The following is a 72,089-nucleotide window of genomic DNA, read 5'->3' as shown; positions in this document are numbered from 1 at the left end:
ATTAGAGTGTGGGAAGCATGATGTAATTATCTAAGTATCAATGCTTAAATATTTTATGTGGGTCAATATATTTGTACCTTTAAGAAATGCTACAATATCAAAACATAAGGTTGAGAGATTATGTGTGGAGTTTGTATTAATAAATTTTTTAAAAATTATTGGCTAAGAGTGGTAATTTGTTCAAGTTGTCAAGAGTAAAAATAATGACGGGTTATAGTGAGATTTATTTAAGATGTTTAAAGAGTAAAAACTAGATATTTCTAGTTAGAAAATGTTATAAAACACTTTTAAACACAACTTTTTGATTGGATTAAATTTATTAAGAACCACAAAATCTTTAGTCTTACAACTAATTTAATGAATCTAATTTTGAATTATTTGTGGAAAGGTTTTAGAAAAGAATAAATTAAACAAAAAATGGAAATTGAAATAAAGAAGTTGAAAACATGGACTCACATGCTTAAAAAACTTCTAATTAAAAAAATTATAATTTAATTCTATCAAATTTAAAAAATATTTTTTTTAATTTCTCTCCTAAGATAAAAATCTGTATTATATTTTATAATTTTATAATTAGGCGTAACATTTATATTTTATTTTACGAGACTAAAAAATAAAACCTTGTAATTTGAGAGACTAAAAAATAAAACCTTCTCATTTGAAGCATTATACAACATATTAAATTAATAATTGACTCATATAATTTATTTATTTTCTTCATTTCCATATTTTGCATCAGAGTAAAATTTACTTTGTTAAATCTTTTTAATTAGTTCAACATTAAATTATTTTTAATTGATGACAAAATATATTTTAATTAAATTTCAATTTTATAGTAGTTTCTTTAAAAAAAATGAACTACTCGAGTATAAATAATTAATTGTTATTTTTCGGTTGTTGTAGTTGTTTTTTTATATTTAAAATAAAATTGAAAGACTGACAAAAAAGTAAAAGTAGTAGAAATCAAATTTAACAGAGAACGACAAGTCATCTTCCATTTCCAAAAAAAAAACGATTATGCGATACATGAATTCAAAAAGTACATTAACTTCAACATAGTTGAACGAAATTAAATTTGCATCAAATACTACAACTAACTCATGCTAATTTTGCGACAAGGACAACTCGTCTTCCATTTCCACTACAGGTTTACTGAAAACAACTAAAATTTCTATTGGCCCAATCTTTTTCTAGTAGTTAGATTCAATCAACACCTTCATCGCGTCATCGTTGGTTTTGAGTTCAATTATTTCGAATTTTATAACTTTTTCTGAATACTCATTGTGACTTGGTTTTCGAAAAAACAATCATCTTACCATTTGTGTTTCATCAATACCATAAGGGGGAATCCCACGAGGCGCAACTTGCTTGATCAAATCTTTCAGTTCATCCATGGTACATCCAGTGGGAATGTCAAATTTTTTGGGATTTTTTCCTGTGAACGAGTAACCAACAAACTCATTTTGGCATGACATGTTTCACCTCCCATTGTAATATAGCAGGGCATCATGAGTAGGGGTCATAATAGCTTGAAGTAAGTTTAAAATATCATCTGGGGTTCTAGCAATGCTACATAATAACTCAATCGGACCAACAAACGAAAATTCATGATTACACATTAACATTGTGTTAACATCAGCATCATCTTTCATTTGCATACATTGAAACCGAAATTGATTACCTGCATATGTGAAAGGCTGCCGGTAGTAAATTTCATCCAAAAATTGTTTGTCGGCTAGCTTAAGGGTATTGTGTATTCTGGTTTTTAACGTTTCAAAATCACACCCGTTAGGTACTCGAATGGGAACTGGAGTGGAAGCTTGAAAGGAAACACCACTATCGTTGTGAACAATGGATCCATTTGAAAAAAAAAACCTAATGTGGAGTTCACAACTGTCTGACTGCTTGTCTCTCCCAAGAATGCCATAGTTTTTTGTAAGAGTTGGGTTACGACTGAAACTTGTGGTTTTTTACAGTGTTAGGTTATGTCATATATATAGATGAGTTTTAATATTAGTGCTGCATTTTTTAAAGATTAAAAATACGCACGCACATGCTTTCTGTATGTGTTGTCAACTACACCAATGACGTGACATGTTTTAGCTTGCATCAGATCTGCATGTGTAGTCATGCTGTGCAAGGTCCTTTCACGCGCTTTATGTTAATGCAAACAACAATTTATCATACACGTTTTTTCACAATGTGTTGTCAACTCAGACAATGATATATCATACATGTTTTTTTTAGAATTAAGTAATAATTTTGTTATAGACGTAACAAATATACAAAGACACATAAATGTGAATATCCAATTCAAAATGATCAGTCATTATAAATTACATGTTCAATCATCATTTATGTCAACATAGTCTCTCTTGAACATCACGAAGCTCTTGTAATGTTGCATTTTGCTAATATATGGATTTGGCCACGACTTTGCCTGCGGATGACAATTGTTAGACCATAACAATGCTACAGGCGGTAAGAGACAATGTTCTTTTAAATAAACCTGTTGTACATGCGAAAAAAGTGTTAACTCAATCCTACAAAACTCATTGCATAAATATAAAAAAAAACACTTCATATCTACAATGTACCTCAACAAAATGATTGCCATACACATGACCGATACAAATTATACGATGCAATGAAGAATTTGCCAGCGGTTGACTTCTAAGAGGAAAGAATGTCGTACTTTGTTGTTTAGACAAGGATACAACGATTACGTTATACCTTGATGCAATGACATGTCCCATGTCCATTATATCCATCCACTTATCCGTAGTCACCTGAATGAAACAAATATACATGTCAAACTTAATTTCAAAGTTAAGTCTTAAAAATCAAATACATAAATTACATACCTTGGTTAACCTATCAACAAGTAGTGACATCCTTAATTCCTCAAATCTCTCCATGCCACCAAAGAGCTTGATATAGTCTTCTGAGAATTTGGCAAGTTCTTTAAGCAAATGGTTGCAGACCACCGACCAAGAGTCTTGGCCCATACCTAATAAATCGGCAATCGACTGATATCCACAGTTGTCATCAGCTTTGACATCAACAATCTTATCAATGAAATCGTGCATAAATGGATGAAACTGGTCCAACATGGGCATCATCGTTCTTCGATTCGGTTGCTCAGAGGATGATGCAGTACGCCTCACCGACGAATTGCTATTTTGCATAGATTCAAAGGCATCTATATACTCCCATTAAGATGGATCGCGCTTTGTTGACCTTGGGTTCCTGCTCATAGCTTTCTTCGGTGCCCCCTTTGTGTTAACCTTTGCTGGAGGAGGACACATCGAATTCTGATCAGGGCATGCAATTTCCCAAAGTTTAGTCTTCAGAGTAAACTTGCCACAAACATCAAGTTCTTTGAATCTTTTGGATATTGTTTCCATTACTTCCTTGATGCTCACCTCGGGCTCAGATAACCCTTGGTCTGAAAAACTGAGTCTCCTCTAGAACATATGGATTGAATCCAGTGGGATGCAACCACTAACATATTTGGATAGCTCACAAGCACAAGGAAGACCAAGCGTGGTTCTCACCACGCAACCACAACTTGAGTGATTCTTGCCAGCATAGTCAACACGCTCTAATTCAGCAGCAATATGATTTAAAGCATACCTTGAAATCATTCCAAGAAGCCTCCTGTATATCGTTTTTTTGAACAATGTCCAACGACATGTGTACTTGTTTCAAATGATGTTTTAATCTCCATGTGCTGCAACATAATCATGTTGTTCATGGCATCCCACACACTGCATAAGTCTCCAAGGCTATTTTGTAACAGTCTTTTTAAAGATGAGTGAGCAGATTCAACCCTACATTTCAAATACACAAATAAAAATAAACATATACAATAATAAATTCCATCAATTCATCAACGTTAATAGAAATAGTTGAACAATTTCATACTTGTTTGTTGTTGTGTTTTCTAAGTGCATCACCTTATTAGTCCAGGCGGAAACAAATTTTTCCTTGTGTGGTATTATCCATGTTTCCTTGACATAGTCAACAAACATTGGCCAAGGTGCGCAAGCCATTTCGAACTTCTTCAGGCATTCATCAAATTGCTATTCTGAAGGACAATCAGTCAGACATCCCCAACAATCCATGACATAATCCCAAGCATTTTTTTGCGCAATTAGTGATTTACATTTGGCCTTCACATTCTTGTTTATGTGAAAGCTGCACAACAAATTTGTACATTCAGGGAATACATCATTCACTGCATTCATCAATGGTTGGTCTCTGTTAGTGACAATAACTCCAGGGAGGGCATCACGCTTTAAAAAAAGGCCTCAGAAGCGTTGTAAAGCCCCGACTAAATTATTAACGCGTTCATCCTCCACATATACAAAACTGGCAGAGAATGTCATCCCAGTCGGTGTCACCCCAATAAAATCGAGCAGTGGGAGTCTGTACCGGTTTGTTTTGTAGGTGTTGTCTATCAAAAACACAAAATTACATACGTTGACTAACTTCATTGCATCAGGGTGACATCAAAAGATATCACGAACCATGTCTTCATCCTTTATTCTGTGCCAATGAATATACTGATCACGTTCAAGAAGCTTCATCAGATGTTGCATTTCAAGATCGCTTCCTCTTATGGAAGAACGGAATGCACTTCTTGCATTGTATATCTGTTTAATGGTCGTACAGCTATTGGCATTGTGTTCCTTCAGAGTTAGCAGAATGTTTCTTGGCTTCACCATGGACTTCGTCATATCAGCAATAAGTGTTTTTTCAGCTTTAGTCAATCACCCCACATATGGATGTCCAACTAATGACTTGACCAATTCATGATTATGCACTCCACAAATCAACTTCACCATTCAACCTTTTCCTCCAACCATTGGCTTGCAACGAAGCTTGAAGGGACACCCACATTTCCTAGTCCTAGTGTCTCTTCTGATAAATTCTTTTTTCCTACACCTATACTCGCCACTCCTTTCACAGCCAATTAACACAAACGTAGTCCTTCATTTACTACTTGTGTTTGTGTACGACATTAAAATCACTGCCACAAATCCGTTTTCATGAACAACGGATCGAGCCCACCACAAAACATCCTCTCGGCACTCAAACACCTACAAAGAAATCCACATAATTTAATTTTTCTACCGGTATTCATTTTATTAAATATGTGACAAACATTAACATTATAACCTGAGAAGTATTGAATGCATCAGAACAATCAACATGTGGTTCATTCGCACCACATGCTTCTTCATTTTCATAATCATTATCCTCTTGTTCAGACATTATTTCATACATCCACTCATCTTCATCCATCTAACCAACTCAAACGAAAAATGGCCATACAAACAAATTAATAATTTAAAAAAAATGGAAACTGAATTAAAAAAACATCACACTTTAAAAATAGTTACTCTTCTTACAGATCAACTTGATCCGTAACAGTGACACACCAACTTACGGATCAAGTTGATCCGTAAGTAATCCGTACGTTCGCGACACAGCCACCACCTTCTGCGTACCTCGTTTGTCACTGCCGACCACCGCAGCTAACCGTTCACAACGAACCAACGAACCCGAGACAATGCCGCATAAAAACCACAAAAACAAAGAAAAACAGGGAACAAAAATGGCAGTTGTGAAGCGCAAGAAAAAAAAAGCTTTTATAAGGAAAAAAAGGTCAGGGGCATTTTTGTCATTTATAAATTTTGTTGGGTACACCAGCAAAAATGTTGGGTGCACCTAACAGCCTTCTTAATAGTCCTACCCCAACCTGTTAGTGGGCCCATTCCACTGAATTTTGTTGAAAATACCTGCTCGACAAACTAGGGATTTTTTTCTTGCACCAACTCAATCTCAAATACACCATTCAAATTTTTCTTAATTCCAACTTTGTCCTTTTGTACTTCTTCTTCCTTCCTTCTTATTTCCCTTTCTTCTTATATCATTGAGCTCCTCTGTCTGTTCGCTCGTGGTGGTTTGTCAACTGTATTTTCGCGGTGATTTGTTACCTGCTGCATTGACTTCGTAGTGGTAGATGTTGCGATGGCAACAACGGAGGTAAGTTTTTTACATCTGCAAAATATTGATCTATATAGTGCATCCGTATGGGTCATATGGATTGACAATCTGTATACAGATTAACAATATGTAAGAACCATACAGATTGTCAATCCATATAAGCATTATAAAATTTTTTAAAATAATCGAGTATTTATTAGGGATAAAACAAAATATCAAGGATAAAAAAATGTTATTTTATTTGGGATCACGCAATACAAAAATTTATTAGGGAGTAAACACAAAAATCGAGTATTTATTAGAGATCAAAAACATATTTAAGCCTTTTAAAATATATAGGTTTTTTTTTAAAATAATTAGAATTAATTAAAAGTAATAAGAATGGATATATTTTACTAAGAGATAAATTATTATTATATGTATATACAAGTATCAATTATTATATGTTAGTCCGTATAGGTTATATGTATCGATTTTCATTAGTTTTCCTTATTTTGTCATGGATTTTTTTCTTGTTAATGTTTTGTTAAGATAGAGGAAGATGAGTGGATATATGAGAGCATTATGTCTGAAGAAATTAATATGAATGAAGACAAGGAGGAGGAACCTACTGTGGTTGAAACTATTGATTGTTTTGTTGATTATTCTGATGCCTTCAATACTTCTCATGTATTGATATGCTTTTCTATTTGGTTAAAGTAAGTAAATGAGTGTCCTAACAAGCCTTAACATGTATTGTGCTTTTTGTAGGTGTTTCTTACCCGTGAGGACATATTGCAATGGGCTCGTACTGTTGCATATGATATTGGTTTTGTGGCTATGATGATGAGGTCTGATACATCAACTGGAAAGAGAGGAAGAACATCATTTATTTTAATTTGTTGAGAGGAGTGGAAAGTATAGAGCATACAAGAAAGATTTAGTATGGGCGGTGACTAGCACTAGAAAATGTCGCAATCCTTTTAAGCTGTGGCCGAAACCAGTCTTGTGAGGTGAAGGGTGGATGGTCAACTTAATATGTGGGATTCATAATCATGCATCGGCTAAGTCATTGAGTGGACATCCATATGTTGGTTGACTAGTTGAGAATGAGAAAATTATTCTTGGTGATATGAAAAAGTCAATGGTCAAACCAAAGAATATTCTTCTCACTTTGAAGGAGCACAATGCCAACAATTATACAACAAAGAAGCAAGTCTACAATGCAAGATATGCATATCGTTTTTCTATAAGAGACAACAATATTGAAATGCAACAATTAATGAAGCTACTTGAACGCAATATGTATATTCATTGACATAGATTGAAGGATGAATATGTTGTATGTGATATATTTCGGACACATCCGGATGTAGTAAAATTAAGCAATGCATGTCATTTGGTATTCCTCATAGATAATATATACAAAACAAACAGATACAAACTTCATTTACTTGACATTTGGTGTGACACCTTGATCGAGGCCGTACCCGAATCAAATAAACATTAAAATGTAGTAACTAGGAAGTGATCCTAGGTCGTTTCCCAACGAGCAGTGACAAGCCAAATGTTCATAATATACTTGCAGTAACAGTAACAGTAACGATGGGGGGGGGGGTTGTTTGCTTTTGTAAATTAAACAGCGAATATATGTGAATTAGAAAATATCAGAATTAAAACACGTTGCTTCCCCTTGATTCACAAGCAAGTCTCTTATCCTAGGTTACGAGAGTTTATCCTTTATCAGTTTAACCACTTAATCCAACCCTAAATTAAATTACTAAGCAAAATTCAACATAAGGCATTCATTATGTGATTAAGCATCACATACACCAATTACTCATAAACGATCATTAAGCATGAACGTAAATTAAGCGCAGAGACAATTAATCAAGCACTAAGCATGCATGAATTAAAAGCAACAAATTCAAAGTAATTAGTGAAGAGGAAAAACTAAACAGAATTTAACAGTAATGATAGAACCTCAAAGAGAACTGTGCTTGATCCTCAAGGGAAAACAACGCTGCGGACTTAGCCTTCCATTAATCAAATAGAGAATGAAATTTTATTGATAAAACTAAAAGTCTGAACTGGAATTGTAAAAAAAAACGAAAATAAAAGAGAAAGAGAAGAGAGACTAAAACTAAAAACGAAAAATAGAAGAGAGAGAGGAGAGAGAGAGAGTCTCCTGCGAGGGAGAGAGAGCGTCCCCTAAACTAGAACCTTGGTGCTGTTATATAGTTTTTTTTCAGCCCCAAAGTTTACAAATATGTTTTAAATCCAGGCCCATAAATAAATTAAATTCAAATCTAGATAAGATAAGATAAGATCTAGATTAAATAATATCTAGATGAGAAATTCAAATCTAGATAAGATAAAGATAAGATAAGATCTAATTCTGTAGAATAAAATAGTCTGCCCTCTTCAAGTCCAAGCTCAATTCTGGATTCAAGCCCAAGCCCAATTCTGGATTCAAACCCAATGCTTCATTAATTCCTGAAATTAGATTAAAAACATCAAATTAGCTGAATGGGCCCAAATAATAAAACTGCCTAATAAATTTGACAATTAAGACTAATCAGTATTTAAAATGGGGCAAAAAAGGGTTAAGAAATAGGAGAAAATGATGGCACATCAAAACCCCCCATACTTAGCCTTTTGCACTCCTGGGCAAAATGAAACAAAGAACAAAATCCAAGGATATCAGAGGGAGACAAACAAAAACATTCACTTATTTCTCAATGAACATCAAGGAATAAAAGGAATGGGTAACATCTAACATAAGGAGATCCAAAAAGTCAAGACATTCATGAAAATCATCCAAGCAACCCAATCATGGCAAAATAGTTAATCAGCTCAAGAATGAAAAGTGATAAAGCCTCACAAGATATACACTCTATCTCTCAAGTGTCTAGGCTACTATTTACCCTCAAAGCACCCATGAAAGCAAACACCACATAAACTTGGCAAGATTCTAAAATTGACAATCAACCCATAAACACAAGCACATGAGGATCAAAAGGTCTTTTAAGGTTGTAATGGGGCCAAGGACAAGGTATGGAGAAATATGGAATAAGTGGCTAAATCCCAAAGGAATAGAGGAGCAAAGGGGAATAAGTGCATATTAAGAAAAAAAAATAAGAAAATAAAAAGAAGTAAAGATAAAAATTTAACATGAAGAGTAGAACCAAGAGTTTCATCATTCTTGTGCCATTTAAGATCTTATTCACTCAACTTTATTGCTTTTCTTTTTTCTTTTTTTTTTCGAAATTTTTTTTTTTTTTTTCGATTTTTTTTTTTTTTTACCTTTGAGAAACAACATTTCATTCAGCATGTCCAACATTTAACCAATATACAATGTACATCAAGTATGGCCCAAAATACATCATGAAGCATAGTCAACAAAACAAGTTGTCCAATGAAACAAAAAACCCCCCACACTTATTCCCAAAACAATTCCAAAATTCCTTAAGGATATGGTAATATCATGGTTTTTCACTTAAGGCTTGTAGTGAGCTTCAAAACAAGGAAAGGGAAACAAGGCTCAAAAGGGCTATCAAAGGAATTAATTCAAGGTAAGTCCATTTGGCTAGAAGCATATAAGAACAAAATTGCCTTAATCATTTCCAAATATGCATGTGAATTAGGACGCATCAACAAGAATCAAGCCAAGGCTATTGTGCAAGCAATCAATGGGGCAAAACACACCAAATGATTATAATGATGGATGGCTCAAATTCTCACAAAGGTAAAATCATCACTTTCAAATTGAGCTTTCAAAACTATCATGACATGTAGAGAAGAATCAAGGATTTCAAGTCACAAAATGTCAAGAACTTTTATTTTCAAAACAATTACCCATTTCTTGAACATATCCTATAATTCAAAGAAAAACATGCAAAGTCGTACGTGCACACAAAATTGACCCAAAATATTAAACTGAAAATCCTACGAAACTAACAACATTAACAAATTAACACAACTAACAAATTAACAAAACCAAAAAAACTAGCAAAACCAAAGAACACTCCCCCCCCCCCCCCATACTTAAACAACACATTGTCCTCAATGTAGCACAATTAAAAGATTAAAAACAATTAAATCATCAAAGAGAATCGGACAAGTGTAATAAAAGCAAAGAAGGAGATAGGAAAAGAAAAACTCCCTAAGTCATGGTGGAGGAAGAGTAGGGTGGAGTAAGGAAGTCTCTTCCACCACTACGTCCACTAAAGAAGGGTTCGTGAGGAATGGCTTAAGTCGATGTCCGTTGACCTTGAAGCTCTTGTTTGTGGAGTCGCTTTTGATCTCAACTGTACCATAAGGAAAAACATTAGTAACAACAAAAGGACCAATCCACTTAGACCTCAACTTACCACTCATGAGTCCAAGCCTAGAATTATACAATAACACTTTTTGCCCAACCACAAAGTCTTTTTTAACTATCATGCTATCATGGAACTTCTTGGTCTTTTCTTTGTAGAACTTGGCATTCTCGTAGGCGTCTAGGCAGATTTCATCTAACTCACTCAGTTGCAACTTCCTTTCCTCGCCAGCTTGATCCATAGAGAAGTTGCAAGTCTTCACTGCCCAGTATGCTTTGTGCTCAATTTCCACTGGAAGATGACATGCCTTTCCAAAGACAACCCGATAAGGAGACATTCCTATGGGTGCTTTGTAGGCAGTCCGATGTGCCCAGAGAGCGTCATCAAGCCTGGTACTCCAATCTTTCCTGCTTGGCTGCACAATCTTCACAGCAAAACACCCAAGACTGAAACAGGGACTTTGTTTGTATTTAGATTAATGCAAACCCAATTTAAAAGCAAGAGATAAGAATTTAAAATAGAAGATAAAAGATAAGGTAAAGAAAAGATAAGATATTTAAAGATAAAATTAGAAGATAAAAGAAAAGATAAGATATTTAAAGATAAAATTCGAAGATAAAAGATTGAAAGATCAAAATAGAAGATAAAGATAATAGATAAGATAAGATAAAAAAAAATTTAAAGATAAGATATGATAAAATATTTAAATTGCGATAAAGATAACTACTTCTAAGAAATTCAAATAAATAAGATCTAAATCTACTAAATCTAAATACTTACTCCTAAAACCCAACAGTAAAAAATAAGGAATAACTACTTCTAAGGAAGACCGACAATGAAAATAAGGACTAAAATCTATATATTAAAATCGCTAAAACCTGACAAGTCTAATTAGCCTAGATATATGGACTCTAGATTTGTCTGTTATCAATACCAGTGAACTAATCAACACTAACACACATACTAACACAATACTAACAATTAAACATAAAACACGAAAGGATTAAACACACAACAATAGCTAGCTATTATGAACCTTTGGACACTGCTCCCCGGCAACGGCGCCAAATTTGATAGAGGTCATACCCGAATCAAATAAACATTAAAATGTAGTAACTAGGAAGTGATCCTAGGTCGTTTCCCAACGAGCAGTGACAAGCCAAATGTTCATAATATACTTGCAGTAACAGTAACAGTAATGATGGGGGGGGGGGGGGGTTGTTTGCTTTTGTAAATTAAACAACGAATATATGTGAATTAGAAAATATCAGAATTAAAACACGTTGCTTCCCCTTGATTCACAAGCAAGTCTCTTATCCTAGGTTACGAGAGTTTATCCTTTATCAGTTTAACCACTTAATCCAACCCTAAATTAAATTACTAAGCGAAATTCAACATAAGGCATTCATTATGTGATTAAGCATCACATACACCAATTACTCATAAACGATCATTAAGCATGAACGTAAATTAAGCGCAGAGACAATTAATCAAGCACTAAGCATGCATGAATTAAAAGCAACAAATTCAAAGTAATTAGTGAAGAGGAAAAACTAAACATAATTTAATAGTAATGATAGAACCTCAAAGAGAACTGTGCTTGATCCTCAAGGGAAAACAACGCTGCGGACTTAGCCTTCCATTAATCAAATAGAGAATGAAATTTTATTGATAAAACTAAAAGTCTGAACTGGAATTGTAAAAAAAAAACGAAAATAAAAGAGAAAGAGAAGAGAGACTAAAACTAAAAACGAAAAATAGAAGAGAGAGAGGAGAGAGAGAGAGTCTCCCGCGAGGGAGAGAGAGCGTCCCCTAAACTAGAACCTTGGTGCTGTTATATAGTTTTTTTTCAGCCCCAAAGCTTACAAATATGTTTTAAATCCAGGCCCATAAATAAATTAAATTCAAATCTAGATAAGATAAGATAAGATCTAGATTAAATAATATCTAGATGAGAAATTCAAATCTAGATAAGATAAGATCTAGATTAAATAATATCTAGATGAGATCAAATCTAAATAATATCTAGATAAGATAAAGATAAGATAAGATCTAATTCTGTAGAATAAAATAGTCTGCCCTCTTCAAGTCCAAACTCAATTCTGGATTCAAGCCCAAGCCCAATTCTGGATTCAAACCCAATGCTTCATTAATTCCTGAAATTAGATTAAAAACATCAAATTAGCTGAATGGGCCCAAATAATAAAACTGCCTAATAAATTTGACAATTAAGACTAATCAGTATTTAAAATGGGGCAAAAAAGGGTTAAGAAATAGGAGAAAATGATGGCACATCACACTTACTGGGGTGACATTTTTAGTTGTATTTTCCTATTTAAAGGGCAAACGTATAAAAAATATTGTCTGAGCTCTTAAACGATTTAGAGGTATTTTTATGAGAAGTGATGCACTCCCTCAAGTCATTGTTACTAACAGAGATTCATCATTGATGAATGCAGTGAAAATGTTGTTTCCTGAGTCAACTAACCTGTTGTGTCAGTTTCATATTGATAAGAATGTTAAGGCAAAATGTAAAACCCTTGTGGGTAGAAAAAATACATGGGACTATGTGAAAGAAGCATGGGAGAGTCTTGTGGATTGTCCTACTAAGATAGAGTATGATGATTGCCTTACGAAGTTTGAAATTGCTTGCTCAACATGGTCAATGTTTGTTGACTATGTCAAACACACATGGTTGGTTCCCCACAGACAAAGATTTGTAACAATGTGGACAAATAAGGTGATACATCTAGGAACACTACAACTAACAGGTATGAAAGTTGTTAATCTATATTCGTTTTTTTTAAGAGAACACATTAATAAATGAAAATAATTCTTTTGACTTTTTAAATGCAAGGTTGAGTCTGCACATTGGACCTTATAGAAACTACTCCAAAATAGCCTTGGAGACCTATGTAGTGTTTGGGATGCAATGAACAACATGATCACTTTGCAACAAAGTGAAATAAAGCCATCTTTTGAGACAAGCACACATGTTGTTGGACATGTTTTTAAATGTACCTTATACAAGAGACTAATTGGCATGGTATCAAGATATGTGTTAAACCAAATTGTTGTCGAGTTTGAGCAAGTGAATTATCGTGACATTGACAATTCTCATTATGGATGCATTATGAGAAGTACTCATGGTCTCCCATGTGTATGTGAGCTAGCAAGATATGTGGTAGCATACCACTTGACATTGTCTATATGTTTTGGCGGATGCTAAGTGTTTTAGACCAAGGTTTATCTGAGTTCGAAGTCCGTATACTAGAAGAGATGGAAGTCATATTCAAGCGATCTCAAAATAAATTAATGATTGAAAACAATTACAAACACATGGGAGGACCAAAGCATACCCATGGACAAAACTTAAGGAAATCTATAAAAAGATAGCCCTTGTATCTTAGGAACTCCTTAGAAATAAAAGAAGGTGGGGAATCCCTTCAAGAATACCCTGAATATTGTGCACCAAAAGAGGCAAGCCTATTGGCACAAACATTACCTTCATGGTATATGTGAGTAATCTTGAAATTAGAGTTTGTGTGTGTTTGGATGGGTTATTATAAAATCAAGTTAGGAGTAAAATTTAGTATAAAATTTGGATCCAACGCAAAAGTGCCTAAAAGTTGCTTCAACCTATAATCAATTATGAATTCTTTTTCAACGTGAAACCAAACATGTGAAAATGTATCCAAAATTAATTTTGGACCAATAATAAATTCCTTAACGTTAAACCAAACACGCACTTAGTCGTAAGCTTTATCTCATCCATCCATCATGTGTAGAGAGTCCAATGAACTGTCATCGGATGAGAGAAAGTATATATAAGAAGTTGATAATCTGTTTTTGACCATAACTAAGACCAATTAAGGGAATGACTCCAATTTTAAAAAATTACAAAGTGATACTTAACTTAAATTATTTGTAATTTTTTAAATTAGAGTTATCCCCTTAATTGCTACTAATTGAAAGAGAGACACTTCGTGCCTTATTTTTATTTTTTAAAAAAGCATTTGAAGAAAGTACCGACAACAAATACATTTTAAGGTTTAGAAAAAAATAAAAATAATTATATATTAAAAGGTAATCTAGGAATAAAGAATGTATATACCAAAGAAAATAATTGTCTTTATTAATAGTTATAGTGTTATTGATATATCATTGATACATATATGCAACTAAAACTACAAGAGTTACCAAATATAAGTATATAACAATCTAGTTGTCTATATCTACATACATGTATGTGTATGCAAATGCGCACCATAACTTACATTACATTACATGCTAATCCGGGGAAGCATCTTTATTTAATATAATTTTAGTGCAATTTTAATTTAGAATTAATCAAAGAATACACGAGAGAAAGAATTTGGGATGAACTAACATATTTTCTTTCCAACAAACTAAGGAAAAATTATGACAAGGTACGACATATAACAAAGGCCACCATCTTGCTTTGAATGCTAGGTTTCTTCTTGTCGTTTTCTTCTCTCCTTTGCCAAAGAATGGTGATGGCTAGCTAATTAACAATGTTTTCCCACCATGCACACAAGGCTTCCAGCATAGCGAGTGAGCCTTCCCACGTATGATCCAGGCTTTGTTGTCATCATGTCTTGTCTTGAGAATAGCCTGTCTGTTAGCTGAGAACCACCTTCTCTGAAAAAATCCTTCCTTCATATACTTGTAGTTGATTGATCTCCATTGCCCATTTCCCCACTCTTGCTAGTGAGTACTCCCTCTTTGTTATCTTCACCAACACCAAAATAGCAAATTAGTTATGTGAGTCACTCTTGGATGGTCTACATTCCAGTTTCATCAATTTCATTTTGTATGTTACTTACTTAGAGTAATGCAAGACCAAAAAATTAGCAACATTTTATAGGAATTCTTTGAGGTTGCTTTGTTTATAACTATCCTCCACTTATACATGTGGATTATTCAGTCAAGAACGTGTGATGCATGAGGTGTTGACATTTAGAGTTTAGGAAATGAACTTGCTTAACTAAGGATCAATACTAAACCAAATGAATATTACTGTAAAAATTATTTTGAACAGTGAAAACAAAATTGCTTTCAGTACTAATAAATTTCTAGAAACTCACCTTAAAGAAAATTTCATCATCAAACTTTTTCCTAATAATAAAATAAAAGCACAAACTTCATCCTCCACACATATTGTACACTGCAATACCAAAAAATATGATACCTCCCTCACCATTCCTTTTAAGCCCAATCTCACCAATTACTTTTTATGTGGCCTTTTAACTCTGAATCCCTATCATCCACCCAGAAAGAGGATATGTTAGACTCCCCTTTAAATTTCTCCACTGCCATGAAAAAGCCTCCACCAGCTTTAATATTTATGGCATTTAATATTTTTCCTTTATATTGCAGGTATTGGCATAAAATGGGCAAGCTAAACTATTCCTTAAAGTGAGTACATATCACTGTTAAGATATTGCATCACTAAGAAATCTATTTGCAGTTTACACCAAATAGTGATTTGTGAACTTAATCAAACCGGAAGTACATAGTATCCTAAGTTCCTAACAATTTCAAGATGGCAGGAAAGTAAAGTTCCTAGGTTCTAATCATATATGGGCTCATCAGCACCAACCAACTGAGGGAGCAAATTGGAGCACAACATAACCTTCCGTGGACACTTTGAACGCCCCATACTACAAAACAAACACCAGAACCTCCATAACCAAACATTCAATCTACAATTCCAACACACAAAAAAAGCATAAGAAACTCATATATTAAGTTATTTATCTACGTAAATTTCGTTTTTAGTACACGTGAGATACACGAGTTTATTAAGAAGTGAGTGGATTTGTATATAAAAAATTATGTTGACAATGTTATTAATTTATTATATTACTTTTTTCCTACAAATCAAATTATTATTATTATTATTAGGTTAGGTTCGATTGGGTTAGACATTTTGTCACCAGCATAGAAAATTGAACATGCGACAAAAAAAAACTAAATAATAACTGAAAAAGATTGGTTAAAAGTAAAAAAAAATGGTGAAAGAAGGAAAAAAAACAAGACAATTTCTAAAAAGTTATAACTAAAATAACAGTTTTTATTTTATTTTTAAAAGTTAATTAAAATAATTTTAGCCCTATTCATTGAAATAAATTTTGTTTTCAAATTCAAATTTTTTTAAAAAAAAACTTACCATCACCACAAAACGGGATATAATTTTTATCATATTTTTTATTCCTGATCTAAAAATATAATTTTATTGAATATCATTGAAATTTAGGATCTAACTTACGTAAATCTAATTTAATCTTCTAATAATCTATCTACTAATAAAACAATACGAGGTTAGCACGTGCGAGCATCATATTTTTTGGATTAGACGAGAAGACACGAACCTGTTGTAAGTATATATACTCCACTTCATTTTTTTTTTTACCAATAGCTGATTCATTTATTTTTGAAGCTTTTAATTATTTATTATTCAATTTTATAAAAAAAATATAAAATAATTAATGGGAATAAAGGTATATATAGTTGACAAAAAAAAAAGTAACGTTATCTTGAATTTTATAAAAGACAAATAAATATGAACAATTTTTAGTTAAAAATCTGACACTTAACAAGAAATGAAGAAAGGTATTGTTATTATTAGACCTATTTTTAAATGCATTGACTACTAATTTTTTATACTCTTAATTTATTGTAAAATTTATTAATAAGACACTAACTTATTCTCAAGTAGATATATTTATTACCTTATTAACAATATAAGTCATATTCTTTGTTGGCAAAAATTTATCTCTTGTGAAATATAAGTAGTGTCATTAAATATAAAAATTACTTTAAATATTTAATTTATAAACATTAAAAAAACAAAAAATATTATTAATTGAAATTATCTATTTTTTATTGATATTAATAAGTAATTGTTTATTTCTTATATAAAAATAAATAGTATATATTTATGTGATATGTGAAATTAATATTATTAAGTTTATAGCAGTCAACCATGGCTAATAAAGTCAAACATGTCTAATAATGTAAATCAATCGATGCTGTTCTTGAAAATAATTAATAATTTGGCCGAGAAACATAGCGAAAACTCGACAACTGTCACAAAATCACAGAATATGTTCGGATTGTCAACGCTTGCTGGTGTGTTCTGTTCTACGCCACCAAATACATAAGCTTTCAACAACATTTCCAATTTTCGGCAAATTGATGAGAGTGGATTTCATTTATAAACTATTTTTAAGGGTTCATTTTGAAATATATTGTGAGGGGTCTGTTTTGGTAAGCATTTGACCAGCATGATCAACTAATCCGTCCACGTGGCAACTTGGAGTGCATTTTACCATTGGGGTTGGCGAAACAGGCTTGGTGGAGTGGATTTTGTCATCCTCATTGACAAGATAAGGACAGAGAGTGAATTTTACCATCCTCATTGACGAAATTGGTGCTGAAATCGTATTTATTTACAGAGATTTGATTTAAAATCTTTTTCAATTATAAAATAAAATATTAATTGATGCTAAAAAAAGTAAATGTATTTATTAACATCAATTAAGAGATTTGATTAAGCGATTTTAGCATCAATTATGCTATAAAATAAATACATTTATTAGCATCAATTATCTTATAATTATAAACAATTTTTAATCTTTCCAAATTTGTTATCATAATTGAATTTTTTTATCATGATACTAATAGTGGATTTCGCCATTCTCATTGGTGAAATTGATGCTGAAATCGTTTAATGTATTTATTAGCATCAATTAAGAGATTTGATTAAACGATTTTAACATAAATTATGCTATAAAATAAATACATTTATTAGCATCAATTATCTTATAATTATAAATGATTTTTAATCTTTCCAAATTTGCTATCATAATTGAATTTTTTTTATCATGATACTAATGGTGGATTTCGCCATCTTCATTGGCGAAATTGATGCTGAAATCGTTTAATGTATTTATTAGCATCAATTAAGATATTTGATTAAACGATTTTAGTATCAATTATGCTATAAAATAAATACATTTATTAGCATCAATTATCTTATAATTGTAAATGATTTTTTAATCTTTCCAAATTTGTTTTGCTAACACCACTAGCAAAACATGCACGCGTTGTCAGGTGAATGCATTCCAAGCCTGTTTCGCCAACCCCAATGGCGAAATGCACTCCAAGCTGTCACGTGGACGGATTCGTTAATGGTGCTCGCGAAATGCTTACCAAAAGAGACTCAGCGCAATATATTTCAAAATGGACCCTTATTGAGAAATAGTTTGTAAATGAAACCCAATGTAGTCAATTTGCCCCCAATTTTCACTCCACAAAGGAAAGGAAAATCTTCTCTCTTCCCTAGTAAGTTCTTCTCTCTGTCACTGATTTCTCCTGAGATTGTTGATTCTTCGGGTTTGTGTTAGTTTTTTTGTGTTAATCATAGCAATCCTTTTTTTAGATAAGAGACGTTCTTGTGCTAACCTAGTTCTACAAAGATTGGATTTCACTAGTTTTATTTGTGTTAATATAACTGGGAGTGGGTCCATAATTTCTGGTGGCAAGGCAATGGAAAATGGTTGTAAAAAGAGAACCTGGCTACCTATTTCATTAGACGTTTCACCCGATTCGACTGACTTTTTGGTTCCTTTTGTGGGTTTCTTGCAAGTTTTCTTTTTTATTATTGGGTTTTTTACTTCCTTGGAAAGGAAATAATTTTTGTTCTTAGCATTGTGTTATGTTTTCCCAGTGTTTTTGAGTTTACATTGATATGCACTATAGGGTTTTAAATGTCTTTTTGGCAACCCAGTTGCGAGCTGAGTTGTGTGTTGCAGAAATTTATTACGATTCAAGGTGCAATTCAGCATATCGCAGGAAGAATTGCATATATCAAATTGTGATTTTTACAATTTTAATAATAGTCTAAAGCCTACAAATGGGGCTTGTTGAGCCTTTCATTTGAGATGCAAACCCTCTTGGATATTTGGACTTGTTAAATCAAAATAAGGACGAGGAAGTCATCTCCCTATCCTCTGAAATGATTGTTATCTTTGATATTCCATGAGACATTATGGATTTTTCTCTAATGCATATGTATTCTTGTTTATTTGTACTGCTACCAACTTTTCCTAGTTCAAGTTTACTGCTTCTGCACTTCAATGAACTGTTTATTTCAATGATCTTTCGCTTACAATTATATTTTGTTGAACTAGGCCAAGCTTGCTGCTGTGAAAGAAAGATTTGGACGAGAGATCCTTGTTTTTGAAACGTCGATGTCGAAATCTTCTCCCTGCACCTACTGCGGCGAAGCCTCCTTCATCCATGATGATATTTCCAGTGAGTTAATCTGCTCCTCGTGCGGCGGCGTCCAGCAGTTCGACCAATTCGATGGTCCTCAAGGAACCTTCATCCATATTGCGCCTGTTCTAGCAGCCTCTACTCCTACCGCCAAAGAAAACTCTTCGTGGCGCAAAACCTAATCAACGAAGTAACAAACCCGTTAGGGTTATCTTTCAAGAGCAGCGACGTGAGAAGCATGATATCCACCATCACCGAGGGCGAGTTCGGACAAGGCGAGTGGTTTAAAGTGCTCATTGGTGCATGCATTTATGTCGTTATGCGAAAAGAGGATCGACCTTTGCCTATGGCGGAAGTCGCCTCCACGATAGGGATTGATGTTTACGAAATCAGTAGAATGATTTTACGCGTTGTTGATTTTTTGAATCTGAGGCCTGATTTTCCTGAGTTTGATATAGTTCATTTGTTGGAACGAATGATTAGGAATTGTAGCGGTTGTGCCTCTGCTGAGAGGAATTTGATTGAGAGGATGAGGAAGCAGGGGATGTTTTTGATTCAGTGTGCGGTGAAGTGGTATCTGAGCATCGAGTGGAGGCCGGTGCCGTTGGTGGTGGCGGTGTTGGTTTTTATGGTGGAGTTGAATGGGGTTGGGGTGGGGATGGAAGAATTAGCTAAAGAGGTTCATGCTAGGGTTTCAACTTGTAGGGCTAGGTATAAGGAGTTACTTGAGACTCTTGTGAAGGTTGCACAGGTGTTGCCTTGGGGGAAGGATGTTACTGTGAAGAACATTATTAAGAATGCGCTGGTTGGGATTCAGTATATGGAGAGGAATGCTATGTTGAAGCATGGGGAGAAGAGGGAGGAGGGTCTTGATCAGGCTACGGTGGATTTGAAGGATGTGGTTGTTGAATGCTTGAGAAATGATGGTGAATTTGAATACGGGGTTGATGGCATGTCTAAAAGGAAGGATTCACGGTATTTTATGTTGGAGAGTAATGCTGGTAGAGTGGGTGGTGGGGATTCAGAGAGGCAGCAAATTTCGCTTGAATGCTTGTCAGTGTTGTATAAGAAGTTTTTGGATGAAAATAATTGTGCAGAGTCTCTGAGAGGGAGTGGGAGTGCTCAGAAAAGGAGGATTTTACAATTTGATCTGCTAGAGTGTTGGGAGTGATGAGAGGGGAAATCTGAAATGAGCAAGAAGCTTCTGCTTAAATATTTACTGGAGAAGGATGTTGAAGTGGATACCATGTCGCCATCGTTTGTCAATGGTCAATTGAAATGTAAAATGAGGCGGGAGAGGATCAATGCTTCTATGGTGCGGATAAAAAGAATTATGCATCAGTCAAATGCTGATCTAGCTGATGCTGAGATTCCTGGCACTTTAGATGGCTCTTATCCTGAAAGTAGAAGGAAGAAAAGAAAAGGAATGGTAGTTGATGATGTTGATTGGGAAGACTTAATTATTGAAACCCTTGTTCTTCATCAAGTAAAAGAAGAGGAAATTGAGAAGGGGCATTATAATACCTTATTGGATCTACATGTGTTTAACTCTGGTATTGTATGAGAGGTTTCAGGTATACAGGCATTATGTGAGAAGTTTCAAATATACTATCCATTGACATTCTTGTCCCAACTTCTTGGTGCCAAGAAAAAGAATCTTGTTGGGTTCTCCATAGCAACATCTCAATTTCGTGTAGGTTACCTAGAGCAAACAGAAATATTTCAGACTACACCTTCTCTAAGGATGCGAGCATCCTGACTCCTAGCTGCAAAGTCTACTCTTGCAGCACGAGTAGATTCTATACGCGGGGATCCATCTGGAAAAATTGGAAGGGCTTTCAAGGAAGAGATCCACAAAAAATTGAGAAGTGGTAGGAGCCCCCTCCTACTAAGCAACCAAAACCACTTCCAGTTCCTGATTCTAAGCCTAAAAAGAAGAGAGGTGGTTTTCCTCTTTGGAAGAAGAAGGAAAGGTTAGCATAGTTTAAACTTATTTATACTGTACTTTTTAGTTGCAGGGTTGAGGATATGTTTTCTTTATGCCTTTTGCTTTTGTTTTTAAATTCATGACCTGTTGATTCTTTTGTAAGGTATGCAATAACAGACATGAGGAAGTTAGCCAATAGGATGCAATTTGGAGTCCCAGAAGAGAGTTCATTAGGTAAAGAGAAAAAAGAGTGTAGGTTGGTACAAATAATTAGGGTCTGTTTGGGTAAGCTTCTCTAGAAGCACTTATAGGAGAAGAAGATAAGAAGAAAAAAATGAAATAAACTTTTTCATAAGTTAAAATTAGCTCTCCATTAACTAATTTATAGATGTCCCCTCATCTTTCTTTTAGAGAAGTTATATGCGAAAAGTTCTACAAATTAGCTAATGGAGAAGTAATTTTAGCTTATGGAGAAGCTCATTCTATTTTTTTCTTCTTATTTTCTTTTCATAGAAGTGCTTCTAGAGAAACTTACACCCAAACATGCCCTTAAAAGGTTTCGCTAGAGTGTTTGGAAGAGAAGAGAAGGCTGATATTTTGTTTATGTTGAGAAAATGTTTGTAAGATTGAATTAGGTGTGGTTGGAATTTTATGTGACAAGGAAAAAAATTAAGGGATGAAAGCTTCTGCTCAGCCTGTGTCTTTTGTTGTCATCAGATAGGAAGTAGTATCAGAATTGGTTTTAGTAAAGATACATACGTCTTATTATTGTTCTGTAAAATTGATTTTGCTTACAAACTTGGGTTTGACTAAATGTGGTAACAAATAGCTTTTTGTATTAAGTTGAAAAAATTACAATAAGTTTTGCATCAAACTTTCTTTCAGGGTAAAAACATTGAAGCATAAGTTACTTTACTTCAAAATCAATTTTGCAAATGTGTCGAATAGTACCATTTCCAAAATGATTACATTTTGATCAATTTTTTTTGCAAATACTTATCCAAACACACTCAATGTAGTATATCAAAAGCTCTAGAGTTGTGTTTTTGTTAATGATTAATAATCCAATACTAAAGTTGGGAAGTTGTTGTAAGGTTGCAGCAATGTGTACTAATGCAGTAGAAAGTAGAAACAGCTCTGGAATACAATTTATGTGAAATATTATGATATGGAGTTAGTTAGCTGAAGTTTTTCTGAGCTAGGTGTTTGTAGCCTACTATACATTGTGAGTCGAACACCATTTTTTTAGGGTTATGCTTGGCTATTGATATTGTTTTTGCTTTGAATGAACAATATTTCCATCTTTTTTTCTTGTGACTTGTTATTGCTTTTGAAAGGGAGAAAAGAAAGAGAAACTGATTTTATATTTACATATACTTTTACCAAAGATATTGGGTTCTGTTTTTGAAGTTGTGTTGTACAGTTGATATTTATGGTTCTGTTTGTCAAGGAATCAAACTAATGTCGATGCTATTATGTTGGAAATTGATGGAACTCCTAACAAATCAAAACTAGGGGCTAATGCAATATTGGGAGTTTCGTTGAGTGTATGTAGAGCTGGTGCAGGGGCAAAGGGACTGCCCTTGTACAGGCACATCCAGGAGATTTCAATAACAAAAGAACTTGTTATGCCAGTTCCAGCTTTCAATGTTATAAATGGGGGCAATCATGTTGGGAATAATATGGCTATGCAAGAGTTTATGATACTACCAGTTGGAGCAACTTAATTTGTAGAGGCTCTCCACATGGGCAGTGAAGGTTAGAAACCTACTACTTTGTGACTGACTGTAACCACACTGAGGAAGTATGGTTGTGACTTGTCACTGTAATTATGCATCTTTTGTGTGTGTGTGCTGTTCACGGCCGACAAGTGTACCAGATCGCACAAGTAGTATAAAACGGTAAGAACCAAGTATCGAACTCTTGGGGAACTTGTGTTATCTGGCAAGCTATTTCGATAAATAGGCATTTGGTATGAAAATATGATTGTGGTTATGAACAGGTATTTAAACTATCTAGACAAAAAGAAAGAAAATCACGCAAGAGAAATACTGTGTAAAAACAAGTAGAGAATGCGCTGGTCTTCCTCATAGGTTCCTGATGCTAAAAATGATGTTCTCTATTTAACAATGCTCATGCGTTCCTATGTTGTCTCCTGGACTGCTAGACCCTGATTCCTCATGATAGCCTAGCCTAGTCCTGATCAAGTCTCCTCCGCAGATTCCTCTTGTAAGACTACACTCAACCAAGACCACATTAAGAGACACATACACAACTAAGTTCTTGTACCCCGATCCCTTGTGATAGCACAACAACTTAGTCTCGTACTATCAAGGACTTTAGAATCAGATCAGTTCCCACTGTTGAATGACCCTAACAAAGCATGCATCTACGTGATCAAGGTAAAAGGACATTGGAATGAAAAGCAGATAGCACAGGGAACACACAAAACATCATTACATAGATAGAAATATATTTACATCAGGTACCTACAGGGAAGATCCAACAGAGGATTTAGCTTTCCATAGTCTGGGAACCTCCTTTACAACAAAGAGAAGAACAAGATGAAAGACTGCAAAAACACAAGTGGTGAGGATGTCTCCTTCACCTCTAGGATCTCACAATCACTCACAAACTCATCTCAAGCTCTCATAACAGCTTCCGCTTCGAACTCGCATCTTTGCAGATCTTCACATAGCAAAATCTCTCAGAACTCTCTGGAACTTGGACCTTTCTCTCTCTTGAACTTCCTAAACATTCAAAAGCTTCAAGCCAAGGCCAGACTCTCGTGCATGCAGAGGCTTCTTCAAGAAAAATGCCAAACTCCCTTTGCAAATCTGATTTCAAGCTTAAATAGGTGGCCTTGTTCGTGCTCGTGCGCTTAGCGCAGATATAGATTGCTTAGCACACGTTAGTGATTTTTGGCTTAGCGCGCTTCTCTCGCTTACCGGATGAGCTGAAGCGGTGTGCTTGATGACCTGGAGCGGTGCGCTCAGCGAACCTGACAGCTCATCTTCTTCTGGATTCTTCCTCGCGCTTAGCCACTGAGTACCGCGCTTAGCGAATGCTCACTAAGCCAGCATATTGGCTTAGCGAGAAGGTGAAAACAACATTTTTTCTAATTTGCCTAATTAACCTAAAATTGAGAGAAATTGATTATTAAACACGCAAAACAAAAGTATAAATTATCTATTACCTATATTTAACAAAAAGTACTTATAATATTACAAAAACAACTATAAATTGGAGAAGTTTGATACAATATACACAAGTTTTATACACAAAAGTTAGTCATGGATATGCCAACCCAACACAAAGCCCAGCAAAGGGAAGAGCCAATAGACCAAGGAGCCATGGATATGCCACATGTAGCAGAAACTAAGGAGCAAGAAGCACAAATGATATGGGAAATAGCAACTAATTTAGGAGTAACAGGAATAGAAGAACAGGGAAGGATAGTGGAGAAACTCATGCAAATGAAGGATAAAGACCAAAAAGAGACAGCAGGAGTGGGGAATAGGAGCAATAATCCATGAATATTATCACATACAATGTGAGGGGATTAGGGAGGGGGGTGAAGTGGCCTGCAATAAGGATATTAGTCAAAAAAGAGAAGCTGGACATGATTTGTATTCAAGAAACCAAGAAAGAAAGTATTGAGAGATCAATGTGCCAGGCAATGTGGGGGGACACAACAGTCTCTTGGGAGGTGCAGCCAATAATTAATTCTGCAGGGGGATTGCTTTGTATGTGGACTGAAAACACATTCACATTACAAAGGAAAGTAGTGGGGAATGGTTTCATTTGCTTGACAGGCCTATGGATTAAGGAGGCACTGCAGGTTCATATTGTTAATATATACTCACCATGTGACATGCAAAGTAAGAGAGTACTATGGGAAACTATCAAACACCTAAAAACAGCCAATCAGGGAGGACTATGGTGCATTATGGGGGATTTTAACAACATTAGAGATCCGATGGAAAGGATGAAAGTATGCCAAAGAGGGATGAAGGAAAGCAATATCCAAGAGTTTAATGAATGGATAGATGATATGGAGGTGGAGGAAGCGCCATGGATTGGAAGAAAATTTACATGGTTTAGACCCAATGGCATCGCAAGAAGCAAGTTAGATAGATTTCTAGTCTCTCCAAAGTGGCTTACAAAATGGCCAGGCAGCATCCAACACCCATTGGATAGAAATTTTTTTGGCCATTGTCTGGTTTTGCTTAGGTCAAAGGTTGTAGATTGGGGACCAAAGCCATTCCGGGTCCAGGATTGCTGGCTTCTAAACAAATCTTTCAAGTCAATAGTGAAGGAATGTTGGTTGTCCCAACAGCAGAGTGGGTGGGGTGGATTCGTGTTGAAAGAAAAAATAAAGAAATTGAAGGAAAGGTTGAAGACATGGAATAGAGATCGGTTTGGGGATACTTTAAAGAAATACAAGAAGATTGAGGGAGAACTAAACCAGTTAGAAGTGAACTTGGCTGATAGACCACTCTCTCCTCAGCAGATGATAATCAGAAAACAACTTCAAGAAGATCTATGGATAGCTGCACAATCACATGAATCTCTACTAAGACAGAAGGCAAGGGCCACATGGGTCAAAGAAGGCGATTGTAACTCAAGATTTTTCCATTTGTTGGTCAACACAACACATAGAAATAACAATCTGAATGGAGTCTGGATCGAGGGCTAGTGGATTGAATAGCCGGTGAGGGTAAAAGAGGAAGCTAGAAGATTTTTCATGCATAGATTCCAAGAGGCTGATCAGCAAAGACCCCATCTGGATGGGATTGGCTTCCAGACAATTAACAATCAACAAAATGATATGTTAACTGCCAGATTTCAGGAGGACGAGGAGGTAAAAAAGGCAGTATGGGGATGCAGAAGCCAGAAAAGCCTAGGCCCAGTTGGAATTAATTTCAAATTCATCAAGACATTCTAGAATCTAATAAAACCTAATGTACTACGATTCTTGGATGAATTTCACACCAATGGAATCATCCCAAGGGGGTGCAATGCTTCATTTATAGTTTTAACCCCCAAGGTGGCAAATCCCAGGCTCTAGACGAATACAGACCGGTATCACTGATTGGGTGTATGTATAAGATAGTGGCATAGCTGTTAGCCAACAAAATGAAAAAGATCATGCCAAGTATAATAGATGAGAGGGAGTCCACATTCATAGAGGGTAGACATCTGTTACAAAGTGCATTGATAGCAAATGAGGTGGTGGATGAGGCAAAAAGAAGAAAGAAGTCATGCATTGTCTTCAAAGTGGATTACGAGAAGGCATACGACTCGGTATCTTGGGAATTTCTTTTCTATATGTTGAGAAGGCTGGGATTCTGTCCCAAATGAATAAAGTGGATAGAGGGGTGCTTGAAATCCGCATCTATTTTAGTATTGGTAAATGGTAGCCCTTCATCCGAGTTCTCACCACAAAGAGGTTTAAGACAGGGAGATCCACTAGCACCATTCCTATTCAATATTGTGGTGGAGGCACTGACTGGACTAGTGAGAGAGGCATGTAGCAAAAACTTATTTAGGGGATTCAAAGTGGGCTCAAACAGTGTTGACATAAGCATACTCCAATACGCGGATGATACAATATTTTTTGGAGAGGCATCAATGGAGAATGTGAAGGCACTTAAAGAAATTCTGAGGTCTTTTGCACTTGCATCAGGCCTGAAAATTAATTTTGCAAAAAGTAGTTTTGGTGCAATCGATATGTCGGATGTTAGACAAGTGGCCTCAAATATCTTAAGAAGGGGGGGTTGAATTAAGATATTCCAAACTACTTCCCCAATTAAAAATCTATTTCACTTTTTATTCAAGTTATGAATTCCCTTAATGACAATCTTCTTAAATATTAATTCAAATAAAACAATTTGAATATGAATATAAAGCAATAATAAATAAAGGAGATTAAGGGAAGAGAGAATGCAAACTCAGTTTTATACTGGTTCGGCCACACCCTTGTGCCTACGTCCAGTCCCCAAGCAACCCGCTTGAGAGTTCCACTATCTTGTAAATTCCTTTTACAAGTTCTAAACACACAAGGACAATCCTTCCTTTGTGTTTAGAATTCCTTTACAACAAGAGACTCACAGTCTCTTAATCCCTTAGAGAATGAGAAGAAGAAGAAGAACAAATCTCTCTAGAAAGAGATGGATTTTACAGATTGAGCACTCAAATAATTCCTTAATGAATTGCAATTGAATTGGCCAAGGAATTCTTAAGAGGATAAAATGAATTTGCTCTTTGAGAGGATAAACACTTGTTGTTTTTAAAATCTCTGAGCAAATTCGTGTTATAAGTCACATATATATAGACCATTGGTGGTCATGAATAAAGCCTTTGAAAAGTTGTGACTCTTAGAATTATTTTTCTGAAAATCCTGTCTGGTAATCGATTACAATAATTGTGTAATCAATTACAGCTTTTAAAATTTGAATTAAAACGTTTATTAACTGCTGGTAATCGATTACCAAAATTATGTAATCAATTACACAGTCTAAAATTTCGAATTCAAATTTTTGTAGTTGTTATAAAACGTATTTGGCCACTGGTAATCGATTACATCCTCTGGTATTCGATTACCAGAGAGTAAAACCTTTGAGAAACACTTTTTTAATTTAAATCACTTGGCCAAACCTTTGCTAATTCAATTAGGAATTCCCTTCCTAATATTCTAGTGATCATCTTGATGTTGTGACTTGTAATCTTGAAGTATTGTCTTGAATTTAATCTTGAAAAGCTCATTTGCATCAATTGCAACACATCATCATGATCATCATCAAAACATCAAAGGCAATTGCATCTACAATCTCCCCCTTTTTGATGATGACAATACAATACCTGAAATCAAGATTCAAGCAAGCAACAAACAATTGTATATAGATAAAATGTGCGTTTACTCCCCCTATATTTCGGAATTTATGATCACTTGATATCTAAGGTTGTTAAGCTTTTTCTACAACCTTTTTCTCCACCTTTGGAAACATCAAAAAGCCAAAGAACTCGAGAATCAACACAAATATAATAATGGAGTAGAAAGATATAACAATGGAATAACGATGAGGCATAACCATCCAAATTCACAAACAAGAAATAATCAACCAGAATCCAAATAACTCAAAACATCAACAACCACATAATGTCAAAAACCACAAAATATCCAAGACTGAAATTTTAAAAACCACAAGATAAATAAGCAAAGTACTTAACATAATGAAATTAAACTCTAAGAGACTAAATAGCCAAAATACACGGCTTAAAAAAACATATAATCAGAAACTAAAATCTAAGAAGACGGAGGTGGTGGGGGAAGGTCGAAACTCTGACGAATGTATCCGACATCCTCTTCAAGCTGTGTAAGGCGAATGTCCATACCGGCAAAGCGTGAATCTAACGAGTCGAAGCGGTCACCAACATAAGAATGAAGACCCCGTAATTCGGAGAGGACTTCATTCATGAGTGCGGAATCTTCACGTTGAGGGGGAGGTGAAGGAGTACGTTCATCTTGAGGAGGGAGTGCATCCTTCTTCAGCCATTGACCATTCCGATCTTTACGGTACCCAAAGGAGGTCACTGCACCAGCACCAATTGCAAAGGAACGCTTGACTTGAACAAAGGGTTCATCATCAAGCGGAATTTGAAAATGACGCAAAAACAGAGTAATCAAATGTGGATAAGGAAGAGGTGCATTGGCCCGTAATGCCTTATGCATTCGGTACCGAACCAAATGGGCCCATTCGATCTGACGATCGGTAAGAAAAGCCCACATAAGAATCAAATCCTCCTCAGAGGCTTGTGCTAAATTTGAAGACCGAGGAAGCAAAATTCTAACAATGATATAATGCATGATGCGATTATCAAATGCTAATGACCCGGCCAGCAATCTACCGGTCATTTCAGCTTGATCATTGCAGACCATGCGACGAGCATCATGACTCGAATAATCGAATTTCCAGTCATCAACAATGGTGCCCTCAAAAGGTGCACCTTGACTGGGTAAATGAGTCAAAGAAAAGAATAGTGACTGATCAATGACCATAGAAGTACCATGCACCTCAGACATAATAATACTATCCTGAATTTTTAAATTGCAGTAGAAGACCTTTACAAGTTCAGGATAATATGGCAATTTTAATGACATGAAATCAACAAGACCAGAATTTTGAAACACTTGATAATAATCAAACGTTTCATCATTAAAGAATTCTACGTCTAGGTACTTAGGGTCTAAGATTATTCTAGAAGAAAACTGAGAAAGGTATCGTAGACGCTGATCATCGGATGAAAACAAAGTTGATGATCTTGGAGATGACAAAGAAGGAGGAATAGGTGTTGTGGGTGCTCTGGATGGGCCGTGGCGGCGATGGGCAGCGGCGGTAGCGGTGGAGGATGATCCCTTTCTCTTCTTTGATGGCTCTGCCATTTGATGAAGTTTTTATAGATTTTGATTGGTGGAAGTGAAAGAGGAGTGAAAAAGAGGAAGATTGGGCTTTACGGGACGTGATTTGGTGAAGAATTGAATGAGAATCGAAGGTTTGAAGTTCTAGGTATGGAGGAAAACGTGGAGGAGGCTTTGGCTGCGCAGCAGCTCTGATTTCGTGAGTATTTATAGAAGATGACACATTGTAATCGATTACAGGTATTGGTAATCGATTACAGGCCCAATAAGCCTTCTGGTAATCGATTACAGGATGTTGTAATCGATTACAGGCTGCCTGTTCATGTGTAATCGATTACACTGGATGGTAATCGATTACCAGAGTCTATCCTAGGCTAGTTTCTTAAGAGAATATCTATATTTATGCTCAAATACATCCTATATGACTAATTTTCACTACTAATACACTAAATTCAATCATTCAATTATTATATACACAAGAAATCATAAATTCTATCATAAAAACAAGAATTCAAACATGATCAAACAAACAAAATAATCTACAATCAATTAGTAAGAGTAAATCAACCAATCAATCAACCAATCAATCCCTATTTTTCTAAATCTCTTACATCTAAGAGACCTAGTTCTCTTCTAATAGAGAAGAACACTTCCTTGGGGAGAGGTTTAGTGAAAATATCAGCAAGTTGATTCTTAGTATCAACAAATTCTAATACACAATCTCCCTTTAGGACATGATCTCTAAGAAAGTGGTGTCTAATCTCTATATGTTTAGTTCTAGAGTGTTGAACTGGGTTTTTGGATAGATTTATGGCACTAGTATTATCACACTTAATAGGTATGCGATCAAGAATGATGCCATAGTCAGATAATTGTTGCTTCATCCATAAAATTTGTGCACAACAACTACCGGCAGAGATATACTCCGCTTCAGCAGTAGATAAAGCAACACTGTTTTGTTTCTTACTATGCCATGAGACAAGAGCCGATCCAATGAATTGACAAGTTCCACTTGTACTTTTTCTATCAGTTTTAGATTCGGCAAAATCAGAATCAGAATATCCTATTAAGTTACATGTTGAATTCTTAGGATACCATAATCCTAAATTGATTGTTCCTAATAGATATCTCATGATTCTCTTTACTGCACTTAAATGTGATTGTTTGGGGTTGGATTGAAACCTAGCACACATGCATACACTAAACATAATATCAGGTCTACTAGCAGATAAATAAAGAAGAGATCCGATCATACCTCGATATTGTTTTATGTCTATAGACTGACCAGATTCATCTTTATCTAAGTAACAATTAGTGCTCATCGGTGTAGACATGTGTTTTGCACTATCCATCCCAAATCTTTTGATCAATTCCTTGCAGTACTTGGATTGATTGATGAATATACCTTCTTGAGTTTGCTTGATTTGTAATCCCAGAAAGTACTTTAGTTCTCCCATCATTGACATTTCAAATTCACTTTGCATATCAAGGGAAAATTCCTTGCACAATGAATCATTAGTGGATCCAAAAATTATATCATCAACATATATTTGAACCAACAAAATATCATTATGCTTTCTCTTTATGAACAATGTGGTATCCACTTTACCTCTGGAGAAATCTTTTTCTAGAAGAAAATTGCTTAAGCGTTCATACCACGCCCTAGGGGCTTGTTTCAAACCATAAAGAGCCTTTTGTAATTTATAAACATGGTTTGGTTTATCAGGAATTTCAAAACCAGGGGGTTGTTCAACATATACCTCTTATTGAATTAAACCATTTAGAAAGGCACTCTTAACATCCATTTGATAAAGTTTAAAGTCCATTATGGATGCATATGCCAAAAGCATTCTAATGGCTTCTAATCTTGCAACAGGAGCATATGTTTCTTCATAGTCTATTCCCTCTTCTTGATTATACCCTTTTGCTACTAACCTGGCTTTATTTCTAATAATTATACCATGTTCATCTAATTTATTTCTAAAAACCCATTTTGTTCCTATGACAGGATAATTTTCAGGTTTTTCTACTAATTTCCACACATTATTTCTTTCAAATTGGTTTAGTTCTTCTTGCATGGCAATGATCCGATTATCATCTACTAAGGCTTCTTTTATATTTTTAGGTTCAATCATAGATACAAAAGCCATATTATTGCATAAATCTTTAAGTGAATGTCTAGTTGTTACCCCTTTTGAGATATCACCAATAATGTTGTCGAGGGGATGATCTCTTGAAGCTTTCCATTCTCTTGGAAGTTCATTATTGGATTTGACTTCTTCTTGAGAATCTTCATTGTTTCCTTTATCATTTCCTTTGGAATCTTGTTCATCAATATTCATATGTTCTAAAGAATCTGCAATGTCATCTAGCATATTCTTTCTTGACAAGATAACATTAGATTCATCAAAGGTAACATGAATAGATTCCTCGATATTCATAGTTCTTTTATTATATATCCTATATGCTTTGCTTTGTAATGAATATCCAAGAAAAATACCTTCATCAGATTTTGCATCAAATTTTCCTAGATTATCTTTTCCATTATTGAGCACAAAGCATTTGCAACCAAAAACATGTAGATGAGAAATACTAGGTTTTCTACCATTAAATAACTCATATGGGGTTTTCTTTAAAATAGGTCTTATTAAGGCCCTATTCATGATGTAACATGCAGTATTGACCGCTTCAGCCCAAAAATACTTTGGAAGAAAAGTATCATTTAATAAAGTTCTTGCAATTTCTTCCAATGACCTATTTTTCCTCTCAACAACTCCATTTTGTTGAGGGGTTCTTGGTGCAGAAAAATTATGTTCAATACCATGTTCATCACAAAATAATTCAAAATCTTTATTTTCAAATTCACCCCCATGATCACTTCTAATGGATGCAATCTTGAGATTTTTCTTGTTTTGTATGACTTTAGCAAGTTTCCTAAATGCTTGGAATGAATCACTTTTATGTGTAATAAATAATGTCCAAGTATATCTAGAGAAATCATCAACTATAACTAGAGCATAGTAATTTCCTCCAAAACTCATGGTTCTAGATGGACCAAATAGATCCATATGCAATAACTGTAAGGGTCGAGTAGTTGAGACAACATTTTTATATTTGAATGAGACTCTTGTTTGTTTGCCCTTTTGACATGCATCACATAGTTTATCTTTTTCAAATTTCAATTTAGGCAAACCAACTACTAAATCCTTTGAAATTAATTTATTTAGGTGATCCATGTTTATGTGAGCAATTCTTTTATGCCATAACCATGGATCATCATCTTTACTAAGAAAGCAATGATTGTTTTCTTGTTTTATGCTTAAGTCTATCATGTAAACATTATTGACTCTATGTCCTACATGCTTTATATTAATGTCATGCTTATGTTCTATAAGACATTTCTGAGAATCAAATGATACTAGATAGCCTTTGTCGCATAATTGACTAACACTAAGCAGGCTGTGCTTAAGGCCTTCAACAAGTAGAACATTTTCAATGGAGTTTGAAGAATTTGTACCTATTTTACCCACTCCAAGGATTCTACCTTTGTTGTTGTCACCATACGTTACATGCCCGCTTTTCTTTGGAGAGATATGTGTAAAATTTGATGCATCTCCAGTCATATGTTTTGAGCATCCGCTATCTATGTACCACTTCTTTCTCAAAGATACCTGCATAATCAAGTTTTTGACTTAGGTACCCAAATTTTATTGGGTCCTTGCATGTTAGTATAAACAGAGGATCCTTTTGGGACCCATATCATTTTAAGGTTACTATAATTTTTCTTGAAGTAGCAAGTTGATATGCCATGTCCTCTTCTTCCACAGTAGAAACAAGTGATAGAATTAGAATTACATTTTTGTGTGGAAGTGGAAAAGTTTTTATGAAACTTTTGTTGTTTTTCAGATTTATACCCTAGTCCATTTTTATTAGACACATATCTTTGTTTACTTAATATAACATCTAAATTATTTCTACTATATGAAAATTTTGCAAGTGAATTTTTCAACTCTTTAATTTCTTTTACATATTTATCACAACTACAAGAATCTGTTATTTTCTTGTCATTAATAGTGGAGGTATTAACTTTTTCATTTGTTTTAGAAATTGAGACTTCATTTCTAAGAAGATCTAATTCTTTGTTTAATTTCAAAATTTCATTTTCTAAATTTGAAATTGTTTTCTTTGATGATGAAACTAATTTTGCAAGTTTAATTGATTCTTTATGCAAATCAGCAAATGCATCTTGCAATTCATCAAAAGAAATAGATAAGTTATTTGAAGATGTTACCTCTTCATCACTTTCGTAACTTTTAGCCATAAGACAGAGATTTATCTCTTCATTTTCAGAATCTTCAGAGGATTCCAAATCATTTTCATCCCATGTGATGTATGCTTTCTTCAGTTTCTTTTCATTATGATTTTTCTTTTCAGATTTTTCCATCTTTTTCTTGAAGATGGGACAATCAACCCTCAGATGTCCAGGTTGATTGCATTCAAAGCATTTTAAAGTAGAGGATGAATTTTCAGTCCTTCTCTTTGATTTAAAATTGGGTCGCCTCTGATTTCCTCTTACTTTAAGAAACTTGTTGAATCTTCTAACAAACAAACTTAGATCATCATCATCATCTGGATCATTATCCTGATCACTTTCTTCTTGAATTGAGGATGATGCTTTAAGAGCAATTCCTTTCTTTTTCTTGTCGTTTTCTTCGTGTTGATGTAATCTCAATAGTTCCATCTCGTGTTCCTGCAACTTTCCAAATAAAGTGGAAAGGGACATATTAGACAAATCTCTTGATTCAGAAATGGCCGTTACTTTGGGTTGCCATTCTCTACTTAAACATCTTAACACTTTGTTTATGAGATCCTCATTTTGAAATTCTTTGCCTAAGGCTGCTAGATGATTTACTATATGTGTAAATCTCTTTTGCATGCTTTGAATATTATCATTTGCATTCATTCTAAATAATTCATACTCATGAGTTAGTGCATTTATCCTAGATCTTTTAACATCTGTAGTTCCTTCATGTGTTAATCGAAGAGTGTCCCACATTTCCTTAGCACTCTTACAATTTGAAACCCTGAAATGTTCATCCATTCCCAGGGCAGATGTTATTATGTTTTTGGCTTTTAAGTTGTATTGTACTCGTTTTCTATCCTCTTCAGACCATCTATCTCTAGGTTTTTCTATGGTTATGCTTTCACTTGATGAACTACCATCTATTAAAACTCTTTCTACTGTGGTGGGTATATAAGGCCCTATTTCTATGGATTCCCATATATTTAGATCTATCGCCTCAATAAAAATTTGCATTCGGGTTTTCCAGTAGTGGTAACCCTCTCCATTAAAGATTGGAGGTCTATTGATAGAATTCCCTTCTGGAAATAAGGAATTTGCTGAGGCCATCTTTTTCTTGAAGCTTCTAAACTTTATACAAGAATGAAGCTCTGATACCACTTGTTAGACAAGTGGCCTCAAATATCTTAAGAAGGGGGGGTTGAATTAAGATATTCCAAACTACTTCCCCAATTAAAAATCTATTTCACTTTTTATTCAAGTTATGAATTCCCTTAATGACAATCTTCTTAAATATTAATTCAAATAAAACAATTTGAATATGAATATAAAGCAATAATAAATAAAGGAGATTAAGGGAAGAGAGAATGCAAACTCAGTTTTATACTGGTTCGGCCACACCCTTGTGCCTACGTCCAGTCCCCAAGCAACCCGCTTGAGAGTTCCACTATCTTGTAAATTCCTTTTACAAGTTCTAAACACACAAGGACAATCCTTCCTTTGTGTTTAGAATTCCTTTACAACAAGAGACTCACAGTCTCTTAATCCCTTAGAGAATGAGAAGAAGAAGAAGAACAAATCTCTCTAGAAAGAGATGGATTTTACAGATTGAGCACTCAAATAATTCCTTAATGAATTGCAATTGAATTGGCCAAGGAATTCTTAAGAGGATAAAATGAATTTGCTCTTTGAGAGGATAAACACTTGTTGTTTTTAAAATCTCTGAGCAAATTCGTGTTATAAGTCACATATATATAGACCATTGGTGGTCATGAATAAAGCCTTTGAAAAGTTGTGACTCTTAGAATTATTTTTCTGAAAATCCTGTCTGGTAATCGATTACAATAATTGTGTAATCAATTACAGCTTTTAAAATTTGAATTAAAACGTTTATTAACTGCTGGTAATCGATTACCAAAATTATGTAATCAATTACACAGTCTAAAATTTCGAATTCAAATTTTTGTAGTTGTTATAAAACGTATTTGGCCACTGGTAATCGATTACATCCTCTGGTATTCGATTACCAGAGAGTAAAACCTTTGAGAAACACTTTTTTAATTTAAATCACTTGGCCAAACCTTTGCTAATTCAATTAGGAATTCCCTTCCTAATATTCTAGTGATCATCTTGATGTTGTGACTTGTAATCTTGAAGTATTGTCTTGAATTTAATCTTGAAAAGCTCATTTGCATCAATTGCAACACATCATCATGATCATCATCAAAACATCAAAGGCAATTGCATCTACATCGGAGAGGTGGAACTTTGATGCAGCCAGATGTTTGAACTGTGGTTTATTGTCCATACCATTTGTCTATCTAGGTATACCTATAGGTGCAAATCAAAGGAGGGGCAACTGTGGGAACCTATCATTAAAAAGTGTGAGAGAGCCTTATCTAAGTGGAAGCAGAGACATCTTTCCTTTGGGGGGAGAGTGACCCTTATCAAGTCAGTCTTAACTTCTATTCCCATTTACTTTTTATATTTTTTCAGGATCCCCAAGAAGGTGAACGACAAGTTAGTCTGCCTGCAATGTAGATTCCTGTGGGGAGGAGGATCAGACACAAACAAGATTGGTTGGATCAAGTGGGACACAGTATGCCTTCCAAAAGAAAAAGGTGGATTGGGTATCAAAGACATAAGCACTTTCAACATGGCTATGCTTGGCAAATGGAGATGGAACTTATTTCATGATGAAGGACAACTTTGGGCGAAGATACTGGTGTCTAAGTACGGAGGGTGAAGGGGTTTAGAAGAGAACACTACTGATAGTTTTGAGTCATTGTGGTGGCGAGACCTAAAGTCGATTTTCCAAACAACACAACAAGGTGAGGAGGTAATAAAAGGTGTAAAATGGAGGGTGGGGTGTGGGGACAACATAAAATTTTGGGAGGATACGTGGTTAGATGGAGAGACATCACTGGTAACGAAATACCCTAGACTCTTCCTAATTTCGTGCCAGCAAAACAACTTAATCCAGAAGATGGGAGGCCATAAGGAAGGGGGTTATCATGGAGGAGACAACTGTTCGGAAACGAGATCCCAATGGCTGTTAATTTCCTACAAGACATTGAAGGGAAGACTATCCACACATAGAGAAGAGATGAATGGGAATGGATGGCAAATCCAAGCGGGAGATACACTACACAATCAGCTTACAATTGGATGAGGAAGATAGCAGTTGAGGGGATTCAAGATCAGGCTTTCGAGGAGCTGTGGAAATTGAAGGTGCCACTTAAATATGGGTTGTTTGCATGGAGGCTGCTTAGAAATAGGTTGCCTACTTAAGCAAACTTACATAGGAGACAAGTCTAGCTTATGGATAGGAGCTGCCCATTTTGTACAAACATGGAAGAGGAGGCAGGACATATGTTCTTCCACTGCAGAAAAGTCATACCTATCTGGTGGGAAACACTATCCTGGGTGAAGAATTCTACAGCTCTGTCGTATGATCCAAGAAACCATTTCCTACACCATGGATCTATATTGAATGAGGGTACTAGGGCTAATAGATGGAAGTGTTGGTGGCTGGCAGTGACTTGGACAATTTGGCAGCAAAGGAACAAGATGATATTCTCAAATGAATCTTTTGACAACAACAAAGTTATGGAAGACGCAACTTTTCTGTTGTGGACATGGTTGAGGTACTTGGAGAAAGATTTTTCTATGCACTTCAATCAATGGACTAGTAATCTTAGAGTAAGCATTTTGTATCAGTAAAGATTGGCAACATAGCATGTTAATACATTTCACTAATATGTTCTACCCTGGTTGTGGTTCCAATCTAGACTCCATTTAGTTTGAGTCGGAACCATCCTTCGGGTAGTTAACCATATGTATACTAGTACCTCTGGTACTCTTTTATTTATATAAAAAGTATTATCTTTTGCTGATAAAACAATGCATCTTTTGTGTGCATTTTTCTCATTTTGGCATTCAACGTGATGTCTGCCTTTTTCGTCAATAATTCAATTGTTTGGTGAGTGTGAATTGATGAGTTCGGATATTAACTTCTGTGCTAATATTAGGTTCTTAGGTAGGTATTACATATGATTTGATAGCTAGTCTTAATTCCAATTTTCCTGACTGCATATTATCTATAGCATAAATTCCATGATTTTTTCAATCTCACCAGCGATCTATATATGGTGACAATCAGTTAACTTGGTTATTTCTGGTAGAACAGTTTATCTTGTATTAAAGGGAATAATGTTATGAATGGAATAAAGCAGCAGTAGCAGATACACAAACCAAAGGCCCAAGATGAAGATAACCAAGCCACAATATCTCTAAATGATTCTGCGTAACCAATTCCAACAACAGTGTTGAGTTGGCAGCTTCTCAGTGGCTATAGAATTAGTGGTTGTCTGCCACTTACATATTTCTGTTATAATTTGCTCCTTATTATTCCTTTTCTGTTATTCCACTGGTAGTGCCATTCTTGTTAGAACCTTTTGTCTCTATCCAGTAGCTGCAGTGCCTATAAGAATGAATGATGTATCGTGATGAAGGTAGCAGAGAAAAATATTAGAGTTTCCTTCTTCTCTTTCTTTCTTCTTGGGAGGGTCCTAGACCTCGAATGCTAGGAAACATTGAGCTGATTTTCAGTTCATAACAAATAATCAAGGCAAAATATGGACAAGATGCATGTAATGTTGGAGATGAAGGAGGATTTGCTCCCAGTGTTCAAGATAACAGGGAGGGGTTTGTTTTACTCGTGGATGCCATTGAGAAGGCTGGTTATACTGGCAAGGTGGGTGAAGTTTTGATTATTTCTGTTGCATAATTTGAATATTCACTTGTGCTGATCTGGAAATAAAAAACAATGGTGCAGATTAAAATTGGTATGGATGTTGCAGCTTCAGAGTTTTACACTAAGGATGGGAAGTATGATTTGAACTTCATGAAACAGCCAAATGATGGAGCTCATGTTCACTCTACTCAGAGTCTTGGTCAACTATATAAAAATTATGTTAAAGAATTTCCCATTGTGTCAATTAAGGATCCGTTTGATCAAGATGATTGGGGTTCATGGGCTTCATTGCTTGCTTCAGTTGATATTCAACTTGTAGATGATTTGTTAGTTACAAATCCTAAGAGAATAGCTGAGGCCATCAAAAAGAAAGCTTGCAATGGTTTGCTTCTAAAGGTTAGCATCCTTAAACAAAATTTCTTTCAATTATTAGAATTATTTCATTATATTTTTGTTTAGTTTCCCGAACATTTCCTCCTGCAGCTTGCTTTAAGATAGTTGTTTTTATTTGCATTTTATCGAAACTAATCAAACACCAACTGAATTTACAGCTTGCTTCAAGATAGTTGTTGGCTGAATTTACAGTTGCAATTAATGCTTCATTTGTTTTGTGTTGTCCATTGACTGCAGGTTAACCAGATTGGTACAGTGACCGAATCTATTCAGGCTGCACTTGACTCAAAGGCTGCAGGTTGGGGTGTAGTGGTTAGTCATCGGAGTGGCGAGACTGAGGATAACTTCATTGCTGATCTCTCTGTTGGCTTGGCCAGTGGACAGGTTCTATATCCTTAATTTTTTTTTGGTGAATTTAATCTTTTTAGCTACCATACATTATACTGTGGTGTTATCACTTTCATATTGATTATCCAAATTTTGTCCTCTAGACAAAGACTGGTGCTCCTTGCCGAAGTGAGCGATTGGCAAAGTATAATCAGGTAATTGGAACTTGTGTTCCTCTTCGATTCAAGGATTTTAGGTCACCCTATGACACCATAGAAATCATTATGAATAGACTGTTGCAAAGTGTGTTCATTAATCAAATGTTTCCATATAATCTTTGTGTCTAACCTATTTTAACTCGTCTTCATTTTTCCTTTTGGTACACTTATCTGCATTATTTGGGCTTGAAATGGACTCGGCATGGTAAAAGATTGATAAAAGTGAAACACAAACCTGAGTATAATCATGTAGAGTTAAGAGTTATTGATTCATAGTTAATGTTTCTATTTAGTATGTCTCAGTTTCAAAACTTTATTTATATTGTTTTTAATAGATAAAATATCATTGTTCTTGAAAAGTAATTTTTAGAATGCTTCTTTAGCAGTCAATTGCTAAAATTATGTGAATGGTTAGTATGATAATGAAGTGATCTAACACACATGTATTCAATTTCTTTTCAGCTTCTTCGGATTGAAGAGGAACTTGGAAGTGTGCAATATGCTGGTGAAACTTTCAGATCACCTTAGAGTGAACTCAATTGATCCAAAAAATCTTATTCTGGAAATGATTCTGCATCATAATCATTGTCATCATTGATTTACCAAGGAAAATCCTGATTTTTGATATAGTTGCTTGCCTTCTGGGGTTTTCAGATCTACTTGATGAGTTAGTCTTAAGATATGTGTTTTGAACTGAAATAATTACTATGTGATTGGATGATAACTTGGGGCAGTAACATGGTTTCGTCGGTGTAACTTTTTTTCTTTTTTTTGAAAGAACCCTACTTGTGAATTAGTCCCTCTGCTTACGGCAATAAGATTTTATACTGTGTCATCCTTTGAAGAAGGGAGAGGTTGAGACGTTGTTGTTTGGTAGTTCAGTGTTTGTAATGGTACTTCTCTACATAACTTGTGAACAATTTCCGTCTGTTACTGCTAAGCATTAGTGATATAGGATTGAAATTTCTTACGCCTCACCCTGCGCCTATAAAGGAAATCGTTAATTTTAATTTTAGACTCTGCAATAGTTTTTGGCTTCAGTTCTTATAAATATCTTTAATTTTTTATATTTTGGTTTTATTCTTTGTATCTTTTTGGTTAAATTACATTTTTGTTTTCTAATTTATCTTTTAGGTTTGATTTTTTTTATATTATTTTAAGATTCAATTGGGTCTTTTTAACAAAGATTCAATTAGGTTCTTTATTTTTAAAAAGTTCAATTAGAACTTTTATTTTTTCAAATGAGTTCAATTTGATTTTTTTTTAAAAAAAAAAACAAGACCTAATTGGAACATTTTAAAATATTTAAGACCTAATTGAATTAAAAAAAATAAATTAGAAGAAAACAAAATAATTTAATCTATTTTTTTATTAGTTTGTATACTTTTATTCGTCAAAACATGGAAATTCTTATCCACTTATTAAAGTATTGACCTTTATAATTTGACCTAATTGAATAAGGTCTATATAAAGGATGAGAATTTTTAATAAAGAAAGAATATTTATTGACACCAAAACCTAGTTAATAGTTTAAGACAACTAGGACCAGCACGTACCCTGAACCAAAAGAAAAGGGAAATGCTTAAATTTACCTTAAAAAACAGGGAAAGGAAAATGCTTTTCGTTTACAAAGACTTGCTAAAATCACGTCTCCTGAACTTAGACTATCTCAAAAGAAAATCAAAATGAACCTTGGCTCATAATTGCAGACTTGTATCAGGAAATTGGCAAATCGAATGTCATTTGCAACCCACAGACTGATGATGCCAGGGCATCTTTTTCCATTATACTAAAAGTATTACCATACTTGATTACGGCTACACAGGAATCCGTTTTGTACATACCATATTTATGATAATTATTACAAAACAATTATGCTTATATTAATGTGCAGGGACAGAACATCTATAACTTGTAACAATGAGGGAACATGGTATGAAACACAATAGCCACTGGTAACTATAGCAAAGATTTGTTGTTCCAAGCTAATGAGAAAATGCAGATTTATTTACGAAAATCTTTGCTCAAAATATGCATCCAGCACAAGGAGGCACAAATAAACCAGAACATTCCATCCATCAGCATTTTAGATCCTCTTGTCACTAGCTTCCAGGAGCAAAATGGGATAAGTATATTTTCAGGCATTAATATCATCCACCCTTCACAGCAGGAAACAAGCAATTGCTTTTAAATCCAAGCAAGCAGAGCTAAAGCTGAATAGCTGGACCAGCATATACCCCCTGGCGCATATAAAGATCACTAGGTGATTCTAACTCTGTGAGCCATGCATATTCCTCCTCTTCCCCGTCACATATAGGTGCATTTGCAACTGCTGCAGAGCCATAGCATCAAGAAAATCACTCCTGGAAATCTCATATTTGACTCACATCCTAAAAGAGTGTGAGTTCTATAAAAAGGATTCTAACTTCTTAAGACCATCAATATACTTTTAGAATTAAGAATTGTAATTCAATTTATCAATCCTTAATCATGACTTAAGGTCTGTTTAGCTAAACTTCTCAATAGGTATTTATAGAAGAAGAAAATACGGAAGTATAATAAATTGAACTTCTCCCATAAACAAAAATCAACTTGTGCTCTTAGCTTTTATAGAAAACCTTTCATTTAACTTCTCCAAAAGCTAATGTGCATGAGTTGGTTTTAGCTTATAGGAGAAACTCAATTTTGATGTAATGACATGTAGTTCTACTAAGTTGTGATAGCAGGCCAATTGTGGGTGATGCAATCCACAATCAGGGCCTACTGTGGTTACAGAAATCACCACAACCGAAATGTTGCAATTGCATCAAGTGATGTGGTCTGCAATTAAAATCTTGATCACTGCTATATATTATGATGTATAGAAAACAAGCAATATTGCTAAGCAGTTACTTACAGAATGCTGAATAAGGATAATCATGATAGTATGTACACCTCCTTCCTTCCTCTTCTCTGTAAGGAGGTGTGAGAATGTCTAGCATGGCACAAGGTGTCACTGCTGTGAAACAGTGCAGATTTCCACCGTGTTTGGGATATAAAACTGATGTATCACACGGTGCATTCAAGACCTTATCAACTGCTAACTTTGCTAGTCTTACTGCATAAAAGGAAAATTAAAGCATAATAATAATGAAATCAATTAACAAGTAACTTAAAAATAAGGATGCAGAAGAGCAGGATGTATAAGCCATTAACATGATGATTTTTACATTCTCTAATATTAAAAAATTTATAGCTCTACTGAAGATTATATATAAGAATGTAAACCACCAAGAGCTAAAACATAGCATAATGAAATTATTTATTACTTGTAAGCAATCTGCCTTATAAGGATTTTAATTACTGCCTTAGTCAATCATAACAGGCACTAGTTTCCAATAACTGTCATTCTTTTTTCCGCTTTATTAGTAGACAAAGGGGAAAGACATATCAAACAGTCGGCATCTCCACCCATTGATAACCAAAGTTAAGGGATAATAAAGAGATGAAACATATAGCGACAAGGTAAGTTATCAGGTTTTGTATTATAATATATTAGATTAGATGAACCAAAATAAACAATTAACCCTTTGAGTTGAGTTAGAAAAAACAAAACATAGTCTTTCAGTAGATCTAAGACAGAGTGAACATTTGAAACAAAATATAGCCTCCAATACTATTACACCAATCACCCACCAAGTTTGTGTCCTCATGGTTCTCATGTAGCCAGGAGAAATGTAATATCTAGATGTATACGAGGACAGATAGACATTTGAACCAAAAGCATTATTTATATTTTTATATTGAGGAAGATCTAGAGTATATAATTTGAAGCATTATGGTAAAATAAGGTTCCAAAGGAGGATAATATGCACTATGCAATATGATGGAACAAGGTATTTGTAGTTCAATTGACAAATTAACAAGAGCAATTTCACCTTAACAAAAAAATAAGAGCATATACAAAAATTAAAAAATGAAAGTAAGAAGCAGTAAATGAAAGAATGGGAGGAAATAAGAAAGTCAACTCATAAGTAAATGAAATATACAAGTCAGACCTTGAGCATATCCTGGTTCTTTGCTTTCTATGATGCAGGGAGGCTCAACCCAGTCATAAGCTTTCACATGTAAAGAGCCATAGAGAAGTTTGCTAAATACAGTCATCCCAGGATGGTCATGGAGAGGAATAACTGAAGAAGTAGGGAAACAAAATATACACATCTGCACCAATCAACATCGCTTATTTTAATTGTAAATCTCATTTCATACAGAATGTAAATGTCATGATCAACCCAATTAAAAGAATACAAGGAACAGTTAGGCTATATTTGAATTCAATTAATGAATTGTAGCATAAACACCTGATACCAGTACTCAGAAGACAAGAATGAAACATACTTCAATAAACATACACGAGCATAGACATGAAGCTTGCAGCAGTGCAGAGGCAGTCTACTAACGCAACATACATACAAACGCATAAAGTTGACTACCACCATATTAATATAAATAGTTGTCTTACAGTGGTGTCACTGGTGTGTAATAAATGGTGAAGCTCACCGTAAAACTATCACATTCATGAATGTCTACATAAGTTATTGGTTGAGCCCATCGAGCTAATCTACTAAGTGCATTAGCGCCAAAAAATCCATGCCCTCGATCATCGTCTGCAATTTCTTCTTTAAGGCCAACATCAGCAGGTTGAATAGTGTCTGCCAAGTCATGAATTAACAAAGATCAAGATTCCATTATCCAAAGCAATGTAGCATCTGCATTTCAAAGTTCAAAAAATATGAAAATTTAATCTGGATTTTGATAGGAAACGTCCAATTTATAAAATGATGCAGAAACAGAATAAATACCTTAACAATGTGCAGAGATAAAACAGAAGTTCATTTTGCAGAACAAATCAAACCTGACAACAATTGACCACTATCATATTTCTCTATATTCATTGAATAATTGCTCAAAATCAGTGACATCAGAATCCAGCAACATGCCAAATTCCCACAAATCAACTCTTCAAAACATCCTTTCAGTTTTGCAATCATTCCAATACGAGAGTGCTTACGTAGGGTTAGAACCCCAAAAAATAAACAAAAATGGCCAAATCTACTTCCTCGTTCTACAATTCATCTTGGACCTCTCGAAGAAGTAAATTACCTAGACTGACTAGTAATTGCAATAATAAAAAATTACCCATATTACAAGTCCAAGTACGCAGCTTTCAGTTTTAAAGTTATATTGGTCTTAGTTCATGCATCTTTCCTAATAGTTTATTCCCCCCCCCCCCCCCCCACAGTCTTATTGGAGCATATTCTCATTCTTCAAAATCAAATCAATCTTAGATGCCTTAACATAAAACATCATCTTAACATAACGCTTCAATTTAACCGTAAAAGACCAAACTCGCCCCGCCCCAACAATGTTCCCAACACTAGCAACTTAAAACACCCCCAAAACCCCAATTGGACCAACTGAACATTCACCAATCTAAAAAACAAAAGAATACATTTTTTTTTTGTTTTTTTTTGTTTTTTTTGCTTAAAAGGAGAAAAAGCTGCAAAGTTGAACGTTGAGAACAACAAAAGAGACATACCCAGAATCGAAGAAAGCTTCTGCAAAGCTTGGGACGAAGGAGGGGGTGATCCAGAGGGCGATAAGATGGTTTTGCAATGTTCATACAAAGCCTGAACCTTGGAGCTTTGGTGCCTCATACTAAAGTACCTGCGAAGTGAAGAGAAAACCATGTCCTTGTTCTCTATAACTACCCTCAGCTTATCAGATAATAATTGTCGTAATTTTGAAGACGTTTTTTTTTCTTTTACTAGGGATTGGTCAGTGCCAAACTGCCAATCCACGACCCATGACAATTCATATTCAAAACAAAACCATTTTACTTCAACCAAAATGCGATATTTCCCCTGTTTCTCTCTGCCCACAGTTTTTCTTTCTTTTCCCTTGAAAATTTAACTTTTTTGTATAAAAATTAAAAACAATAAATAGTGTCTACAAGTAAATTTTACGCTGTAATCCGAAAACAAACTACTAACTTCCGTCCGTGTTAACAGTGGTGTTCACTGGTTGGTCGGGTTTAATTAGACCCGATATTCAATTCCGTCAAAAAATTTATGGGTTGTGAATTAATCCATCTGGAAGTGCAATGACTCTGAATTAAAAGGGGTTCATTTTATAATTTTGTGATACTCCATATTGTTTTTATAAATAATTGAACTTATCATTTTATTTTATTTTATGTATTATTTTTTATTTATATTAAAATGTGATATGTGATTCAAAAATATTACTTTTTTAATTAGTTTTATGTATCGGTTTTCTAATGTGTTAATATTATAAATTCATATTAAATGATTTTTTAATTATCTATTATATATGATGATATAATGGATCTATGATAAAATATACTTAAATATCTATTTTTAAACAAGATAAGAAACACAAATAAAAATTATAATTATAATGGAAATAAAACTAAAATGAGTATTTTTAAAATATATGTAAGCTTTAATATAAAAAGATGTGTTTTTAATGAAAGACGATAATGGTAGAGCTAGAACATTTTCTTTGAGGGACCAAATAAAAAAAATTAAATTAAAACATAAATTAATATTTTAAAAATATATAAATGAATTAAAATTATAAAAAGTTAAACAAGTTTCATGCAAGTTTATCCACACTTGATAAAAACTAAGAGAGGTATGAAGGAGTTTTAAAAAGATATAATATCTATCATTTTGTCATGTCTACCTTATATATAGATATTTATGTGTATGTAATTTTTTCTAAAGATATAAATTGAATGATAACAGTAAATTTTAAAAAAAAATATATGATATATCTTTTTTAGATTTGTTAAATTATATTATATTTGTATAATGCAATAAAATATATATATATATATATATATATATATATATATATATATATATATATATATTATAAAAATTACTGTTTATTTTTAAGTACTTAATTATAAGATTGTAACAAAAAACAATATTAAAAAAAAATACCTAATTATAAGAGAATCTTATTTAATATTTCTCCGGGCTCAAAATCTAAAGATCAGCCTTGGGATTAGGTTGGGTCGAGTTTTGTGTAATTTTTTTTGCAAACTCAAATCAACCCAATTATAAATGGGTTGGGTCGGATTGGTTAATCGGGTTTGAATATTTAAAAAATTATTTTTTACTTTGTAAAAAAATAAGATTTTTTAGAATAATAATTTTTTTTTGCCTAAACTTTGATGACTAAATGCACTTAAAAGAGACTAAATTGTGAAAATATCTGGATAATATAATTAATGATTTCAATGCTCATACGATATTTTTATTTTAGTAGAAATAAAGTATTGTATTAGCATGAGAAAATATAAACAAAATTAAGACAAAAATAAAAATAACAAGTTAAAAAATAAAAATAAATCATGATTGGTTTAATTTAATAAACGATATGAGCTAAAAAATTAATGTGTTCTTTATTTATAATTAATTTATATATAATAATAAATTTAATTAGATGGTATGAGTTGGGTCAAGTTAAAAAAATAGAAGTTATTACCCAATGCATTTATGGTTAGGTCTTAATTGGATCGGATTGAATTCGACCTAAACACTTAAAAAACTCAAGCTCATATAATTATGCCGATTGGGTCATGGGTAGACTCAAACTCATAAATCATGGGTTAATGTATGTAATATTTTTTTCAAAAAATTTGATTACTAACTCTTATTCCAAAATAATTGTCGTGTAAGAAGAAAAAATTTGTTATCAAATAATTATTATTTTAATTTTTTAATATAGTATTAATTAATATTTTCCCTTTATACTCCTAGTAATTATTATTGTATTGCATCGCTTTCCATAAAACAATTATTAGTAATAAGGTCAATTTAGTAAAATTGTTACTCTCTTTTATTTTTTATTAATTTTTCTTGGTTTGTGTAAAAAAACTTGGGACAATAATTATTTTGGGACAGAAAGGAGTATCATTTATTTTTATAAAATTCTCGTTAATTGTCTATTTTATTAACTATTTTTATTAAAATATGTTTCATTTGAAGATAATAAAAAATAAATGTTATTGATTAATATTGATAAATTCAATCTTGAATATGTGTTTCTTTGGTTTTATTTAAAGTTTTTTTTTTTGTAATGATCCTTTGTTTTCTTTATTTTAATTTAACTCTTTAACTTTTCATTTAATAATTATGTACTCTTATTATTTTTTTTTACTATTATAGGTCAAAAAATAAATAAATTTATTATACAATATAAAAATCAGAGAATCAAATTAAAATAAAAGAAAATAATATAACTAAAATAAGGATAATTATCATGTTCAATCAACATATATAAACAATTAAGATATTTTATAAAAATATTTTAGAGCTAAATATTATTCTAAACATCTAATATGTAGATGATATAATAAAGGAATCATTAAAAGATTAAATAAGATATAAATAATGGTGGTTTAATTATTTGTTTGGTCTCTACAGTTGGCAAAGCTATACCTTTTAGTTCATGTACTTCAAAACATTCTTTTTTATTTTCTTACACATCATTATTTTCAACCAAGTGACTTCAATAATTGAAGAGGAGATGAATTGAGTTATTTTGAAATTGTTTTGTGCACAACCTCTAATCTCAAAGAAATTATAAAAATATAAAAATCACAAAAAATAGATTAAATATTGGAATTTATAAAACTTGTGCAAACCTTTTTCAAAAACCACTCTATCATCTATAGAAATAGTTTTTTTTAAAAAAAAAAAAACTTAAGATGAAACAACACATGATAATTTTTACACTTTTGTTATTAACAAACCTATATAAAGCATTTTCAAAAACAAACTTAACAATTCAAGGGTTAGATACAGACAAATAAAAGAAAGAAAACCATAGAAATTTATACTATTTTTTTTCAACCATTGAGACTACGCTTAATTCTTTACAATCCATATATCAAGTTTTATTAACTTTCACAAAAATCAAGTTTTATTTTTACAAGCTACGCCTAACTTAACAAAGTAATTTTTACACTAGCATCTTCAAGCTGAAGCCTAAGTATTATTGATCATCAAGCTACTTTCCCCTCTTGACAAATCATAAGATTTGTTTAAGTTCAGGTATACACTAAGTTAATGTCTTATAGATGAATATACAATTAAGCTCATAGTTTTTTCTCTCAAGATTTATAAGATATTTTGTGAGCTTTTGAGAATACAAAAAATATCTTTATAAAAGTTGGAATGCTTAAGAGAATTAATAGTTCATAACTTTAGTTCTTCAAAACTTCTAATATTTATAGTCTTGATGGGGAAGTAATTGTTGTTTCCAAAGTTTAAACAACATTCTCTTTCTATTGTGTGTTTGTTGATCAAGATGTCTATTTGAGCATTAGTTGCAATATTAAATGCATGTCATCAATTTGTCAAACCATATTAATAAAACACTCTACTTATCTTCCTCAAGGCACTCCAAATCTCGCACAAGATAGATAAACTTTTGTATTATGAAATAGCTTTGGACGCATCTTTTGAAGGACTAACTTTATCCTTTGACTCCTCTTTTTATTTTTGTTCTTCCAAAGGATCCTATAAAATATAAACAAACATTCTCTGCACATAAGATCAAAAGAACATAGCATTAAATTGATCATAGATTTTATCATTTGATTCATCAAACACACTCAATCATTTTTGTCTATATGTTATTAAACACAAACTTTAAAATTTAATATTTATCTGCATCATATCAAAATAATTGAAAGTTTTAATTCGTGCTATGACTCAATAATCTTTTTTGTTTTTTTTAATGCTAAACAAATATTAATTTTTAAGAATGCTGTATATAACATGTAATAAACATATCATCAAATCAAATAACAAATCATATAAAAATATTTAGACAATGCAAACATATAAAGAATTAGAGAGAGAATAAATCGATTTTTTGGTCCTACAATAATTGTAACAAGATATAAACTTAAAATAACTCAATAAATCAACCTACAAATAAAGGAGTTTAAGTAACCTTATTGCTGCCACTGTTAAAAATTAAAATCAACTCAAAATTCATATAAATTACTCTATCAATTTTAAAATATTGATATTTTAACATTGAAATAGTTTCCATATTAACTGATATTTTAAATTTTCAATAAAACATTAAAATTTCCATTCCAAATTTATCTCAAATAATTTACATCAATTTGTCGTATAAAAAAATTTACATCAATTTAATGATTTTGAGTACTATACGTCTATACTACTATGTACGTCCATCAACTTTTCAACCGCTACCATTAATGTCTCAATTACTACAGTTAATGTATTTATGCAAGATAAGAGTAATTTGGTTAAATTTTTCAAAAAGTAATAAATGTAGTGTTGCTTTTAATCTATCTAAAAAAAACTTAAATATTAAGCCTTTCGTTACTAAATATAACACTTTTTTAATTAATTCACAGAAAATTGGTTAACTTAATTAGTAAAATTAAATTTGTATTATTTTGCTAAAAAAGCCTTAAAATTAGCAGAATTCATCATCTCACTCTTTTCATTCAATTACATTTTACCTAATTAATAAATGTGTGTTAGCTATCTTCTCCAACAAGACAAAATTATTTTATCTTATTAATTTATAGCATTTAGTATAAAGTAATTAAGAGTATTTTGATAAAAAAAAATAATAAATTAATGTAATAGACAACTTAAAAATAATCTTATAAAAGGAAATATTTTTTTGAAAAAAAAATATTATATTTAATTGAGGAATGGGGGGTAATAATTTTTTTAAATAGCGGGAGTATTTAACCTCAACTAAGCTGACTCCACTCATAAGAACTCAATTTTACTACTAAACGAGTAGCAAAATGACTCCAGCTGTTATAAGACTTCAATTTTATTACTACACGAGAACAAGAATTTATTAGTCTGAAAATAATACAGGTGGCATGCTTCTAAGCCGTATAAACAAAAAACTGGCCTGTTGAGTGTGCTATAAAACCATCCTCTCACAATTTTCAATTTGCAACACTAGGGTTTGCATTCCTCCTTTAGCCGCAACCCATATTCTAAGCTTCCTTTCTCCTACTGTTCTGTGTCGGGCCAGCAAAACTGTTGCGGGTATCTTTGCCTCTGAAGGAAAGTTGTGCCTATTATTATGGCTTATTGCTTTAGTGGCGTAGATCCCCACAACAGTTATGCTTGCACTGCCTTTTGTCTCCGAGACTAACAAATTTGATTGTATGTTCTCTTGTTGCTAAACTTTTGATTTTGACCCGAACTGCATGAGGCATGAAAGTTTCATAGTGGTTCAACCACAGTAAAATAGGATGGTCAGTTTATTTCTGGGTTTTATAAGAATTTTTAGATCTGTCTTGATTACTGGACCATTGGATGAACACCCTGTTGGTGTTGAAAAAGTAGCTTCAGCCTTCTGGATGTGGTTATGAGCTTTCGATGCTAGTGGATCTTATATATCACTTTTTGATTTATAAAAGATAAGTTGAAGATATTGTGGATGAGGATTTTTCTGAAAATAAATGAAGATATGTGAAGGTTTCATGTATGGAGGTATCGGTTTTCTTGACCTTGTAAATGTCAGCAAACTGGTTGCAAAACAAACCGGATCCTAGCTTGTAAAAAAAAACGAAAGAAAAGCCGGGATGCTATCTGATTCTAATCAAAGAACTTAAATATTTATTAAATAAACTCTTATCAAACAAGAGAGAAGAGTGGTAGAAACACACTTCCTTTTCAAATTTATTATAAGAAATTAGAAATTGCTGTATAAAATTAGAAAAGATACAGTGTGAAATTTATAAAATTGTGATTTTTAATAAATTTTAATCAATAAAAAATAGTGTGTTCAAAAGAATATATTTCTAACATTTATCAGAGAGGATGTTATTAAATTTACAAAAATAAACCAAAAAAAAGTTAATTATTATTAGAAAGGTTATTGGATGCTTCCATAAGTTCAAATAAATCTTATTAATAATTCCAATGATATGAGTGAGTTGTTTAAATGTGTTTTGTCATAGAATCTTTAGTAATAGATCTTGAGTTTGATCTTGAGCTCAAAATTTGGTCTTTAAAAGATATACCTCTAAAGGAGGGAGTTGAAATCTTCACACTGGATGATGAGATCTTCTACAAGATCCCTCATAACTTGTCCTTTTTTTTTAAAAAAAAAAACATTTTGTTACTCCCACTCTCCTTAACTGTTTGTGGAGGGAAGCAATAGAAAATGAAGAATGAAGAGGGGAACCAAGGGAAAGGGATGAAACAACAACAACAAATCAATTGATTTTAAACAACAACAACAAATCCATTGATTTTAACAACAACATGATCAAATGGTTCAAAGTTAAAATAATAAATAAAAAACCAAAAAAAGAGGAGAAAAAGGCCAAAAACTCATTGTCACGACGTCGATCCGTCACCTTTGAAGCTGTCCAGGCATTGATCCGACCACGATCCGTCACGATCATGGCTCTCCTCAACACTCTACTTCCACCGTCACACCATTTGGCAAAAACACATTGTCCTCCTTGATGCTCCGCACAGGGAGGGTAGGTTGTAGAGGGAGGGTGGGGCTTCGAGGGAAAAGGAAAGGGGGAATAGGGAAGGTAGGGCGCCAAAGGGAACGGGAAAGGGGGAAGAGGGTGGGTGGGGCAGAGGGGAAGGGAAAGGAGATCTAAAAGTGAGACACTGAGAAAGGGGGGAGAGGAGAAGAGGAAAAAATTTGAAACATTTGCTTGTTCCTTTGAATTATTACTGTTGCTTGTCAAATTGTCATATTAGTAGTTGTAAATTGGAACATTTGCTATGGAATTAAATTGTTTACACATGATTTTTTTTACCATTTGCTATCAAAATAGGTAATAACTGAATCCTATAAATTCGGAATATCGGTGATCATATCTCTATGTTGCAATATCTTTCTCTACCTTTAGTTTGACTCTTAATGGATCCAAATCAATTTCATTTGCAAGCCTATTGCAATTTACTGCAAAATTACCAAATGGCTCCTTCGAAAAAAAATTCTCAAAATCCTCCTCCATTTTGTCCCTTCATGCCACCATCACCGCCAACGAATTATATGCAAAATAATCAATCACCTTCCACCAAAAATCCTACAAATCCTCTTTCATTTTTTCCCTACATGCCACCACCACCACCACCAATGAATTATACGCAAAATAATTAATCCCCTTGCACCAAAAATTCTCAAAGTTCTCAAATGTTTACTTCAATGTCACGAAACAATTTTGCCATGCTTTGTATGCCTACCAATAGTTCTAGTGATCCATAAACTCCTTCCAATGATGAAGTTGAAATGCAATTTCCATAATTTTCTATCCAAGTAGGGTTAGAAAATATTACACTAGAGGAAGGGGTCTTTCACCATTGCAGAAGTGCACTACAACAATTTGTATATTAGCATACGAATCACTTGTCGATAGTGTTGATGAGTACGTTAGAGTTGTCGAATGCACTACAATTCAATGCTTTGAAGCTTTTGTAAAGGGTGTCAACCAAATGTTTGGGGATGCATACTTAGGAAGGCCAAACAACAATGACATTAATTGCCTACTACAAATTGGAGAAGTACGTGGATTTCCAAGTATGTTGGATTCTATTGATTGCATGCATTGAAAATGGAAAAGTTGTCCAATTGCATGGCAAGGACAATATCGTAGAGGTGATCATTGTAAACCCACAATAATACTTGAAGTCGTCACGTCACAAGACTTGTGGATTCGACATGCATATTATGGAGTTACAGGTTCAAGCAATGACATTAATGTGTTAAATCAATCCCCCGTGTTTAATGACGTTTTGCAAGGTCGAGTTCATCTAGTGCAATTTATAATTAATGAAACCCCATATAATATAAGATATTATCTTGCAAATGGTGTTTATCGTGATTAGATCATGTTTGTGAAGACCATCCACATGCCACAAGGAGAGAAAATAAAATTATTTGCAAAATGTCAAGAATCGGCAAGAAATGATGGTGATAGAGCGTTTGGTGTGTTAAAATCTCGATTTGCAATTATATGTAGTCCATCGCATAATTGGCACATCAGTCTGATGAAGAATATTATATTAACATGCATTATATTGCATAACATGATTGTTGAAGACAAATGAGATACATACAATGATAATGTTGATGTTGATTATGATCAAATAGACGAAGAGACTTTAAATATTGACGTATCTTATAGTGCTCTGATCGAGGCCGTACCCGAATCAAATAAACATTAAAATGTAGTAACTAGGAAGTGATCCTAGGTCGTTTCCCAACGAGCAGTGACAAGCCAAATGTTCATAATATACTTGCAGTAACAGTAACAGTAACGATGGGGGGGGGGGTTGTTTGCTTTTGTAAATTAAACAGCGAATATATGTGAATTAGAAAATATCAGAATTAAAACACGTTGCTTCCCCTTGATTCACAAGCAAGTCTCTTATCCTAGGTTACGAGAGTTTATCCTTTATCAGTTTAACCACTTAATCCAACCCTAAATTAAATTACTAAGCGAAATTCAACATAAGGCATTCATTATGTGATTAAGCATCACATACACCAATTACTCATAAACGATCATTAAGCATGAACGTAAATTAAGCGCAGAGACAATTAATCAAGCACTAAGCATGCATGAATTAAAAGCAACAAATTCAAAGTAATTAGTGAAGAGGAAAAACTAAACAGAATTTAACAGTAATAATAGAACCTCAAAGAGAACTGTGCTTGATCCTCAAGGGAAAACAACGCTGCGGACTTAGCCTTCCATTAATCAAATAGAGAATGAAATTTTATTGATAAAACTAAAAGTCTGAACTGGAATTGAAAAAAAACGAAAATAAAAGAGAAAGAGAAGAGAGACTAAAACTAAAAACGAAAAATAGAAGAGAGAGAGGAGAGAGAGAGAGTCTCCCGCGAGGGAGAGAGGGGGGGGGGCCCTAAACTAGAACCTTGGTGCTGTTATATAGTTTTTTTTAGCCCCAAAGCTTACAAATATGTTTTAAATCCAAGCCCATAAGTAAAATCAAATCAAATCTAGATAAGATAAGATAAGATAAGATCTAATTTTATAGAATAAATTAGTCTGCCCTCTTCAAGTCCAAGCCCAATTCTAGATTCAAGTCCAATGCTAGATTCAAGCCCAATGCTTCATTAATTCCTGAAATTAGATTAAAAACATCAAATTAGCTGAATGGGCCCAAATAATAAAACTGCCTAATTAATTGACAATTAAGACCAATCAATAATTAAAATGGTGCAAAAAGGGTTTAGAAAATAGAAGAAAATGATGGCACATCATGCTCCTCCCAACTTTGCTGCATACCTACAAACAAGACGGTATATGCATACAAGAAAAATTCATCAACAACTTCAAATAGACTTAGTGAAGTATATTTGGGCATGTTTTAGGGACAACAATGATGAAATTTAATTTTTCTTGTTGAATGTCAATGGATTGTATTTTGTTGCTTATAAATGTTATGTATTTTTCGTCGGTTTAACTTTAATTCATAAATAAAAATTTAAATTATTAATATTCTATTTTTTAAAATTAGTTATTTCATAATTAAAATGTTTATAATTAGTTACTTAAATTTAACTTAAAAATAAACCATAAAATATATTTAAGTATGATCCATTATGGGATCCACAAATAAAGCCTCAAGATCCCAAATTGAGATTTACCATTAGAGAAAAAAGAAAAAAATATTTTGAAACACATGTAACATTGTAGAATTTGCCTAAAAGTACTCCAAGATTCCAAAATAGAATTATTAAGCTCTCATTTTAGGTGATTTGGGATTCAGGCTCTTGGCAATTAAAAGTCAAGTTAAAAAAAATCGATTTCTATAAGAGTTCAAACTCTGGAAATTTCTACCTCTTTTCGTTGGATTAACTAACTTTTAGTTGCCATGTTTGGACATAACTCATAAGTGGAAAATTGCCAAATTCAATGGTATTAACATGGATGAAGGGACAAACCAAGAAAAAAATGGAAGAATAACAAAAAAAAATGGCTCATGTAGTAGTCAAAGGAGCATGCAAGTTTCAAGTTTTCTTCTTAGGTGAGCTCAGCAAACTTCGATTTTCTTTTCTTTTCCTCTGTTATTGGTTAACGTGACATAAGTCATCATTTTATTGATGTCTGAAGTGTTATTTTTCCAACTCATCATAGACTCACCGTTATTATTAGGATGTCTAACTTAATGTATGAATTATGGTAAAATATTTGAATTTGATTCTTATGAGAGAGAAAAAAAGACTAACCGTCAAGTATATGGAAGTACATACTAATATCCTTGGCAGTCCTCCTCAAACTTGATTTATTGTATACGAGGAGTTTGCATAAACTAATGTGTCCCTAAGTTGTTTTCTTTTGTTCTTGATATTCTGGTGTCCTTGATCCTGATCACTTTATGCTGGTCTTTTAGGCTCACCATTTTCAAATTATATATAAGCCAAGGACGGTTGAAAGACTCGTGAAAGCAAAATGAATAGTACTATGGGGACAGAAGGTAGAAAATCTATGATAAAATGAGGCATTGACTTTGGTACTAAGATGTGTCTACTAATAAGTGATAAGTGATTCAAAAGTTAAATTACTAACTGAACTAATCTTTAGCAAACGTCTACGCTGACAGAAACTAGCTTCTCTAATAAGGATGACTCTGTGAATTAGAAGTTAAATTACTAAATTTAAAGCAAAATTCTAAAGTGATAACTATGTTTTCGAGTAAGGATGACTTAGTGAATCATTAGACAACCTCGCTATTCTGGTAAGGTTCATAGCCACACTAGTAATAGTGGCATTGCTAAGCTAATTCTACAATCAAAGAACTTTTAGATGTCATATAGAGAAAGATCTAACAAGTGTTATTCTTATGCAAAATAATAACTCAGTATTTGAAAAAGAAAAAGAAAACAACATTGTTCGATTAGATTTCAACCAAGTCCTGTAACTCCTATACAAATTCCAGAATACATACCTTACTACAATCACATTACCCTCAAAATTCAAAATACTTAGATGAAACTAAAGTTGATTTTATTTATTTATTAATTTTCAAAGACTATTCATGTTTGTTTCAAATACAAAATGGATTGGGGTCAGTGGATTTGTGAACAGAGGAAATATAGTTACCTACAACACAATGTAAGTTGGGTAGGGTTGTTCTGCTCAGTTTGTGCTTTTGTCCCAAATTCCACTTTAGTGTCGATATTCACCATATTTTCTTTCACATCTCAAATTCCTGTTGTTTTTTTTATTATTTCTTTTTACATAATAAACATTTTTTTATCTCACTAACATACCTTGGAAAGAAAAAGAACATTTCTTTCTAGGTGAAAGGATTTTTTATTTTAGTTAAATGTAAAATTGGATAATACACAAATTATTATTACTTTTATTAAAAATATGTACGTTATTTTAGCTACATTTTAATCATATATAGGTTTTTTTAAACAACTAATTATATTAATATATAGAGATAACAATAGTATAAGAGAGGATAGAAGTTTCGAGGGGTACCTAACCCAGCAACACACAAACGTTGCCAACCACACAGAATATACCCTTTGCCTCACTACCAGAAAAAGTATGTATCAATATTTTTACATGATTACAATAATACCAATAAATTAATAATAACCTGTTGCTCCTCTTGCAAAAAGTCCACCTTGTAGGAAAAAAAGGTATTCAAAAAACACACATTGTAGAATAAAATGATCTATTTTGTATTTAAATTATATTATAAACAGATGGCATATTAAAAAATGTACATGTTGATGAGCTCTTGAAGCATAAAAATTCTTTAATAGTGTGAAGACTTTATGTGTATCCACACCGATACTGACCTCTATTCATCAACAACTTTGACAAGTGGAAAAATAAGAATAGAGAAGTGATATTGAGATACTTTCAACGTGCAACCCAAGGCTCTATTAATAGCACGCTAAGGATACTAATCAAATCAAAATCATTATTAATAGTATCCTTTTTTTAAGTTATATTATTTCTTGTTACCTTTTATTGCTAACCATTTAGCAATTAAAATTGAAATAATAATTGACCAAGTAAAACTTGTATCTAGCCGCCTTTTCAACCCAAATTTCAAATACAAAATCATACATGTTTGTTTCTCTTTCACCAAATCTTTCATATTATTTATATTTTCAGTGCTAGCAAAAATATAATAATATTCCACCTTTTTGAAATCAATTGATCATTTGATCATATTAAATTCTCTAATTTAATTAATCATCAAATATTAAAATAATTTCTTTAACAAAGATTAGAACACTCATTTGTGTGTGACCCCGTAGGTTCAATACTAAGCCGGTAATATATTAATCAAATTAATATACTAATCAAGGTAGGCGTTTAACAACACTCCTTAACGTCTCAATAGCATGAAGTAACATTTTACTTTCAAGAACCATTAGAAGAGTAGTGTAATAATTTCTTCCATCTTTACAACTCTGGGTAAACTCTAGAGTTTGGTATTACTATCAAACCCTTTTGAGTTAACTCATAATGCCTTAAGAAACTCATTTCTTCTTTCATTTAATTTTCCTGACCAGGATATAATTTTATTTATAGAGCTCAAACTCATTACCAAGAGTTGATGGATTCCTTCTTGATTAATCATTAATTCTACAAGTATTTAATCATATCCAATATCCATTCAACAAGTGCTCTAAAGCATTAGGTGTCTGGAATCAAAACACAACAAATAATCTGTTAATTACTATGACAATCTCAGGTCAAACAAAGTTATTATACCTCTTCTTGAGAATTTTCTGTTGACAGTTTATGGTAAATTTTAACCATTAGAAAATTTCAATTGAGTCAGTTCAATGATCACATCAACATGTGACTCATCTATATATGCAAATTAATAAATGAGATCTATTAATATTTATCCAATAAATACTATCACATATATATTAATCTATCCAAATTATTGATATCCTATTTACAATAATCCTATGATCAAGAACAATTTAGATTAAAATTAGAACAAACTTATTTCTCATTATCATAATCTCTATTATAATAACAAGTCTTTAATTTTAATCAAGGACATTATCAAATGGACCATTTAATAAAATAGTGAAATATGACAATGAAAATAAAATAATACTTTATTATTAAAATTAGAATTGATTACATGATAACTTGGATCGTGGGCATATAAATTTATTCTCAACAATCTCCCACTTGCCTAGAGCCAATCATTCGTGAACTTCATTCCTAATTCCCATTTGTGCTTGTCAAACTCTTTTATGCCAAGCGCCTTGGTGAAGGGGTATGTTGCATTCTCCTTTCCATCTACCTTTTCAATCTTAACGTCACCACGTTCTATTATCTCTCTAATCAAGTGATAACTTCGCAAAATATGTTTGGACTTTTGGTGTGATCTTGGTTCCTTTGCTTGAGCAATAACCTCATTATTGTTGCACAATAATGGGACCAACTCTTTTATCGAAGGAACCATGCCAAGTTCAAATATGAACTTTTTCATCCAAATAGCTTCTTTAGCAGCTTCACTTGCCGCTATATATTTTGCTTCAGTAGTTGAATATGCTACCGTAGCTTGCTTGGAACTTTTCCAACTTACTGCACTACCATTTAAAGTGAAAACATATCCTGAAATGGATTTGCTATCATCTTTGTCTGATGCAAAGCTTGCATTAGTATAACCCTTCAATTTCAATTCAGAGTCTCCATAAATGAGGAATTGATCTTTAGTTCTTCTTAAGTACTTAAGTATGATCTTAACCACTTTCCAATGTTCCTCACCAGGGTTTGCTTGATATTGACTAGTTACACCTATGCATAAGCGACATCAGGATGTGTACAAGTCATGTTGTACATGATAGCTCCCACTGCACTAGCATATGGTACTCTACTCATGTGTTCTCTTTCTTCAGGAGTTGTTGGACAATTCTCCCTACTAAGAGTAATTCCAACACCTACAGGCAAATAACCTCATTTGGAATTATCCATGTTATATCTCTTTAATATATTATCAATGTGCATAGATTGGGAGAGTCCAAGCAACCATTTAGATCTATCTCTATAAATTTTATACCTAGAACATAGACTACTTCTCTCAAATCCTTCATGGAGAATTGTTCTGATAGCCAAATCTTTGGGCCTTGCAATGTTGGTATGTCATTTCCAATTAGTAATATGTCATCTACATATAACGCTAAGAAAATAATTACACTCCCACTGACCTTTTTGTAAACACATGGCTCTTCCTCACATTTAACAAACTCGAACTTTTCTATTGTCTTATTAAAATGAATATTCCAACTTCTAGAAGCTTTTTTTCAATCCATATATAGATCGTTGCAACTTGCAAACTTCATTACAACCAGCCAATGATGTGAATCCTTCAGGTTGTGTCATGTACACTTCCTCTTTCAACTCACCATTAAGGAAAGTTGTTTTCACATCAATTTGCCATATCTCATAATCATACTATGCTGCTATTGCAAGTAGAATCCGAATTGATTTGAGCATTGCCATAGGAGAAAATGTTTCGTCATAATATATTCCTTCCTGTTGACGATATCCTTTAGCAACAAGGCGAGCTTTATAGGTCTCGACCTTTCCATCTGCTCCAATCTTTTTCTTGTAAACCCATTTACAACCAATAGATTTTATATCCTTTGAAGCTTCAACTAAAGTCCATACTTTGTTGATCTTCATTGATTTTATTTCAGATTCCATGGCTTTTTGCCATTTGTTGCAATTCAAGCTTCTCATGGCCTCTTCATAGCTCTTAGGGTCATCATCATTATGATAAACCTCATTTGACATGTCATCTTGCACCATTAAGTTTAATTTATTAGGTGCATGATGCATTCGAGTAGATCTTTTAAGAGGTTCTTGTGTTGGATTCAAAGGTTGTTGCAATTGTTCTAAGATTGGTTCATTAACTTCTTCTTGAACAATGACTTGTTCTTGAACTATAGCTGGTTCTTGAGCCATAATCGTTTGAGTTGAAGAGCTTTGTCCTAATTTCAAAAAATCAAAGAAAGGCCTCTCAGTTTCCATCTCATGTTCTTGAGTTATGTTATCATTGGTGACTTGAGTCTCATCAAGTTCAATTTCTTTAGCATGGTTTCCTTCTACAAGAAACTCTCTTTCCAAAAAGGTTGCTCCTCTTGCCACAAATACTTTATGGTTAGAAGGTTGGTAGAAATAATATCCCATTGTTTCTTTAGGATAACCAATGAATCTACACTTATCAAACCTTGCCTCAAGTTTATCTGTTTGCAATCTTTTAACATAAGCAGGGCAACCCGAGACCTTGATGTGTTTAAGACTTGGTTTCTTTCCTTTCCTTATCTCATATGGAGTTATAGAGACTGCTTTTGTAGGAACTTTATTTAGCAAGTAGGTTGCTGCTTCTAAAGCATATTCCCATAAGTTTAATGGAAGATGGGTGAACCCCATCATGGATCTAACCATATCTAGTAAGGTTCGATTTCTTCTTTCAGATACACCATTATTTACTTGATTATCTCTTTTTCTTTTGAAAATAGAACAAACATGCATAATCGAGTTATGATTCACATCAAGTAAGACGTAAATGTTGTGTTGGAGATAACCATTCACATATAAATCATCATCATGCTAAATTGAGCAAATGTTATTATTAAAGATAATGCGAAAACCTCGCTTGTCCAACATGGAAATTGAAATAATGTTTGAAATAAATTTTGGAACATAATAACAATCTTCCAATACTAGTACTTTGCCAGTAGACATTATTAAAGAAATTGATCCTAAAGCTAAGGCGACAACATTTGCTCCATTCCCTACTTGTAGATTTATTTCTCCTTTCTTCAACCATCTAGTTATCTGTAGTCCCTGCAACGTATTGCAAATATTAAAACTACTGCCTATATCTAATACCCACATTGAAGAATCAATGACAGTTAAAGAAATCATGAAAACATTTTTCATTAATGTCTTACCTTGTTTCTTGTTTTTCAAAGAATCAAGATACTTCTTGCAATTTCTCTTCCAGTGACCTTTCTCCTTACAGAAGAAACATTCAGCATCAGTTTGGTCAATCTTGTTCCTTTTGTTCTTGGGTTTGGTCATACCACCCTTAGGTCCAAGATGTTTCCTTTTTGGTACTTTGCCTTTCTTCTTGGAGCTCTTGCCAACTACCATGACAATTCCTTTCTTCTTCTTAGAAGTAATTTGATTCTCGTAATTAATTAGCAGATTAAGCATCTCATGCAAGTCACAACTCATCTTATTCAAGTTGAAATTCACAATAAATTGTGAAAATGGATCAGAAAGTGATTGCAAAATCAAATCTTGAGAAAAAAAAATTCCCAAGAGTGCACCCCAACTTCTCAAGTTGTTCTATGAGATCAATCATCTTAAGAACATGGGGTCCAACCTTTTCATTTTCAACAAGTGAGAATCTAAACAGGGCCTTATATTACTGAAATATAGCCGTTCTGCTTTGACCATCGTACATCTTGTTAAGATGTTCGACGATCTCATATGGGTCCATGTCTTGATGTTGCCTCTGGAGTTCTGAACTCATTGATGCCAAGATAATGCACTTAGCAGTAAGGCACTCATCTAGGTACTTTTGAAAAACCTTGGTTGCTTCAACATCACTCAGATCAGGTGCTTCCATAGGAGGCTTATCAATAGTGTCAATAAGCTTCTCATGCATGAGAACAATTCTCAAATTGCGGTATCAATCATCACAATTGGCTCTGACTAGTTTTCCGCATTCAAGAATACCACGAAGCGATAGAGAAGACATATGGTTGATTAAACACACAACAAAATATAGTTATGTCAGAGCATAATTTTTCAAACCTTTTAAAAAATATAAAAATATTAATGATATTTCTAATAATAATATAGTAATGTAAGAAATACTTATTCCTTTTAATTGGATCACATAAAGCCTCTTAAAAATTGTGAGCGAGCCACTTGGTTATCAAGTCGTTTCTCATACACATTCTAAGACAATATATCATATACATTTTCAAATCAAAATAAGAAATATCATATCACATAAGTTCCTGGTTGTCAGGCCAATCCTATTGATATCAATAAATTAATTTTAATACTTCCCTAGGTTGTCTAGGCGCTCAATATATAATTAATTTCAAAAAATATGCATCTTATGCAAGAAAAAAATATTAATTATAAGTCTCCTGTTCGTCAAGTCATTCCTTATTATTAATCATTAAAAAATTACATCATATGTCTCAATTTATCTTTTTTTTTCTATAAGTCCCTTGATAATCAGGTCGTTCCTTATGATTAAACAATTTAATATGTAAGATAAATCAGATGACAAACATATTTATCATTTAGATATATAACAATTATATAATTACGCACATAGCATATAAAAAAAAATTCTCTCAAATAATTGAACTAGATAGAGTGCTTGAAGCGCATACCTCTTTGATATCACATATCCTAATGCAGCGTCTTTCCATTAAATTAATATCCAACAATTTGAAAATAAAATAATTAATAACAAATTGCTCAAAATTGAAGGAAAGGTTTAATCTTTTAAAAGGAATCCATATAAAATAAAAAAAATTTTATTCTCCTTTATATAAAAATACCAACGTATATGATATGGAACACCTCCAGCAAATCAAGCACTGTATTAACAACCAATTGCAAACATTTCACTGATCCAAAACAACATCCACGTAACAAGATTACAAATTGCACAAAAAAAATAATAATTTGATTTGACAATGTAATCATGCAATCATAACAATGTGTAAGTAAATAAAAATTGAAACTTTTTCAAATTTTGTTAAATATAATTTAAATACAAAAGAACCTGGCTCTGATACCAATTGTAGGAAAAAAAACGTGTTCAAAAAACACATATTGCGGAATAAAATGATCTATTTTGTATTTAAATTATATTATAAATAGATGACATATTAAAAAAATGTACATGTTGATGAGCTCTTGAAGCATAAAAATTCTTCAATAGTGCGAAGACTCTATGTGTATTCACACCGAGACTGACATCTATTCGTCAACAACTTTGACAAGTGGAAAAATAAGAATAGAGAAGTGATATTGGGATACTTTCAACGTGCAGCACAAGACTCTATTTATAGCACGCTAAGGATACCAAATTTCTTATCAAATCAAAATCATTATTGATAGTATCATTTTTTAAGCTATATTATTTCTTGTTACCTTTTATTGCTAACCATTTAGCAATTAAAATTGAAATAATAATTGACCAAGTAAAACTTGTATCTAGTTGTCTTTTCAACCCAAATTCCAAATACAAAATCATACACGTTTGTTTCTCTTCTTTCACCAAATCTTTCATATTATTTATATTTTCAGTGCTAGCAAAAATATAATAATATTCCACCTTTTTTGAAATCAATTGATCATTTGATCATATTAAATTCTCTAATTTAATTAATCATCAAATATTAAAATAATTTCTTTAACAAAGATTAGAACACTCGTTTGTGTGTGACCCCATAGGTTCAATACTAAGTCGATAATATATTAATCAAATTAATATACTAATCAAAGTAGGCGTCTAGCAACACTCCTTAACGTCCGGATAACATGAAGTAGCATTTTACTTTCAAGAATCATTAGAAGAGTAGTGTAATAATTGCTTCCATCTTTACAGCTCTGGGTTAACTCTAAAGTATGATATTACTGTCAAACCCTTTTGATTTAACTCATAATGACTTAAGAAACTCATTTCTTCTTTCATTTAATTTTCCTGGCCAGGATATAATTTTATTCATAGAGCTCAAACTCATTAGCAAGAGTTGATGAATTCTTTGTTGATTAGTCATTAATTCTACAGGTATTTAATCATATCCAATATCCATTCAACAAGTGCTCTAAAGCATTAGGTTTCCAGAATCAAAATACAACAAATAATGTGGCGTCCCTAAATAATGAATGGTTTAATAGTCATAAATTAAATAGCATAAACCATGGGAATTTTTTTTTCTTTTTCTTTTTCTCTCTTTTTTTTGTACTATTATTCATTTCACGGTAGTTAAATTCAGAAGGAAACTTATCACTATAGAGTCCTGAATGGCCAGCTCACAACTCTATTCGGAGTCATTTCTTTTTTATCACTCATAATCCCCAAACTACTTTTCTCTTTCAAAATATACCAGCCATCATTTTAGGTCGTCACGTGAAAAATAATAAGATACAGTCGGTAAACTCTTTTCAAATAAAATTTGTTAACACTTCCTTTTCAAATAACAAGATTAAACATAATTACATTCATCATCTAAAACTGTCCAAAATATCAGAGTTTGCAAAATAACATAGTGACATCCAGAGCAAAGGTTACACTGTGGTGACTTTAGCCACATTATATACAATCATCAAAATTTCTATACAATAGGTTTACCCATCCAAAAATCAAAAGAGTAAACCTAGTAGTCTGAACTAGATACACCCACCCACAAAAAGTATGTACATCTAGTCTAAGGAGTTGTCTGCTATGCTGAAGAGTCGTCACTATTCGCTGTCCCTCCAGGGCCACTCTCCTCCGTAGAGTCTGCCTCAGATGCTGACATAACATCCTCTGGAGAATCAACATCAGTGAGTGGGTCCTCATCATCCTCTGGGAAGTCAGGAGCATCCACAGCAGGTTTAGGAGGTAACTCCTCTGGGTCCTCTTCAAGATCTTCTTCAGAGGATGACACCTCTATCACTTGAACCGGCTCAACTAGTCGATATGGAGTAGGTGTAGGTAGTATCCACTCCACAGGCTGCTGAAGTGTGCGTGCGGGTTCCTCAGGATGCACTAATGAAGTAGCAGTGAGTCGAATTGTGCCATGGAATCGGCACCTCTCGTTGCCTTCGAGGGTCTCCCAAACTCCCTCTAGGCACTCCATCACCACGCGATCATGGATTAACTGCGCTACCATCGCGGTCTACAAGAAATAAAAGAAAGAGGGTAGACTCTTTCACGAGAATTCTAACTACAGGTAACAATAATGCGTCCCATAACCGCTACGTTTAGTCAAAAGGTCTCTCTCAAGGGATTTCCTCTCTGGTAATCGATTACCAAAGTATGTAATCGATTACCAGTGCCCAAACACGAATTACACAGCTTTTACACATGGAAATCTACAAATTACACTGTGTAATCGATTACACCTAAATGGTAATCGATTACCAGTGGCAGGTAGCACTGTGTAATCGATTACACCAAACTGGTAATCGATTACCAGTGGCAGGTAGCACTGTGTAATCAATTACACCAAACTGGTAATTGATTACCAGTGCCCTATCACCCTGTGTAATCGATTACACCCCATTGGTAATCGATTACCAGAGGCCATTTTAACTTCATGTCTCCATTTTAAAGCCCTGTAATCGATTACACACCCTTGGTAATCGATTACCAGAGGCCATTTTAACTTCCTGTCTCCATTTTTTAGCCCTGTAATTGATTACACACCCTTGGTAATCGATTACCAGAGGCCAATTTTCAGATACCACTCAAGATTCATAGCTGGCCAGCCGCCACACAAGCCTCCTTGCTTCGTGGTCTTTGTTCTTTTATTGGTTGACTGCCAGGAGCTCGCCTGTTTAGGTACATCACAGGTTCTCACTGACTGACTATGCCCAGGTTGGGTCGGGATTGGTCAAGCTTGGTTTTGGGCAATAGCACCCCACCTGACGTCCCCAAGGTCTCCTGACCCCCGCGACATATCTCTAGGTACCACTCTATGGTCAACAAACAAAAGTAGGAAGACTGACTCTTCCACGCTTTCTCACATCAAGCTTAGTGGATTATGGGGCACTCGTCATATGTGGTACTAGGTGGTGATCGGGCAATGGTGTAAATCAACTCTCCCACTTTCACAAGTCAAACATAAACATACCATCCCCAGTTGCCCACCTTCAACTGAGCTCACGCACTCCTACGTAGCCCTTATCCTCGTTCCTCTCAGCACCAGGTCCCCATCAATCCCTCCAAGCTTCCACGCTATCCAAGCAATTCAATTTCATTTATCATGAAACTACCCTAAACCAAGAAAACAGCGTAGAGGCAGAAAACTCTGTCCAAAACACATTCAAATACCACAGCTTTTCTTACTTATATACCCCAGTAACATTCTCTTCATTCCGATTCGTTAACCATTGGATCGACTTGAAAATTTTACTAGAGATTCCTAGTACATAAAGCCACATTTTGACCGTTGGGATCTACTAGAAAATGCCTGGAACCCGAAATGTACTACTCTTCCCATGACTAGCAATGCACAAGCATTTTCTACACTATGTAAAAAAAAACTGCTGCACACTTTTGGCAGCCTTTTTTCTGCATAATAGGGCAAATTTCGAAATCCATCTTGCCCACATCCAATTTTGCTCAAATTGGATCCTACAAGTTCTAAATCATGTATAAATCATATTTGAACCAAAAACAAGCTTCAGATCAAGGTAAATCAAAATCTAGGTATCCAAAACCCATCAATTTAGTGGATTTTCAAGGTTTAAGAAGTGAAAATGAGAATTGGGTAGTTTTGGGGTAAACTCTCATCTCAATCAAGTCTATAACATTGATTTAGACTTGCTCAAACTGGTTTTAAGGCGAAAACTCCACCGATTCAAAATTTGACCCCTCAACACCCAATTTACCCTAGAAATGGCTCTTGCTTTCACCTTTGTCACTCATTTTTTTCTCATTTGCTCTGCCCAAGCCTTCCTACAAGTCCTAATTGACATTCTAAACTAGAATCAACTCACTTTAGACTCCAATTTCCACTAACCCCAAATTTGGCTTCTCTAACCCTCCAATTTCTACCTACAGCATTGTCATTCTCACATTTAACCCTAAGTTAACTTTCCCCATCATTTCTACCAGTTTTCTATCAACAATTTCAGCACACAAACATCACAAAGCATCATCATAAAACCCTAAAACAGAATGGGTAGCTTTACTCACATCAAACATGTCAAGTTTAGCATGCTTTCAACAAATTCCTTCACAAATAACTACCATAGGCATAAACCTAGTAGAACTACCCATCATATCTCCCAAAAACCCAATACCCACAAATTTCATGTGAGAAGAAGTCCACCCATACCTGAAATTCGAAGTCCCACAATGTAGAGGTGTGTTTCACGACTCCGAAAATGGCTTCTCCTTGCAATTTGGAGTAGAAATGAGGAGGGATTTTGGAGCTTCAAAGGATAACAATGGTGGAGGAGAAAGGAAGAAGAAAAGCTACGTGGAGGGTGAGGAAAAGCTTCTGAATTTTTCCTGAAGGAAGAGAGAGAATTTGGCTTTTATAAAAAAAATGATTTTCTCTTTCCTTTTTCTAAAAGCAATGCCACATGTCTCATTTTGAGTGGAGCAAAAAGAGGTCCACCTTTTCCCCTTGATGTGACTTAATACTCAGCCACATGGAGGAAAAAAATTTTGACCTTTTGGATGCTGAATTTCTGCCTCGATTTGTGTGCCGCTTCTCTGATTCCAGTTCCTCGCATTTCTCTGCACCCGTCGGGGCCCGCTTTCGAAAGTAGGCAATATATATATCAAAACGCTCAGAATGAGACCCTGAGCGTGGTTCAGAGGTTGGTTTTGTTAAATTTTTAGTTGCACGCAAAACGATAATTTTTAGACTAATTAATTGAGGATTAATCTATAACTGTCCAGTTATGGATTACTCTTCGTTAATTAGTCTAACCCGCGTATCTTTCCCCCAATATACATACTTCTACCAAGAATATATATATACACTGAATAATACATACATACATACATACATACATATATATATATATATATATATATATATATATATATATATATAATTATTTAAATGTAACACTTACAAAATTCTGGGTAGAAATTTCCAAGATGTCACAAATAACTTGTTAATTACTATGACAATCTCAGGTCAAACAAAGCTATTATACCTCTTCTTGAGAATTTTCTATTGACAGTTTATGGTAAATTTTAACCATTAGAAAATTTCAATTGATCAGTTCAATGATCACATCAACATGTGACTCATCTATATATGCAAATTAATAAATGAGATCTATTAATATTTATCCAATAAATACTATCACATATATATATTAATATATTCGGATTATTGATATCCTATTTACAATAATCCTATGATCAACAATGGTTTAGATTAAAATTAGAACAAACTTGTTTGTCATTATCATAATCTCTATTATAATAACAATTTTTTAATTTTAATCAACGACATCATCAAATGGACCATTTAATCAAATAGTGAAATATGACAATGAAAATAAAATAATACTTTATTATTAAAATTAGAATTGATTACATGATGACTTGGATCGTGGGCATACAAATTTATTCCCAACACACCTTGCCTAAAGAAATCCAACCCAAGCATCACCCGATATATCACATTAAATAGATAAGAAGCATGCCATAGGATTCGACCTCCACTACATAAAGGAAAAAGAAAATCCAGAAATAGATCCCTTGAGCCAAGACCAAGTCCATAAGAGAATATCATCAATCAACTTCCTTTTATCAAAAGGTTCTCCTTAAAAATAATTTTATTTCTACTTGACCATATATTCCACACCACAGAGCACCATACCATCTTCCAAGCTTCATTCTTCTTTGATGATCCTTTAACAAGATATTGTTGCGAGGAATGAACTTGAGGATCGCAAGGCACAGGCTAGGGACGTGTTAAGGCAAAATTTCTATAAAAAATATTAATGAAATATCAATTATTAATTTTTATATTAATCTTCTCATTTGTCCCATGAAAAAGAAGATTATATTTAGAAAGATATTTAACTATAGCTATAATTCTAAGTAAAACTTTTTCTCAATGTTTTTTTTCTTTGTTAATTTGTTCTTGTAAATTTTTATCTATTGTCTTCTTTTTCTTTTCAATCTTTTTTCTAGTTCAATCCATTTGGCCATATTAGTAATATGTTCATGACTTGTCTAATGACTTTTGAGTTTTGAACTAAGATTTTTCTAATCTCTAGTCCCTTCATTTACTAATTGACTAATACCACTAGAACAAAATAACTTACAACAAAAACAATACACTTTATCTAAATCTTTAGAATAAACTAGTCATTTCCTATCATATTTTTTTTCCCATTTGGTAATATCCTTTGATAAAAATATGAATTAAAATGTATATTATTTTTATCTTTTGGAAATTGTATATGGTTATGTCTAATTGGACCCTTTTCTATCATTAAATCTCTAAATTATTATTAATAGTTTTTCATTTTCTTGGATCATAAATATTTTCAAGAACTTCACTCGGGTATTACTATGTTCATTATTTTATTCTAATAAAGTATTTACTTGTATTTTGTTCTTGATTGGAATTAAGACTATCAGTATTTTCAATGTTATCTATGGGTAATTGTTCTATAATTTTTTCATCAATAATACTTATTTATATATCCTTTTTATTAATATTAACAAATTTATTAAGAGCATTGAGACTGAATTAAATTTTCAATCTTTTTTTTTAATTTTCAAAACCAGATTCATTTCTTATTTGATGTTTTATATTATCACAATACTAAAAGTGTAAGAATAAAATAAAATGAAAAGACAAGAATAGACTGTATAAATAGAAATGTTATAAAGTAAAAAATAGAAAATGGTGAAACGATAGAACCTGAGAATTGAGAAAATTACACGTTGATGTTTTCTACTACAATACTTTGATACCAGTTATCCACTATGACAATTCACTTCAAGTATTAGGAAAATAATAAAAAGATGAGGAAAATAAGAGAAAAAAGATTAAGAATGAAATAGTGAAGAGAACCATGTGAAAATATTAATTTTTATAATGTATATATAGAGATAAAAAAAATAACTGTTAAGATATAATATTGGAAATAGCTAATCATCAAAATGATTTTTCTTTCAATTAAATTCTTATTATTAATCACAAATTAATATTGTTAATAAAACTTTACCGTTAAAATCAATATTTTCAACATATCATTAAAAAAAGATAACTTGAAAAGTTCTATGGCCAATGATTATGTGAATGTTGGAATTTGAAAAATTAATGATTGTATCTCATTGCTATTGAATATTTCCTATTTATTGGCAATTTACCCATGATTGTGGTTGTAATTGTGTGTCCCTCAAATATCTACAATACTATTATAGCATAAAAAAATCTACACTATTAGTAACTTTTCAATTTGTGGGCCTAAGGCACAAACCTAATTGGCCCTACTGTCAATACGATATTGGCAAGGCAAAACAAATATTAAGCCAACCCAAGAAAGGCATTGGTCCCAAATACTTGTAATCATGGGGCATGAAAAAAAACATATGACTTGCATCTTCCACTTTGCATTACAAAACTGACACAAACCTGAAAAATCGTGAAGAATAACATTTGTTTTTCTCAAATATATGTCGTAGGGCGTAGGCAGGCGATTTAAACATAGTCTCCATACAAAGTGTTGGACTTTTGGTGTAGCCTTGACCTTTCAAGTATCTGGACATACTTTGTTTTTTAGCACTGTTGATAAATGAGTTGTGTAATATCTCATTTGCAGAGTTGCATTGTGTACACCTCGGAAGAACCCAAATCCCAACTCCAACCATCTCCACGAGACCCATTAGGAACTATATCCACTAACTCCCTTTGAAAACTATTTGCTAGCTCTTCTTCCCAAACAAAAAATTGTCTCCTTCATAAAAAAATCTCATTTCCAAGGTCCCTCAACGCACTTCCCCACCTTATCTAACATCTCTCCCTGATGGTCTGAAATAGCAAAAAGTCTATTGTATCTATTTTTAAGAGACTCTTCCCCCATCCAAATCCCCTCCTAAAATCTAATATTACGCCCATTAGTGACCAACCTAGAGATGAAATTATCAAACCCTTTCAAATCATTTTCCCCACCACATACCTTCTTCAAGTCTCTCCACCAAAGAGATGTCTTACTATCAAAGCCACTTTATGCCAATCCTCGCCACCCTCGATATTTAGAATCCAACAAATCACACCATAAATTCCTTCTCCCTTCAAGCAAAC

The 72,089-nt window shown here is 33.4% G+C and overlaps 4 protein-coding genes and 1 non-coding gene across 5 annotated transcripts; 4 read left to right on the top strand and 1 right to left on the bottom strand.

Moving 5' to 3' along the window:
• Positions 1-19,857: 19,857 nt before the first annotated feature.
• On the top strand, positions 19,858-20,790 carry LOC100811830 (plant-specific TFIIB-related protein PTF2). Its single transcript, XM_006579159.1, has one exon. The coding sequence runs from the start codon at positions 19,858-19,860 to the stop codon at positions 20,788-20,790; it is 933 nt and encodes a 310-aa protein (XP_006579222.1).
• A 4,705-nt stretch (positions 20,791-25,495) lies between these two features.
• On the top strand, positions 25,496-37,014 carry LOC102661789 (uncharacterized). Its single transcript, XM_014775159.2, has 2 exons — positions 25,496-26,187; positions 36,765-37,014. The coding sequence occupies exons 1-2, from the start codon at positions 25,496-25,498 to the stop codon at positions 37,012-37,014; spliced, it is 942 nt and encodes a 313-aa protein (XP_014630645.2).
• A 1,593-nt stretch (positions 37,015-38,607) lies between these two features.
• Positions 38,608-41,029, top strand: LOC100811302 (enolase 1, chloroplastic). Its single transcript, XM_014774697.3, has 5 exons — positions 38,608-39,024; positions 39,106-39,420; positions 39,655-39,801; positions 39,909-39,959; positions 40,425-41,029. Exons 2-5 carry the CDS (start codon positions 39,118-39,120, stop codon positions 40,488-40,490), a joined length of 567 nt encoding a protein of 188 aa, XP_014630183.1. The 5' UTR covers positions 38,608-39,024; positions 39,106-39,117; the 3' UTR covers positions 40,491-41,029.
• Positions 41,030-41,720: 691 nt separating this feature from the next.
• Positions 41,721-45,893, bottom strand: LOC100807889 (plant cysteine oxidase 3). The gene is made up of 5 exons (XM_003522894.5): positions 45,541-45,893; positions 44,502-44,653; positions 44,000-44,162; positions 42,859-43,059; positions 41,721-42,294 (listed from the first exon to the last, which is right to left on the bottom strand). The coding sequence occupies exons 1-5, from the start codon at positions 45,689-45,691 to the stop codon at positions 42,170-42,172; spliced, it is 792 nt and encodes a 263-aa protein (XP_003522942.1). The 5' UTR covers positions 45,692-45,893; the 3' UTR covers positions 41,721-42,169.
• Positions 45,894-51,080: 5,187 nt separating this feature from the next.
• On the top strand, positions 51,081-51,168 carry MIR4412 (microRNA MIR4412). Its single transcript, NR_048757.1, has one exon. It is a non-coding gene; the product is annotated as a microRNA MIR4412 (primary transcript).
• The last annotated feature ends 20,921 nt before the right edge of the window (positions 51,169-72,089 follow it).

Source organism: Glycine max, chromosome 4 (genome assembly GCF_000004515.6).
Source record: "Glycine max cultivar Williams 82 chromosome 4, Glycine_max_v4.0, whole genome shotgun sequence".
Taxonomy (NCBI): Eukaryota; Viridiplantae; Streptophyta; class Magnoliopsida; order Fabales; family Fabaceae; genus Glycine; species Glycine max.
The sequence above is the reverse complement of the archived record's forward strand: the minus strand, read 5'-3'. Positions and strand labels throughout refer to the sequence as shown.

Bases quoted from the DNA above. Each gene is read 5' to 3' on its own strand.
- LOC100807889 (XM_003522894.5), bottom strand. From the start codon at position 45,691: ATGGTTTTCTCTTCACTTCGCAGGTACTTTAGTATGAGGCACCAAAGC. The intron at 44,163-44,501 runs GTGAGCTTCACC...TGATTGGTGCAG, and splicing joins ATGAATGTGATAGTTTTACG to ATGTGTATATTTTGTTTCCC. The intron at 42,295-42,858 runs GTAAGTAACTGC...ATGGCTCTGCAG, and splicing joins TTATCCTTATTCAGCATTCT to CAGTTGCAAATGCACCTATA.
- LOC100811302 (XM_014774697.3), top strand. From the start codon at position 39,118: ATGGATGTTGCAGCTTCAGAGTTTTACACTAAGGATGGGAAGTATGAT. The intron at 39,802-39,908 runs GTTCTATATCCT...TTTGTCCTCTAG, and splicing joins TTGGCTTGGCCAGTGGACAG to ACAAAGACTGGTGCTCCTTG. The intron at 39,960-40,424 runs GTAATTGGAACT...ATTTCTTTTCAG, and splicing joins GATTGGCAAAGTATAATCAG to CTTCTTCGGATTGAAGAGGA.
- LOC102661789 (XM_014775159.2), top strand. From the start codon at position 25,496: ATGGGGGATTTTAACAACATTAGAGATCCGATGGAAAGGATGAAAGTA. The intron at 26,188-36,764 runs GTTGGTCAACAC...ATATTTTTTCAG, and splicing joins AACTCAAGATTTTTCCATTT to GATCCCCAAGAAGGTGAACG.
- LOC100811830 (XM_006579159.1), top strand. From the start codon at position 19,858: ATGATATCCACCATCACCGAGGGCGAGTTCGGACAAGGCGAGTGGTTT.